This window comes from Mixophyes fleayi, chromosome 4 (assembly GCF_038048845.1).
Source record: "Mixophyes fleayi isolate aMixFle1 chromosome 4, aMixFle1.hap1, whole genome shotgun sequence".
NCBI lineage: Eukaryota > Metazoa > Chordata > Amphibia > Anura > Limnodynastidae > Mixophyes > Mixophyes fleayi.
This window is the reverse complement of record NC_134405.1, coordinates 157,627,043-157,699,131: the sequence shown is the minus strand read 5'-3', so window position 1 is coordinate 157,699,131 and position 72,089 is coordinate 157,627,043. Positions and strand designations below refer to the sequence as shown.

Below are 72,089 nucleotides of genomic sequence, written 5' to 3'. Positions count from 1 at the left end.
AATGACATGTGAGTTGGCAGAGGGAAAATCGATTGATATACATTGGTCTTTAGCATTTTTCTAGTCTAGAGGGCGATGTTGAGGTGACTGAGAAATCGTTTTATAGCAATACCAGCACATGATTAGGACACTACATAGAGGACTTTATACAGTGACACAGTTACCAACTGAAGTAGCTGCTAGTAAGGTCCACACTTACACGCACAACCATACAGGGCTGTCACCAGGGCCGGACTGGCCATCTGGCACTTCTGGCATTTGCCAGAAGGGCCGATGGCTGTATGGGCCGGTCCGGTCCCTGCGCTTCCAGTCCCACAATTTTTTCTTTTCTTTTTTTTTTTAAAACTTCCGCGCGGCCGCGCGATGACGTCACATCGCGCCGACGCAGCCGCCCAGGAGCCTTCGGTAAGTTGGTGCACTGTTTTTCTTTGTATTCCGTCCAGGGGATAGTGACAGGTACTGCGGAGGGGGGCTGGGGTGAGCAATAACTAAAAGTTACTGCACGGGAGAAGTGATGTCTGCAGGGGGAAGGGGGGGCAAGGGGGGGCAGTGAGTGACAATGTATGCATGGGAAGGGGGGGTGAGTGACAATGTATGCATGGGAAGGGGGGGTGAGTGACAATGTATGCAGGGGAAAGGGGGGGTGAGTGACAATGTATGCAGGGGAAAGGGGCAGTGAGTGACAATGTATGCATGGGAAGGGGGGGTGAGTGACAATGTATGCATGGGAAGGGGGGGTGAGTGACAATGTATGCAGGGGAAAGGGGGGGTGAGTGACAATGTATGCAGGGGAAAGGGGTGGTGAGTGACAATGTATGCATGGGAAAGGGGGGGATGAGTGACAATGTATGCATGGGAAGGGGGGGGGTGAGTGACAATGTATGCATGGGAAAGGGGGGGTGAGTGACAATGTATGCATGGGAAAGGGGGGGGTGAGTGACAATGTATGCAGGGGAAAGGGGCGGGTGAGTGACAATGTATGCATGGGAAAGGGGTGGTGAGTGACAATGTATGCATGGGAAAGGGGGTTATGAGTGACAATGTATGCATGGGAAGGGGGGAGGTGAGTGACAATGTATGCATGGGAAAGGGGGGGTGAGTGACAATGTATGCATGGGAAAGGGGGGGGTGAGTGACAATGTATGCATGGGAAAGGGGGGGGTGAGTGACAATGTATGCAGAGGAAAGGGGGGGTGAGTGACAATGTATGCATGGGAAAGGGGGGGGTGAGTGACAATGTATGCAGGGGAGGGGGGGTGAGTGACAATGTATGCAGGGGAAAGGGGGGGGTGAGTGACAATGTATGCAGGGGAAAGGGGGGGTGAGTGACAATGTATGCAGGGGAAAGGGGGGGGGTGAGTGACAATGTCTGCAGGGGGAAGGGGATGAGTGAAAATGTCTGCAGGGGGCAATGACTGTAGGAGGGAAACAGTATACGACTATAATGTGTGTGGGGGGACAGTATATGACTGTAATGTGTGTGGGGGGACAGTATATGACTGTAATGTGTGTGGGGGGACAGTATATAACTGTAATGTGTGTGGGGGGACAGCATATGACTATAATGTGTGTGGGGGACAGTATATGACTATAATGTGTGCTATTAAGTGAATGTGGGGCTGCTTGGGGAAAATGAGGTATATTTATTGAATGTGATTATGAATTATTTAATGCCTGAGATGGTTGTGGGAAATGGTTATTTTTATTAAACATAAATTCTATTTAATTTCTTGCTGGGGTTGTTTGGAGGGAGGGAAATAGGTTAACTTATTAAATGGGAATACTATTTAATGTCAGGGCTAGTTGGAGGGAAATAGATGTATTTATCAAATGTGAATACTATTATTTTAATGTTGGGGCTGGAGTGAGGCCTAAATTTAAAACGTGGGTGCTATATTGATTTAACACCGGTGCTGGTTGGAGTTTTCTAAATTTCATGTACCCATTTTTTTTTTCCTAATAGGGCCTCCAACATTCCAGGATCCAGAAAAGCAGCAACTGATCTAAAGACACCAGCAGCCACAAGTGGTGACAATGACAAGACAGGTAGGAGAGACCAGGACAGTCTGCCAACTGTCCTGAATTTGGTGGGTGACTGTCCCGCTTAGTCAGGATTTGGTCTGACTGCAAGGACAGTTGGGAGGTATGTCCTACTTCACATTGTACTGCTTGTGAAGGCAGAACTGTGTGCACCTAACAGTAGTGTTCACAGTATTGCCTGTGTATTTGTTGAAAATGTGTCTAATAATCATATTACATTATAGGAGTTTCCCTGTCTTAAGTGCCTAGGGCCCCCGAGCATTAATCCAGCTCTGGTTAGCAGGAGGGAGCGGATAGCTGCTCCCAGTCCCTGGACAGGGCACAGCCTGCAGAGCAAGCCGAGGAGCTCTAAGTCTCATGAGATTTATTAATCTTGTGAGACTAAGAGCTTCCCTGCTCACTCTACAGGAAGTTCCCACCCTGATGGATGTCAGCAGCATCAGAAGCATAGTGGGCTGGGGGTGTTGTAATGTGTTTCTGGGGTGGGGGGGTGGTATGATGGGGTGGGCCTGATAAATGTAATGTTTTATTATAATGTATGTATCAATGCCCCATGTTGACCACACCCCCAACATAATGTGGCCACGCCCCTGACGGCGCCGCTGCTGCACAGCGGCACACGGTTTTGTCCTGCTCATCAACAGAGATGGGCCTGTATGCTTGAAATGCCAGGGCTGATTTTTACTCCCAGTCCGGCCCTGGCTGTCACACCAGGGAGAACATAGCTGTCAAATAGACAGCAGGGTTTTATGTGACAGCTAACAAATCTATGTTTTATATTGTTTTTCGTTGTATTGTTTTAGTTTTAAAAAAGGTGAACACACACACACATGCACGCATACACAAATTGGTTAATATAGGAAGATTTGTGTTACCCGAGGGATAAACTGTCTGGAAGGTGAAGAGATGTGGTGAGGAGTCTGGTGGACTCTGGAGAGATGGACAAGGTAGACCAATAGAGCCATCCCATATCCCTCCTGCTGATGGGTTTTCCTCCAGGTAAAACAAATACACGTCATCCAATTACCACCATGCAGGATCCACACAGGTGTATCAATGAAATATGTCTGGGTAGAGGTGTATTGAAATGTGTCTAATGTATTACTGTATCATACTCAAAGCTTTTGTTATTTAATGTGATAGTCCTAGAGTTATAATAGATGATAGGGGTATTCATGTTGTTGATAATAGATGTATAATGTATGAGTAGTGGTAACAAATCACATACTTTCAGTTAGCCATAAACCAGTGTGAACATAAAGTAGTGGTACTCGGTAGAATGAATTGAATAGAATAAGAGTTGGAACTTGATTGAAGTGCCACTAGTCCTTTCCCGCTACCAAAAGATCACCCCTGGGCAGACTCCTAACCTGTCAGTTTTTGAAATGTTCTTGACCCCTCGTGAGATGAGATTGTAACTAGGAGGCTAGGTTAGACCTTGAGAGAAGGTAAATAGTGAGACAGTAACCAAGAACGTCCAAAACACTGTTTCCTGAAAGGTCACACTAACTGTCAGGATGTTGGATCAAGAGAGTAAGTTGTGGAGCAGTAATTTCTTAAGCTTAGGTTATTTGCCAGACAGGTACCAGGTGTAGGCTACCAGCCTCACGGCTTCAAGGGTAGCAGAGACACACTGGTGCCCATTCCACCCACTGCAGAGGGGCCAACACTCAGAGAAGGGTCCAAGGGCACTCATGAGTTTGTACTGGAAGGCCTCGAATGCAGTTAGTAGCACCTGAGCCAAAGGCTAAGACTGTTGTCCAGCATGAAGTTGTAGTTTTTCCTCTTTTGTGTTCTCTCATTTCACTCTCTTCTCAGGACGGTTAATTCTTTTGATTATTAGCAGGTGACAGAGACTGGTTCAGGTAATGATAAGGAGGTATTGGGGAGGAAGAAGTTAGTAGCATAATCAGTCCGGCCAATTACTCTATTCAATTCAGGGGGTAAAGGAAAATTTGGAAACCTTGGAGCTTGGAGAAAGCGAGAGGGGCTATTGTCTGAGTAGCATTACGTCCGTAAGTACGGCGACCCCATAGTTAAAAAAGAGACACACCCAGCGATGCCAGTCCAGTAGTATTCGGACTTGAGCAGGCATCCTTGAGAATGATTATCATTCTTGGGAGGGTAAGGTTTTAGATTAAACAAAGTGCTGGGCGTGCTCACACGTGCCTCAGTGATTATATCAAGTAGGATTAGTTCTCTTTCCACTAAATATTCTTGAGGTACCCGAACTATAGGCGGGAGGTCACTAAGGGAAAAAGTAGGACACCTAGGTCACTTAGTCTGAAGTCTCCCAATGCTTTGCAAGCCGATCACTGTTAAATCTGAGTATTGAGAGACTGGGAAGAACGAACAGACAATAGCCCGCCCACAAGTGTTGATGAAAAGAACTGGTGACATTATTAGATGTGTGTATATTAACGCAAGCTGAAGGAGATTGCATATGACATTATTGATAGACATAGGATGATGCTATTGATGAACATGAAGTGTTTAAATGTATTCTGAGCTTGAAGACATGCGTTGGACAGAAGAACCTGTTAAACTTGAAGAACTGTAGTAGAGAATTCTGTATAGCTGATACACGTTCTACTGTACCGTGTACCTTTCCAAATAATGTATTAAGTGTTTTATTGCACCCTTGAAGGGCATACAAAAGGTTATCTCCAAGCTCCAGAAGTGTACGGTTTATAGTAAAAGAAGAAGTCGTTTAGAGGATTAAGACTCTCTCTTATGATAACTTGTTTAGATCTACAAATAGCGTGGACATACACCAAGGGGGATTTGTATTACATAACAATGAAACGTGGTACCGAGATCCTGCTTATAACATCTTTAAGGTGATAGTTTATTGTACTATCAAAGGGTGGACTGTTGAAGTCGTATAATTGGATGAACGAAAGTATATTGGTTTAATATTGGTTTGCCGTGCGTATTGCGAAGCGTACGCCACGTGTTACGTGATGTGGTGCGTTCGCACGGTAAAATACGCACGCACACACTCGCATTACAACAGTTAGTTATTTATATAATTTCATATTGGTTCTGTTAAACTGTAATTCAGGAGCAGATAGTATTCGGTTTATTATTAGTCTATATATATATATAAATATATATATATATATATAGAGATATATATATATATATGTGTGTATATGTTGATTATATGTACATTGTAGTGTTATTAAAGGTTTAGGTAATAGGAAAGGTGTCATGCCTGATATCATATTGAAGCCCTAATCATCAGCAGCTGTCCGGTGCAGTCGGCGAAGAGATCGCACATTGCATACTTTAGTTATTGATATTAGAGAGTAAACCTTTGTATGATACTGGCTATGAAAAGGAGCAGACCCCCTGGAGAGAAGACCCCCACCTTTGGATTCCTTAGATTGAATCAACCTATTACCTGTCTGGCCTGGACCCACCCAACGTCTGGACCTATAGAAACAATCTACGTCATCTCTATTGTTCACAATGAAACACTGACTGTATATATATATTAGCTGCATCTCACTGGGGCCTCAGTCAACTCTGACACAATATTCTATACAGAATATTGTCCATCGGGTCCGGTGGGTGCGCAGCGTGCGCAAGCGATTGCATTGGTATGTACTTATCTTTTGGTATTGGCTGTGCTGTACTGTACTTTATCATGATATAATAATGTATTGAATTGTTGACTATTTACATCTGTTAAAAATAAATCACTTTGTGCTTTGGACACACATACAATTGATTGGGCAATGCTTATTTTAAAACGATAGAATTACTTTAATAGAGTATATATGACTAATATCCAAACTAAAAAGAATGAATCAATAGGCAGTCACTTGCTAGTCTTAATAGATAAAAAAAAAGCATTTCAGTTTATTATTCTTTGTTAATATCAAATTAAATCAAACAGTGAATTAAGACAACACATCAAGATATATTAATTAGTGGGCTTTGTCCTTCATGAAAAGCTTTCTCCCAAAACAATAATTTCAAGCAGCTTTAAGCAGCTGCGCACATGGATATTAAATCCATAAAGGGATGATTATGCCCAATACTACTGTCTCTCCCTTGATTAGGAACGCTGCCAGTGCTCTCTGGAAAACTCTAAAACAGTTTGCTTAAACAAGCAGTTTCTGAATATAAGATGTCTTATTACTTATTATGCTTCATTACCACTGCTTAGCATTGCTTATTTTCTTGTACAAGATAATTAGCAATGTGAGGTTATATGACACTATTGGCCGTTCTTTGCCTGTAACAGATGTAGCTTTATAGCTTGGTGGTATATTTTTATCCTCATCTGATCTCCTTTGAGCATGTAACAAGAATAAATGTTCATCTTCCTCACCTTAAGAGTGGGTATCACATTGCAGCCCTAGTGTCATCATGCTCATCCGCAAACTGATGTGAATAGTCAATGTCACCTAACTGAAATTTCATATATACTTTATTTCCACTACTGCTAGGACCAGACATGTTATCCAGCATCCTCCTTCATCTGAAACAGTCCATTTGTTCTAGAATGTATACTTCATACATAAAACTGTAGCAATAGATTGTGGCCAACAGTTTAAAAGCAAATTAAAAAAATATTCATAACAAGTTAACCCGTGCATGATACTCATGCATTCTAGTCAGATCAAGATACTTAAGGTCTTAAAAAGGTTCTTGTCATGCATTTGGGCCTAGCCCAGGCCTCCTCAGGGGAAGATTGTTACTTCCCGATGCAAGCGCCCTTTTTAATGTGTGTTCATGAGGTAAAATTACCTCACGAAAATGAGTTTGACCCCTCAACTCGTAAATTTAGCCTTTACTACCCCTCTCACGGGGGGAAGGGGGGATGATGGAAGTTAACTGACTTGACTATTCTAATTTTTTTGTCAAATAATGTCAGTATACCAAATTTCAGGTCAATTGGATGAGCCCTTTCTGAGAAAATAGTTTTTTACACACATACACTAACGCACGCCTCTACACATGTGTGTTCATGAGGTAAAATTACCTTACGAAAATGAGTTTGAGCCCTACCAAATTTCAGCCCTTTTTGAATTTTTTTCCCCACACACACTAAGAATTTAGTAGGTCAGTGTATAACTCTGCCCAGCAGGTGGCGCTGCAACTTGTTTTGATTTTTTTCCCACACACACAGACAGACAGACAGACGCCACTAAGCATTTATATATTAGATTCATAAAAAGCATAAAACTGTAAATGAGAAACTGTAAAGCTATTACTTCTAGTTCTGTGACTTTCTTCACTTAATTTAGCACTTTTATCGGATAAGCAAATTTTTTATCAAGACCATTGGAAGGCCATGGGTGAATTGGAGTATATGAACATGAACTGACTTTTATACCACCTTAACAAATAAGTATAGAATATCATTTCTACAAGCTCATTTTTAGTACAAATAAACCAATGCAATAAAAACTAAAGACAGCTCCTCCATGTCTCATTACTGATATGAGATTAATCATAAGTGAGGAATATACAAACAGTACTTGAGAAAAATGGTCACAATATTTTTAGGTCAGGTTTTTAAGGTGAATTTTACTGGGTTTTGAGCAGAGATGCTCGATTCCCCAAGAACCGAACACACCCGAACTTAGCAGATTCAAGTACCGAGCCAACCCGGCTCGGTACTTTTGCGCGCCTTCGGAATTGAAAACGAGGCAGAACATCATAGTTACGTCATAGGATCTCACAAGTTTTGGATTCTCTAAGTACAGCCCTCCACGGCGATCCAGAGGCATTTCACAGAGGGACACAGTAGGGGTAGCACAGTTCTTGGCAGTCTCTAGAGCAGTTGGGCAGCGTCATAGGTAGAAAAGAAATATAAGGGGTAGCAGTGTTCTTCAAAGTCTCCAGTGACATTCAGGAGAACTCCATTGCTTCATTGCTAATTATCATTGCTGAAATAGAATTAATAGGTCTGGCTTGCTTGGTATTCTAAATCTGCAGTCACATTGTACTGTGTTATATAGGTAACACACAAGGAGGAGGGCTTCACAGCTAATTGTCATTGCTGAAACAGAAATACTAGGGCTGGCAGGCTTGGTCTTCTGAATTTGCAGTCAAATTGTAAGGTGTTATATAGGCTGCACACAAAGAAGAGAGCTCTATTGCTCCATTGCTAATTGTCATATCTGAAATAGAAATACTAGGGCTGGCAGGCTTGGTCCTCTGAATTTGCAGTCAAATTGTACGGTGTTATAAAGGCTACACACAAAGAGGAGAGCTCCATTGCTTCATTGCTAATTCTCATTGCTGAAATTGAAATACTAGGGCAGGCAGGCTTGGTCTTCTGAATTTGCAGTCCAGTTGTATGGTGTTATATAGGTTACACAAAAAGAGGAGAGCTCCATTGCTCAATTGCTAATTGTCATAGCTGTTATAGAAATTCCAGGGCTGACAGGCTTGGTCTTCTGAATTTGCAGTCCAATTGTACGGTGTTATATAGGTTACACACAAAGAGAAGAGCTCCATTGCTGATTGTCATTGCTGAAATTGAAATCTTAGGGCTGGCAGGCTTGGTCTTCTGAGTTTGAAGTCAAATTGTACAGTGTTATCAAAATGGATTCACAGCAGTATACAGAAGAGCAGGAGTACCAAGCAGCTGCTGGCACAAGTCATGATGACAGTAATGCCTCTACGTCATCTGGTAAAGCCTATGTTAAAGTGCATAGTGTTTGTAAGTCAGGGAAACAAAAATTTAAAAAAACACCTTTCACCTTGGTCAAGAAAAAAAGAACTGTAATCCAGGCAAAGTTATCTGCAGAAAACAATAAAATTGCCAACATGCCATTCTACACACGCAGTGGCAAGGAAAGAATGAGGCCATTGCCTTTATTTATGAGTGCTAGTTCTGCAACTGTTACTGAGCCATCTTCTTGTAAGGTCACTTGTGACCAAGCAAGACTCCAAAAGTGGTGTCCAAATACTTTTACGTGTAAAAGCCGAGCTGGAAGAAAACAGTAAGGGGTTAGAGGAAAATGTATGTTCAGATTCAGAAATGACACAAATCCCTGAGGAGTGTCTATCCACGAGTGCTATGTGTAATCCTGACCATTCTGATAGTGTACCCATAAAGAAGGCACCATTCAGCATTTCTGCAGATGTGTGTATGAACAGCACAAGTGTAGCCGGTGATACACAAATTGAGGATGCCACTTTGGAATTGCACAAGGATGAGGGGGATATTTGTGGAGCCAACAAGGGCGCTAAGGAGGATGTTGATGAGGATGATGTTGTTTGTGTAAGTCCAGCACCGGTGGTAGCAGTTTTTGCACGTGATAAGAAGAAGGCCATTGTCATGCCTGGACATAAGACCGAAAAATCCACCTTTTATGTGTGGAATAATTTTTACCCAAATCCTGACAACAGTTGTCTAGCCATTTGCAGTGTATGTAAAGCCACAGTCAGTCGAAGTAGGGACCTTAACCATCTAGGAACCTTATCCATGTTACGCTAAGAAACTTATGCTAAAAAAATAACAACAAGCAGTCCATCATCAGCTAGGTCCCTTCTGTCAGCTAGATCCCGACACCTGCAATCTACACCACAACACCGTCCTCATCAATATCCTCAGTAACGTACTGCATCCAAGTTGCAAAGGCTAGATGACTCCTCCTGCATTCCTTAGAAGAATTCTTGGACATTAGCCCTACTGCTGCTGCTGCTGCTTCTGCTGCTGGGGGTTAATCTTCATCCCAGAAACAGACCAAGAAGAAGACTACTAGTAGTTTACAACAATTGACTGTTAAACAATCCTTTGCAAGAGCAAGCAAGTATGAAAGCTGTCACCCAGTCGCAAAGCGGATCACAGACACCATGGCGACTATGGTAGTATTAGATCTGCATCCAATATGCACTATTAATACAGCTGGTTTTAGACATTTACTTGAGGTCTTGTATCCCCTTTACCAAATTCTATCACAACGCCATTTCAATAGAAAAGCTATTCTTCACCTCTACCAGAAGGTTCGTAAAAATTTAATTATTGGGCTACGAAATGCAATTCTACCCACTGTACACTTAACCACACATATGTGGACAAGCGGAACTGGGCAAACTAAAGATTATTAGACTGTGACAGCCCACTGGGTTGGAGATTCACCTTCACCAGCAGGAACAGCAGCAACATGTACCCAAGTACGTCACATTTGTCAGAGGCAGGCTACTCTCTATATCGCCGGCTTCACTAAGAGGCATACGGCTGACAATCTGTTACAAAAACTAAGGGATGTCATTGCAACATGGCTTATCCTGCTTGGACTCACTTCAGGATATGTCATTTCTGATAATGCCTCCAATATTGTGAGAGCATTACAGTTGGGTGAATTCCATCATATTCACTGTTTTGCTTATATAATAAACTTGGTGGTGCAGAGCTTTTTAAAAATGACAGGGACATGCAGGAGATGCTGTCTGTGGCCCGTAAAATATCTGGGCATTTCTGGAATTCGGCAACAGCATGTAGGAGATTGCAGTAGCTACAAGAGCAATTTAATTTGCCCTGCCACCAACTGAAGCAAGAGGTGGTGACAAGGTGGAATTCCACCCTGTATTTGCTTCTGCAGATGGAGGAACAGTGAAAAGCCATCCACGCTTACTCCACAAGCCATTACATTGGGAAAGGAAGGGGGATGTATTTTACTCAAGCGCAGTGGAGAATACTTTCCGTGTTGTGCAAGGCACTGAAGCCATCAAAGTAGTCACCTGTGAAGTAAGTTCAGACACTGCTAGCTTGAGTCAAGGGATTCTCTTAATTAGGCATTTGGAAAAGCAGCTTGAGAAACTGAAGGAGGAGATTAAACAAAGCAAGTACGCTAAGTATGTCGTATTTGTAGATCAAGTACTTTATTCGTTTCGCCAGGATCCAAGAGTTATCAAAATCTTGAAATCGGATCCCTACATTTTGGCGACTGTGCTTGATCCTCGTTTTAAGAGCTAAGTCTTCTCTTTGTTTCCAACTGACCCAGATCTGAAGAGATGCAAGGAACTCCTGGTGAGCAAGATGACAGCTCAAGTGTTACGTGACAGGACAGCGTCTCCTCTATCAGTTTCTCAGTCAACTGCTGCTAGGAAAAAACTTAGCTTTTCCAAGAGACCCAGGGATGATGCATATGACTCAGCACAAAATTTTGACATCTGGTCTGGTCTAAAAGAATTGACCAAAAAACGTGACACCTCTGCCATAACGCTACATGATCTCACTATCAACATCCAAAGGATGGTGGTGGATTATTTTCACGACAGCATAGAAATAGACACATCAGACAGTCCCTTTACATACTATGAGGAAAAAAAGGGAATTTGAAGACCCATGTACCAACTCGCTTTGCACTGCCTAAGCTGCCCACCATCCAATGTGTACTCGGAAAAAGTTTTCAGCACAACCGGGAACCTTGTCAGCGATCGGCGTAGGAGGCTACTTCCTCAAAATGTGGAAAAGATGATGTTTATAAAAATGAACTACAATTTCTACGAGGAAGGCCTTTCCCGCCAATTACATCAAAATACTGAGACTTCTGTAATGGTGGATTTAAGTGGTAATGAATTAATAATGTGTGAGGATGATGTACACACTGATGAAGGTGAGGATGAGGCTGAGGATGATGTCAACAACATCTTGTCACAGTAGAGTTCATTAACAGCACTGTTACCTTAGGTGCCTTAAGCCAATTGTTACCTTGTTTTGTGGGGGCCCAAACAAACCAAGCACTTCAGCCACAAGCAGTGGCACTTTTGTGGCTGAAGTGCTTGGTTTGTTAACGTGTACATGCCTTTTTTTAGTTCCAACATAAGGGTGGGTGGGACGGCCCAAGGGCAATTCCATCTTGCACCACTTTTCCTTTCAGCTACCGCTGTGTGCCATTGTTAACTATGTGTGCTATATACTGTTATGTGCTTTTCAAAAATCTTAGACACCCATTGATGATGCAGATGACTCAGCACATCATTTTGTCATCTGGTCTTGTCTACTGTAAATGAATTGACCAGAATTAGTGACACCTCTGCTGTAACTCCACCTGATCCTAATATCAACTGTCAACAGCCAAAGAATGGTGGAGGATTATTTTTAATTTTTTGAACAATATAAAGATAACAGTTTTATTAACAAAGAACAACATTGCTTACAGAAGTAATGTAAGCATGGATGTCTAAATAGATGTGTATATGTATTACCTTCCGCTTTGCTGCTGTTTCATCAAGTGTTTGTAATCTGCACTTTATGTCAAAGGTACCTGTGACAGGATGGACCGCCTATGCCACCCTGTCTGTTGTTGCTGGGAACCGGCTGGACTTACTTTGCCACTGTTCCCTTTTGTTATCCAAAAAGCGCCCTCTTGCCGCAGTAGGAGGGGCTTACATGAGCTGCCACCACTGGGCTCCTATACCGGCACCCAGAACCGGGTTTCTTCTGCATAACAAAGGCCAAACAGTAACGACCCCCTGATGAGGTCATTGGCCAGAGCAGGCATGACACTTCATCACAAAACTTCGTTAGCACTTTCTGCTATCAAACTTCCTTGCACATGTCCTAATTGCAGGTTTCCACAAGCAACCTTACAAATCCTAAACAATGACACTTCCATACTAAATACATCCCAATACACACAAGACCTCCGTCCACAAAGGACTATTGTATCAGTTATATGTATCATAAATAGGCATATCCTATAGCCGTGATGGCGAACCTGTGACACGCTTGTCACTCGTGACACGCGGAGGCAGTTTGACTGACACACCAGGTCAAACTGCCTGTTTTAAACATGCCCAACATTTTTTTCTATACAGCAGCCGCGGACACTTCTTTCACAGCGCCGCGACTGCTGCACATCTCCCCGTCGGCGAAATGGAGCTGCTGCGCATGCGCGGTCGCAGCAGCTCCTCCCTTGCATACCTCCCGGCGTTAGTTCAATGGCGCGCATCCCTGGAGCACGGTAGGGCTTGTAAAGCCTATTTACAATATTAAATTGTAAAAGTGGCTCAGATACTGGCCACCAGTAATGTTATGTATTAATAGACAAAAGCCTCCATTTCTGGTGAGCCCTGCAGGGTATGCAGAGCTGTCTGATTATATATAAATATTGTATTAAAGGATTAAAAAAGTAGAGGAATCCTCTACTTTTTTTTATCCTATAATACAATATTTATATATAATCAGACAGCTCTGCATACCCTGCAGGGCTCACCAGAAATGGAGGCTTTTGTCTATTAATAAAAACAATACATAACATTGCTGGTGGCCAGTATCTGGTTTCACCCTGTAACCCACTAACAAATATATATATATATATATTAAGCCAGTATTTTGTAGTGCTACTCTTTGCTGCCATGACACCGGCATGGAATTAAAGCAGGCATGGAACTGTTAAAGCAAAAAAATTAAATCAAAACTTTGTATAAAACAAATAATATAATGTGTAAATATATATATATATATATATATATATATATATATATATATAAATGATGATGATGAGATATATATATATATATATATATATATATATATATATATATATGTCCACACTTGTGTCATGTTATCAATGTTTTTTTAATGTACACATTAGCAATGTGCGATATCATTGTCAGTTTTAATATGGAGTGTCAATACTCATTTTAATGAAGGGTTTAGTTTGATTTAATGTACAGTATCTTAGTGTGTGGTAGGAATGATTTTTTTATGCTTTATTTTGCTTTCTTCAGAATTCAACTATTTGTAAACACCCCATTAAATATTTGCCAATGGGTGGTGCGGTAAAACCTCCAGTTTCAGAGGATGCCCTTTGATTAGCTGCGCTCTGCTCCAATCCCTGGTTGTTGCATGGAGGCGTGGTGTCACCGCTAGCACAAGAGTTCTGCAGAGAACCAGTTTAAACTGGCATAAACAGCGGTTTTGTTGTTTGTCATTGCCTTAGGAAGGACCCTACAGGAGCAAAGGAGCCACAGCCCTGAAACGTGAGTCATACAGCAGTGCATCAAGACCGAACCAGGGAGACCAGCGAGGTTCACAGCCCAGCACAATCACCCCAGTTAGTCATAAACAGCGCACAAGGAGAGCACCGCAAACAACCAGACACTGTACTCGCGATACGCAGCATTGCAAGTGGCTCTCCTGTAAGTGCAATTGTCTTACATAAAAATAAGATCTGTATTAACGTACTCCACTATTGTTGCCTCTTTCTGTCTTCATCATCTGCTCATAAGTTCCAACCTGAAACACTCTTTCTCACTCGTTCATTTTGGCATATGTATCCTGTATAGATACATACATACCAAAATAAAGTGTACTACCATTGTATAAGACTGTTACTATACAACACCACCTGATACTTCCTGATTCCCACCCGTGTCTCACATCACAATACCAAAAATTACTCAAGACCCATATAACTTGCCTCCAGAGCACCTCTTGCAGTTCCTGCTTCGAGAGAGTGTTCTCACTATCCTCAAAGAGCACCATACAACCCCCCTAATTTCTAAAACACCACTCAAAAAAACAACCCTTATTTTGCCCTTCATCTTGACTTTTATCTTTATCCTGGCAGGGTTCTTCTTCTTTGGAGGCTGTGTTTCCCTGTCCTGCCATCTGGAGCCTCTTCTACTGTTCCAAGCCCTGCCTAGTTCCTGCTCCACAGACTTGCTGAGTTCTGCCAAAAGTGCTGCAGGTACGTGCCTGCCTACTGCTAGTTACAGAAGGGAGTACGTAGTGTAGTGCTTTCAATTATTTTGTACAGGAGTCTGTCCAACAACACCGTTACAGAGGTAATAAAGCGGTCAATAGGTTTTTAATTACCTCTGTAACAGTGTTGTTGGACTGACTCCTGGTACAAAATAATGCAAGTTAATTTATGAATTAACTTTTTATAGAAAATGCCCTGATTTTTATTTATGTATTGTTGCAGCCCTGAGATGGAGAAACCAAAACATAAAAAAGCAAGATTGAATGATAAAGAGAGTGGTAGTAGCAGTAGCAGTAGCAGACCCTTTCAAGACATATGGACAGAGATGTATGGCATTATAGACAGAAAAAACAGATCATTGTGCATACTATGTAATGAGACAGTAGTAAGCAGAACGTGGAACATAAATAGACATTTTGAAACTAATCATCGCCAGCTCTTGGAAAAAAGTCTGGATGAAAGGAAGGAATACATTTCTAGGCAGTTACACCTCTATAAGAGCCAATCAAATTCCCTCCTTAAATTTGTAAGAGGCTCTACAAATTTAACATCAGCAAGTTTATGCGTTGCTCACTCCATAGCTCAGCATGGAAAAGCCCTCAGTGAAGGAGAATTTATTAAAGAAACTCTTCTAAGGTGTGCACCAATTTTATTTCACGATATGCCAAATAAAAATGCTATTATAAAGCGAATTTCTGACTTACCAATCAGTAGATATGTCATCAAAGACAGAATAATGAGATTGAACACAAACATACAGCATCAATTAAAAGGAGACTTAGATAATTGTAAATATTTTTCAATTTCTCTTGATGAAACTACTGATGTCACATCAAATGCACGGTTGGCCATTATTGCTAGATATTCAGATGGTCTCACAATGAGAGAAGAGTTGATAAAGTTAGAATCAGTGCCAAGAGTACATCAGGGAAGGAAATATGTAAGGTCGTTATACAAACATTCCGTGACCTAAGCATTGATATGTGTAAAGTTGTCTCAGTGACGACAGATGGGGCACCCAATATGGTGGGAAAAAGTGTAGGATTTGTGAAGTTGTTTATGGAAGCTATTGGACGTCCACTTGTGCCTTTTCATTGTATTATCCATCAGGAGGTGTTGTGTGCCAAGGCAGGATTCACAGAATTAAATGATTTAATGTCAGTTGTAACAAAAATAGTAAATTTCATAGCTGCTCGACCACTTCACAAGTGAGAATTTACTGCACTTTTACAGGAAGTTGATTCAACCTACAGTGGACTGCTGATGTTCAATAATGTGAGGTGGCTAAGCCGAGGAAAAGTACTTGAGCGATTTGTGGAGTGCTTTTCAGAAATTAAGGTTTTTCTGGAGAATAAGGATCTTGCAAACTTTCCTCAGCTCAATGATCATAAGTGGGTCAACTCATTGATGTTTTTCACAGATATCTCTGTTCATATGAATGAGCTAAACTTACAATTACAAGGTTTTGGCAAAAGTATTGATGTTATGTTTGGATACATCAAAGCCTTTCAAAGTAAACTTCAAATCTTTAAGCGAGATATAGAAAGTAAAACTTATAAGTATTTTCCTCGAGTAAAAAAGTATTTTGAGAACAACAGTACAACTGTACAAAATGAAATAGAGCTCGTGCACATGAAGTACCACCATATTGTGAACTCGTTACTTGACCAGTTTCGTGAAAGATTTAATCAATTTCGAAACCTGGAACAGACCATTAAAATAATTAAGTATCCGGATTTAGTAGTCTACAGTACTTTAGAATTAAATAGTTTTGAATGGATGCAAATTGATGATTTGGAGATGCAACTTGCTGAATTTCAAGCCAGCATCTGGATTCAAGTGTTTGTCGATTTGAGGTCCATACTTGAGAATCTGGAATGAAATCGTTTGGAGAATGAAGAAGACTGCCACTACGAACAGGAAATTTGGAGTGCTTGGAACAGATTACCAGACACTTTTAGCACCCTGAAAAATCTAGGAATGGCTTTGCTCACAATTTTTCCCTCAACATACTTTTGTGAGACTTTATTCTCAGCATATTAAATATTAAAACAAATAAAAGAAACAGACTGACAGATGAAGTTAGCAGCGCTTGCTTGGCCCTGAAGTGCACAAAATACAAACCTGCAATTGAAGATCTATCAAATGCAACTCAGCAACAGAAAAGTCACTAAGGTAAATCATTATTTGTTTTTGCTTTTACAACTAATAAATAGTACAAATATATTAAAAATTTAACTCTCTCTTTATTAGGGCTGTAAATATCACCAAATTATGAAAATTTCTTGAAGTGACACACGACCCAAGGACGGCAACACTTTTTTCCGATTTTCGACACACCAAGCTGAAAAGGTTAGCCATCACTGTCCTATAGCAAGGTTAAACAGAGACAAATTTGTCCCCTGGTCTCAGAAATAACCACTTCCTATCTTACACTAAACAAGAATAAGTGCAAATGCAATTACATAAATAAGTGCCCTGCGCTATTCGCTTTAAATACATTTTTACCAAAAGTTATTTAATAGTGATCCAGTCACAGTACCTAACTATATTATAATTTTGTGGGAATTGGGGCTGATTCGAAGCTCAGTGATGAACTTGCTTTTTGCTGTGAATTACAATGGCATTTTTTGGTGCATTGTCTGGCACCCTGGATTGGTCTGGGTCTGATAAAAGCACGCATCCCTGGGAGGGTCAGCTCTCGTCGCCATGTAGTAGTGGAGCGATCAAATGAACCATAACTGGTTTCATAATCCAAGGACAATTCCATCTTGCACCACTTTTCGTTTTCTGCCCCTGCTGTGTGCCAATGTTTCCTAGATGTGCTAGGAACTGCCATGTGTTTCAGTCATTGCTCTGTCGCTTAGCATCCAGCCAGGTCGCTGCTGTCTTTGTTTGAAGGTGTATGAAAATAATATTGTGACCTGTGAGATGGTCAAAATTGACTGCAAATGACTTGAAATTAGTGTTATTGAGGTTAATAATAATGTAGGGCAAAAAAAAACAAAATTATGTGATTGTAGAAAAAAAATATAGTGATTTTAGAAAAAATAGGAATCCAAAACCAAAACCAAAGCACGCAAGGGCAGTTTTGCCAAAACCTAAACCAAAACACGAGTTATATGCATCATAAATAGGCATATCCTATAGCAAGCTTAAACAGAGACAAATTTGTCCCCTGGTCTCAGAAATAACCACTTCCTATCTTACACTAAACAAGAATAAGTGCAAATGCAATTACATAAATAAGTGCCCTGTGCTATTCGCTTTAAATACATTTTTACCAAAAGTTATTTAATAGGGATCCAGTCACAGTACCTAACTATATTATAATTTTGTGGGAATTGGGGCTGATTCGAAGCTCAGTGATGAACTTGCTTTTTGCTGTGAATTACAATGGCATTTTTTGGTGCATTGTCTGGCACCCTGGATTGGTCTGGGTCTGATAAAAGCACGCATCCCTGGGAGGGTCAGCTCTCGTCGCCATGTAGTAGTGGAGCGATCAAATGAACCATAACTGGTTTCATAATCCAAGGACAATTCCATCTTGCACCACTTTTCGTTTTCTGCCACTGCTGTGTGCCAATGTTTCCTAGATGTGCTAGGAACTGCCATGTGTTTCAGTCATTGCTCTGTCGCTTAGCATCCAGCCAGGTCGCTGCTGTCTTTGTTTGAAGGTGTATGAAAATAATATTGTGACCTGTGAGATGGTCAAAATTGACTGCAAATGACTTGAAATTAGTGTTATTGAGGTTAATAATAATGTAGGGCAAAAAAAAACAAAATTATGTGATTGTAGAAAAAAAATATAGGGATTTTAGAAAAAATAGGAATCCAAAACCAAAACCAAAGCACGCAAGGGCAGTTTTGCCAAAACCTAAACCAAAACACAAGTTCAATCCAGATCCAAAACCAAAACCAGATCACGGGGTCAGTGAACATTTCTAGTTTTGAGCAACTTTTTGCTGCCACGGTTCATCTCTTCTTCTTCTATATCTACCCTGTTTTTGATAGGAGATGGCAGGAATAGATCAACCAGGAACCAATCAAAAAATGATAATGCTCACAGCAGCCGTATTGTTTCTTGGGGGTCAATGTGCTGATTTTCTGTCCATACTTGTAATTATTTTCCAGAGGGCAGGGCAATATTATGGAGTGAAGAGGGTAACAGAGTCAAGCAGAAAGACACAGACTGAGAGATGAGTGTAAGGAGTATGGTGCTTGTCGTGAAAGGAAGTTCATATGTCCAACTTGATACTTTTGCTGACTTCGCATATACAGTAATTCACAGAACAAATTTCACTAAGTATTGCAAACAGCCATTTGTTTGGATGGACCATGAAGTTGTGCGTTGTAGCAATGTACCTTTTTATTTGATGCAAAAAATATGCTCATTTTATTGCTACAGTCAAAATAGTTTTCAGTTTTATGTGTTAATTAAAATTTAAACAGTTTTAAGTTTTGTATAAAGGGGTTCTGAACTGTTGTGCAACCCCACTTAATATAAACTGGCACCCCCATGTAGCAAGTAGGAAAGACCCTCTGTGGCCCCAGTTACTTGAAGTCAGGAGCTGGAATGCACCATGAGCTTATACAATTGAAAAGCTCAGTCAATCCAGTTTCTTTAATAGAGCTATGGAGGTTGACTGAAGGCTATGAATAAACTGCAATACATGTTGTGAGCTTTAGCAGGATTGGCATGATCCAGCCCTGGCTTCTGATAAGGAAGATTCCTGCGGTACTCCCCTCTTTGCTGCACAGGTGCATAGGTTATATTAAGGGGAATTGTCCAAATGTTAAATGCTTTAAAGCTGAACTTTATCATGGCCCATGTCAACTTGAAATATGTGCTTTAGTTTCTTTAATATTGTTTTCCTCCTAATAGTATATAGGATACTGGGGAATTGCTTGACACTCTGGCCAACCTTAAGCAAACGTAAAATAGGACTAGCTGGTCTGGAGTTATTTAATCTTACTTTCCAAAATATTCCTTTGCATTGAATAGTCTGATATTACATGTACGTTACAAATTGGCTACTTCAAAGAACATACCTCAGCATTAATGCCATGTCTCCTGCCAAACTATTTCAAAAGAAAGAATTATAATTGCTGCTTTAACTGTTTTTCTTTGGTATGATCACATTTTTACCACACAGAACACTTGGAAAGAATGCATTTAAAATATGATTTGCTTTATGTCAAAATACAGGTTAGATGATTCATAAAGCCAAATTTAACAGTGTGATATCAGTTTACATGTGTGACAACTATTTAAAATGTAGCTCACTGAAATCCTTACAAAAGGTTTCTTATTATTGCAAGTATCTCAAAATGTAGTCTTTATTTTTGCAGCTCAATCAATGCAAGCCAGACTTTCTTCCAAATTTTTTTTTTAAAAAAGTACCTTTAGCTTACAAAAATTAGAGGATCAGCCTATTATTGTGTAGTTTTTTTGAACTACTTGCAAAGGAACCAGGAAAGTAGGGTTTCTCCAGTCCAGTCCTCAAGTAACCTCAACAAACCATGTTTTGAGAATCTATTTATCATAATACTACTACTGCTGTTACTACAAATGTTTAGCAATTCATAGCAAATACTGCATATTCGGTATTGACTCCCCTTTAAAAAGTTAGATGGCCCAGATGCAGCAGTCTAAGACATGCTCTGTACAGAAAGCAAAAATATCTCAGCCCTCTTGGTAAGTAGCTGTTCTATAATTTCTGAAAGCTCCATCGGTAAGACAGATAATATAAACTGCCATGCCATATTTGAGTGCGTCACATTGAACGCAAATAAGTAGTTTGTCCCATATCAATCTTAAAAGTTTGTGTGCCACATAAAAATTATTTTCAAATCTCACATGGTACTTATTCAGGTCAACAGGGAGTTTAAAATAGTTGACCATGGAAAAGGCTTCCACCAGGGTTGATTATGGCAGAGAGGTGCACACAAGGAAGGATTAACTAAGACAGACATACATTCACTGAATCAGTTGTGGCAAAGAGGCATCGCCCTTTAACAACTGAATTTATAGAGTTTATAATAGGCCATTGATTGATGCACACTGAAGCCCACTGGATTTTACTGAGATATCCAGTAATACACTGGTATCTACAAAGGTACACAAAACCATTTGGGTTAAGACCATAATGGGGACTTCAGGCTTTCTTGACATTGAATTCAATTCTATCTTAGTAGCCACAAGAATCAGGGGCAAGTTGGATCCACCAGGATAAGGGCTAACTCCAACACCAGCACTAGGGTTATCTTAGTGCCTAGTAGAGGATATTTTAGTTAGACACCCACTATACTTGTCCTGCTAAGCCACTTACTGTTTTGTAATGTATAGTTTCCATGGTTACAAGCTTTGTATTATATACATTTCATCTGCTTGTATTACTGTAATAAATTTATACATATAATACTTACTGAATATTTTAGAAACCAGATCATCTCAGGTTATGGTTTTGTGTTATCAAGGGGCAATATTAACTTTTTGCCCTTCTTTTATTGAATTAAACATACTATTGGTGCCTTAAGTTTGGGGCCCCCGAGAAGCACACAGTCAGAATCTCCTAAAACTTTGAACTCATTTGATAAAAGATAAAGAATTTCTTCCCATAAAAAGGCTATCTCTCTTCCTCTCCTACATGACCTTTATTCCTACACCAATTCCTACATTCTCATGCAGCAAATACCTTTGTCACAGCCACCTTATGTGTCAGTGTTTTTTGTGTTCTTTGGTTCTAAACGATAATAATAATAATAATAATAATAATAATAATAATAATAATAATAATAATAATAAATGTTAACATTACTCATTGCAAAAACTCCCTCTTGTTTTGGGAAGCCCAACCACTAAGAATTACTATACCATGAGTTGTACTAAATCACATTTTTGTGAGATTACAATGTATAGAATAAATACTAGAATAGAACTAACATAGAATACTGTGTTAGTGTTTCTTAATCTTTTCCACATAAAACACAAACAGGACATTTTTTTTAGATTTCCTCTCAAGATCACAACTTTATTGATCACAAACTCAATCAATTTGATACTCTTAACCTCTAATGTTGCAAAATGGCTTTGACAAATATAAACAGGACTGCCTGGAGGTAAATGCAAAGCACTTTTCACTTTGCATTGTGCACACAGGGTTCAGTATTGACACTGTGATTATAGGGCTAGGAACCTCTCTGCAAGATTTCCTACTCTAAGGATGGGTATACGCTATAGTGTTTTCAGCCGATTATTGGGCCAATCTGATGATAAATGACTGATGTCACAGTAGTGTGTACCCTGCAATGATGAATGATTACTGTTCCAAAGCACATTGTATCGTTGGACAAGATTTTTAAACTAGACTAAAAATCTCGTTCAATGATGAAACGATGTCATTCCAATTGGAATGACAATTTAGCTGTAAGTATGAAGCAGTAGCACTCTCCTTCCTCTCTGTCATTCTCCATCCTCACAGTGCCGCTCCCCAGTCCCACAGTGCCTATCGCAGAGAAGATCCCCTATCACACAGTCTCCAGCTCACCAGCACCGCTCCCCGGTTCCACCTTTGTCTCTCTCATATAGATCTCCTGTACCCTCACCATGCCCACCCCCATCGGGCACTGAGATTGCATATTCTAAGCCTCTAGCTCACCGGGCAAAATCATCTTTTGCAGTAGCTATTCTGAAATCAGTGAGCCGTCTCTGTATCCACGGACACCCCGCTCCCTATTAATACAAGCAAGAACAGCAATCTTGCCTAATCAGCAGTCCCACAAAGAGGAGTACGCAGGCAGTCCACCATCTGTATCTTATGGTGCTTGCGGTACAGAGCCTCCACCTGCTGTGATAGAGGACAGTGTATTATTTCACCTCCAATGGTTCAAGTGGTCATACTGTGCTTGTCAGAGCCACATCCATCCTTTGTCAATAATGAGTATTGATGATGTGGCTTATTAGTTTATTCTTTTTTTGGCCACAATGATTACTATGTCATTTCTCCAGGGAGCAATTGGATGCATGCACTGGATCCATAAACCTATTTATCTCTCCTTCTGTCCTCTGATGTTTTAGCTATTTTCTACATCTATATGTAGACATAAGCATATTATTTAGCCATATCTGTTCTCCATATAGTTAGTGCAAACACTTATATGCACTATTTGCAAAGCTGTGGTGCTGAGTGACAGTATTTATTCTGCACAACTGGATATGGAGAAGATGCTGCATTGAAGAATCATTGCTGCACAGGGGACCTGGCATGTCTGATCCCTAGAGCCGGACTTTAGAAAGTCATCCCTCAACCATCAATTATCAAGAAGCATTTTCCTAAATCCCACCTGTTTGTGATCATAGCTGCAAGTGGAATAAACTTGGAGACCCTCTTTGAAAGCACAGGGCACCCCCTCCAAGTACAGTGCAGGTATTGGGAAAGTAGATACATTTGGCAGCATGGTTTTGCAATGAAGGAATTGATGGATGCTCTCTCATCTCTTCTCTCCTTGCTAGGCATATTTTACAGCTGCCTTGACAGGGGGTTATGGTGGCACTAGATAGCTGCTTTGCTGTCATTAGCTTTTCTTTGTATACGGAAATCAGGTCCTGAGAGCAGAGGCTTCCCTTGTGGAGGAGGATCTGCCCTCAGCACCTAGAAGATAACACCCTGCCCTCCTTATACCCCTACATATAGTGTCCTTATTATACCATTGTGGACAGGGCAGCTCCTGGATGCCAGCTTTGCCTGGAGTGGGTATATGGGTACAAGGGGCATCAGTGCCGTAACAACCTATATTACACAACTGGCAAGGAGGTGGTGTACTTTGTAGCCGGAGTAGGGGTGGTCCACAACACCCGGGAGCACAGCCAGAAATTATTCTTAGGCCACAATGATGATATTATCAGGTAAGCAACAGCATGCAAGGACCCCAGGAATGTGACACCCCCATAGAGAATTTACTGTGGCACACATGCCTGCATACATTGCTTAATGGGTATCGGCTTGCCTCCACAATTGGATTTGTGTGTCGGTTGTCTTCACCCAACTTTCCACATTTATGCATGCGCAGTTACTTTCAATTGGCAAGGATGCTGAGCATGTTTTAGCTGGGTAACAGGAGAGGACACTATGCTGCTATTTTTCAGCTGATGGTTATGACAGATGAACAGCACAGATCTGAAGGTAAACAGTGAACAAGGTGTATATTGTGTACACATGAACTGACATGCTGATCAGGACTTTTTCCTCCTGTCATTGGTAAAATCGTGAAAACTTTTGCATTATTAGAATTGTCATGTAGTGTGTAGTCAGCCTAACAGGGATCTGCACCTTTCACTAAGAGGTGGGTCTATCTGTAGTTATGCCACTATAATAAAGTATTAACATAAATAAAATAAATATTTTATATATCAGTTTAATGCAGTGGATCCCAAACTTTTTCAGGTCAAGGGTATCCATATTTTTTTCAAGGCACCCCTAAGCCAAAATAATTACCAAGTTGTACAACTGGCCCAGGCTGAGGCACCCCTGTGAGATCGCCGAGGCACCCCAGGGAGCCTAGGCACACAGTTTGGGAACCACTGGTTTAATGCATTCTTGAAAACAAACATGGAATTTATGGTGTGTGCAAAAATCTGTTAAACATCTTCATTTACTCATTGCATTTTTTACATATTGCCTGAGGTGTTAACTTCCATTCACTGAAGTATGTGTATGCGCTATTCCTTAGAAGTAACATTTAGAGTGCCACATGCCAGTGAAATTCATGACAATTTATATGCATCCTTACTGATATCAGCAGTGTTTTTAGTACTGTAGGTCTTGGCATTCACATGCTCTTTGTCTGGACTTTGGGTATTCTTTGTATGAAGTAAACCTTGACTTGTTAGTAACTGATCTATTCCTATGGACCTGACTATCCTTGACTATTTCAGTTCCTGTAATTTCTGCTAGTTTTCTAATGAACAACTTTTTGCCAGTTGCTGATTCAATCTCTGTACTTTATCATCATCAGCTACCTAGTGTGGGCATGCCTAGAGTCAGTGATTTTTGAGCCCATCTCTGAAATCCAAGTACCCTGGAAAAGTCCCCTGGTGAATACTGTGGTACCATTATTGCCGGCACTCAATGTTAACCAGCACAGCCATTAGAGTTGCAGTAAATTCTACCACCTGCCTCAGTTGTTGTACAGTTATTCTTATAGTGCTATGCTTTTTTATATTTATCAGACTTTTATTTCCTCTTCAGAAGAGGATGTTATGAAAACCACATGTATTGTTTTCAGCTTTGCTATAATTTTAACTTACTTTGTTTTTGTCTTCCTCGATTAATTGAAAGCCAAGTTGGCAATGATCACATTTGGTGACATGCCATTGTATGATTACAGCCATGGTTTACATGTGATTGACACTGCAGAGTAAAACACATATAATTATGTCCTTGTGGAGTTATTTTGTTGAGAAAGCCCAGATTCATTGATGACAACTTACTTCTGTGCTGTGATAGAATGCAACACAGAATCAACAAACATATATTCTAAACCATGGCATGTGCATTGAGCTTAAGAGAATTATTGAAAACTTCCATTCACAAAAGAACTCTGATAATGCAAATATAATTGTGTATGATTTAAAGAGGTCAGGGGTTAAGTAGTTAGAGTGGTTCATTCAAGTATAGTGTTACATTCACTTGCATGAGCACTGATCTTCTTGAAAAAAAAATGTCAGGTTAATTTTAAATTATTGATAAATAGTTTAGATAGGGGTCATTATGACTAAAGTCACTGTTGATGTTAAAATTCTATTTTTAGCTATGCAAACAATAAAATGTGGCAACAGCTGAGCATGTATAAAATGTAGAAAAATTATAACTTTCACACACACATGCACACGTATACAGTCAGGTCCATAAATATTGGGGCATCGACACAATTCTCATATTTTGGGCTCTATACACCACCACAATGGATTTGAAATTAAACTAACAAGATGTGCTTTAACTGCAGACTTTCAGCTTTAATTTGAAGGAATTTACATACAAATCAGGTGAACGGTGTAGGAATTGCAACGGTTTCTATATGTGCCTCCCACTTTTTAAGGGACCAAAAGTAATGGGACAATCGACTCAAAAGCTATTTTATGGACATGTGTGGACTATTCCTTTGTTATTTCATCATCATTTAAGCAGGTAAAAGGTCTGGAGCTGATTCCAGGTGTGACATTTGCATTTGGAATCTGTTGCTGTCGACTCTCAATATGAGATCCAAAGAGCTATCACTATCAGTGAAGCAAGCCATCATTAGGCTGAAATATCAAAACAAACCTATCAGAGAGATAGCAAAAACATTAGGTGTGGCCAAATCAACTGTTTGGAACATTCTTAAAAATAAAGAACGAACCGGAGAGCTCAGTAACACCAAAAGACCCGGAAGACCACGGAAAACAACAGTGGTGGATGACAGAAGAATTTATTCCCTGGTGATGAAAAACCCCTTCACAACAGTTGGCCAAATCAAGAACGCTCTCCAGGAGGTAGGTGTATATGTGTCAAAGTCAACAATCAAGAGAAGACTTCACAAGAGTGAATATAGAGGGTTCACAACAAGATGTAAACCATTGGTGAGCCACAAAAACAGGAAGACCAGGTTAGAGTTTAGCAAACAACATCTAAAAAAGCCATTACAGTTCTGGAGCAACATCTATGGACAGATGAGACAAAAATCAACTTGTACCAGAGTGATGGGAAGAGAAGAGTATGGAGAAAGAAAGGAACTGCTCATGATCCAAAACATACCACCTCATCAGTGAAGCATGGTGGTGGTAGTGTCATGGCGTGGGCATGTATGGCTGCCAATGGAACTGGTTCCCTTGTATTTATTGATGATGTGACTGTTGACAAAAGTAGCAGGATGAATTCTGAAGTGTTTTGGGCAATAATATCTGCTCATATTCAGTCAAATGCTTCAGAACTAATTGGACAGCGTTTCACAGTGCAGAGGGACCATGACCCGAAGCATACTGCAAAAGCAACCAAAGAGTTTTTTAAGGCTAAAAAGTGGAATGTTATGCAATGGCCAAGTCAATCACCTGACCTGAATCCGATTGAGCATGCATTTCACTTGATGAAGACAAAACTGAAGGGAAAATGCCCCAAGAACAAGCAGGAACTGAAGACATTTGCAGTAGAGACCTGGCAGAGCATCACCAGGGATGAAACCCAGCATCTGGTGATGTCTATGCATTCCAGACTTCAGGCTGTAATTGACTGCAAAGGATTTGTCACAAAGTATTAAAAAGTGAAAGTTTGATGTAGGATTGTTTAGTTTGTCCCATTACTTTTGGTCCCTTAAAAAGTGGGAGGCACATATAGAAACTGTTGTAATTCCTACACCGTTCACCTGATTTGTATGTAAATTCCTTCAAATTAAAGCTGAAAGTCTACAGATAAAGTACATCTTGCTAGTTTTGTTTCAAATCCATTGTGGTGGTGTATAGAGCCCAAAATATGAGAATTGTGTCGATGTCCCAATATTTATGGACCTGACTGTATATATCATACATACTGTGATAGCAAAGAGCAAGTTAAAGGATTAAAGCATTCATTTTATTATTTTGTTGTACATAAGCCACTACTCTAACAACCAGTATTCTGAGAATGAATGCCAAATTGTTGCCAGGGCCAGCAAGAATAAATAATAAATAAATAGTAAGGAATCACAAAATTATATATTTTATTACATAGTGAAAATAATTCAGTTTAATCTGCAATGAGAACATATAAATATATATATACATATATATATATATAGAATAGGAACAGGAGGTCAAGGTGCACAACAGTGTAGTATTTTAGCAGTATAGTTGTTCATCACTATTGAAATATGGGCATACCAGATTGTTAAGGTATACAGGCACATCCAGAGAAAACTTATCACCAGAAAGGTTGGATATATTTAGCCAGAGAAAATATATACCAGAGGGAGTGTGTCTCAAATATGATAAGCACTGCACACCATCCCCACTCATGTTTACCTGTGTACCAGATATAAAAACTTTAAGGCTTATCTGTATAGATTCCAGTAATCTGTATCAGGACAGGTTTCCTCCAAATCCAAGTAGTAACTTTATACATTCAAGTGAGATAAAAGGAGCTTATCTGTAAATTCAATCAGGTGGTGAACCAAGTCCTGATAGAGGTGGATTTCTGGCGGTATCACGTCCAAGGTAGTAAAAATATCTCACCGCATTTCATCTGTCAGTAATGCAGACTTCATCAGGAGAAAAGAGGTAATATATATATTTTGTATATATATATTTATATATATATATATATATATATATATATATACATATATATATATATATATATATATACATATATATACAAGTTAACCCGTGCATGATACTCATGCATTCTTGTCAAATCAAGCTACTTAAGGTGTTAAAAAGGTTGTTGTCATGCATTTGGGCCTAGCCCAGGCCTCCTCAGTGGAAGAGCGTTACTTCCCGACGCAAGCGCCCTTTTTTAACGTGGTTTTGTCCACATGTCACCACCTCATCATTTTTCTCCATCACCTCATCCTTCATTTTCATTGCCACATCCTTCATCAAGCTACTTAAGGTGTTAAAAACTCCCCACTGTCACCCCCGGCAATCACCAACCACTCCCAACTGTCACTTCTCCTTCAAGAAATCATCGGAGTTACCAGAATATTTTCATGATGGGAGCTTGAGATCCACAGATGAGCATAGCAAAGCTAAGTATCCATTTTTCAGTTCTACAGTGCTTACCGCATTTGTGTTTGAACCTTGGACTTTGCCTAAGTCAGCGAATATTGCCATTGCCGACTAAATATCTGATCAACTAAATATCGGCAGTAGAAGATATAAGCAATTATTCCTGCTTTTTGGGGCGCATAACATTTTTAGTGGATTCTCCTATAATCATGATGCAACTAACAGCCTTGTCTGTTAGCGTAAACTGATACACTATCCTTCTATCATCTGGACTGATATCGGGGTCCATTGTACCTCATTGGTGGAATTGATTCAGAATTACTATTTGTTGTGCACCATTCCATTCCCGGATTCAGCTCATTAAGATTATAATCTCAATATTCACTATCAAACTGAGATTGGATATCCAACGGCTATAAGTTAATTTAGCGTCATATGGTACCATATGCTAATCAATTTGGCCACATCTTGTTATAACCATTGGTCAGTTTTACTATATATTTAGCTTTTTGTCCAATGTGTCAATAGCTTATTTAGCTAATTGCTTATCTCATATTTTATTTGTACATGCTAATAAAAATTGTAATTTTATGTACTTGGTGCTTTGCGCTCCTCTCTTTGTTGGCAAGTTTTATTTGAATATTTGACAGATCCAGATTCTGTCTCTGAAGAGCAGCAGCCCAAGTTGTTGGAAGGGTGTTTGCAGCGCCTTACAGTTTTTTGTATCCTTCAAGAAATATATAGATCAGTGTATAACTCTGCCCAGCAGGTGGCGCTGCAGCTTGGTTTTTTTTTTCCCACACACGCCACTAGGCATTTATATAGTAGATATATTTCCAAAAAGTAGAACATAGAAAAAAAATTCAGACTAAGAGAGTAGATTGTGGGCATTTATACCACTTGTTTTAAAAGGACAGGTAAGCAATACAGTTGCATAGTTGATTTTTTTTCTTGTTAGTTTGTTGAATTTGGTTTGTTGAGATGATAGTTGAAAAAATAAAATGGAAAGAAGAAGAGTACAAAACTGCATTAGATAAATATTTTTTGCTAGATTGAAATAAATAATATCAGAATTTCTGACATTTTTCCTAAACATACAGTTGAAGCAGTATACTACACTGGCCTTAAAAGTACAGAAAATACGTTACAAATGCAGAATAAATAATTTTGAAACATGATATGTGTTCATTAACTTTAATTGGGATAGCAGTCAAATTTAGTAACATTGTATGTATATTTTGCAGTGGAATATTGAAATAAATAAATTCAAGTTCAGCTTAATTGCCATTGCAAGTTCTCATACCACAATATATTTTAATGTGCAACTTAGAGATAGATAGATAGATAATGTCACAGCACAGTCGGGTTTCTGGGATCCGTCTACGGACCCTTGGGACTAGTTGTGACAGGGATGAAGTAGAAATTAGAAGGTCTTGGTCATATAGGGAAGATGTGCTCTATTCGTGTATACCAGATGACAGGAGGAGGAATGCTGGACTGGACTCTGTATTGGAATAAGTGGCTGAAATCTGGACCTGTGGACTGGAACCTGGATGCAGGAACAGAGGGACTGAACCCACGGCCAGAGACTCAGTACCCCCAAGAATCCAGAAACTCAGAAGATTATTGTATCAAAATTGGGACTGGGAAGGCTCAGAACTCAGGCAGCAGATTATCAAGGATGACTAGCTTCTGCACTGGATAAGCCTGGAACTAGCTCGAGGCAACTCAGAACCTGCATCAAGCCTGGAACTGGAAACCGGTAGTCACAGACATAGATGGCTACAGAAGCTAGAAGACTCAGAGCAGTAACCTACTACCCCAAATAGCCAGTAGATGAGTCAGAGGAATAGGCTGAAGAGAGCTGGATCCACACGACGGGTGAAAACTGGAATCTCTACAGCAGCCGATAAAATGAAGCTGAATCCACATGAAGAGGGTTAATGGCTGAAGTCTGTAGAGCAGCAGGCAGAATGAAGCAGCAACCTAACAGCAACAGTGGTAAGCTGGAACCTGGAACTAGAAACGTGTTGCACTGGCAATGAGCTGAGTGTAGGAGGTGACTTTTACAGTCTGCAGAGGGAGAACATTTTTGAGTGAAGTCAGCTCAGAATAGATATGATGTAGCAAAATGTCTCACTAAAGATGGCAGCCTTCAGTGTAGCAGACATAAGTCATGCTTTGTCCCTGAATTTAGAATGCAGCATTCTGACAGAAGGGAGATGCACGGTGATATTATACCGCCAAGTGGTGTAAAGAGGACTGAGACCCTGATTCATGACAGATAGATAGATATATAGTATCTGTAAGAAATGTAGGAGGACTTCACTGGACTCTCTGGTCTTGTTGAAGTTGGTGCTGTCTGGTGAGCCACAGAAGCAGCTGTTATCTCTGCTCTTATCTTTAGAAAACTTAGTTTGATCATGTTCAGATAGGCTCACTGTCCCGCTGCCTGTCTTAAATCCATCCATTGCAGTCTTATTGCTTAAATTGCCAGATCATTGATTCCCAGCATTGATCCAACATTTCTCAGATTGTAGATTTAGCTCCATGTGTATGGCTTTGGCTATACCTGATGACCACTCTCACTCTCTGACCCTTGTTTTTGCTATGGATATTACATGTTCTCTGACGCTAGTATCTACTATGGATCCTACTAGAACTATATTTTGACCATTATTGTGATACTACCCTGTACGCGGATCCTTACACTGCTCTTTGACACAGCAATTCTTTTATCTCTGTTGAACTCAGGAGGACTAAAGAGTTCTTCATCTCCATATCACACCAGACTAGATAGATAGATTCTGGTTCATCCTCCGGCACTGGATATCCACACAAAGGAGCAAAGAAAAACATTTGGGTTAATGTACTAAGGCAATTATGGAGGAAAGATAAAAATGCTGGACTACACTGGTTGCTCATAATTATGACTTGCATGGGTGCAAGAGGAAATCTCAGTGGCTTTGAAAGAGTGGTGACTATTGGGATGCATTTGGCAGTAGTTTTAGTGACCAAGTGCCTGATTCATTAGCGATCTGATATGCCGTTCTCTGCGGATAATACAAAAATCTTTTATGCGCATGCTCAGAAAAGTGAGATAAAAAGGACAATCGATTGCGTAAGCTAAGATTTGCTCAAGTTAAGATGAAAATCCTTCTTAACTGCAGATTAAGAAGTTTTCTGACCACGTAAGAAAAATGGTTGGGAATGGGAAGAGAATGGGCGGAGAATGGGAGATCTGAAATTAGTTAAGAAGAGTAGGCCTTATTTGTACTGACTTAAGAAGAGTAGGCGTTCCCTGCGTATCCGTCGGATAGTTAAGAAAAAAAGCTGTAAGTTTTATCTTAACTCCTCGCTGAAACTTCAGGAAGCTCAGGGTCATGTTTAAATGCAAAGCAGCTACAGCAGCAGCATTGAGTAACAACAAAAAACTGTTCTAACGGCATTGTTCGTTTAAAACATTCACAACTAAATATGCACAACATACATCTTAATACACTTCACCTAAGAATTTTTTTTTTGGGGGGGGGGGGGTGGAATTTATTTTATGTTTATATCACACATTAAATGTTGTGTACATTTTGGTAAAAGCAACCTCTTTTTAATTACAACCACCATTGTAATAAATCACACTGTGCCAAAGTGGCTGATGTGTCAACAGTTAGTTGCTGATATTTGTTAAAACAGCTAACAATACGCTAGTGATAATATAAAAGCATAACAGCTTAATTTATTACATACTTTGCTTAACTCTTAGAAAAGATTTAAAAGTTTTACAAATACATGGAAAACCCCGATAAATCTGCCTCCGGATTATACATGTAACTCCATCTCCAATGCCACATACTTAGGGCCCTGTATCCTCAGTTAATGTTGGAACATTTACTTTCCTTAATGATTGAGGACCAACTGCACAGCAATAAGGCCAGTTTTGGATTCAAACTCCTGGCCCCAGTTCTTGGAGACTGAATTGCTAACCATTAAGGCAACGTGCTGACATGAAGTACCAGACACTTACAATATAACAGTGGCAGATGCGGTATATTGCAAATATAGTTGGACAACAGTTTTGGGGGCAATGCTGACAGTTTGCCTAAGCTGTTTTTCACATGTTACAAGGCCTTACCCACATATCTCCTATAATATGTCTCACTAATCTGTCACTATTTACAGTAGATATTTATTAATCCTGAAAAATACAATAATAATGTTTATCTTAGATTTATTTAGGACAATGTCAGCTCAACATCCTTATGTAACCTAAGGGAAAGGCACATTTTTGTACAGGCCATCTAAAAGTGTTGTGTATTTAGCTTTTGTAAGGTTTGTGGTTTAAAACACTCCCTTATTTCTATGGCTAAATGCATGTTTCTCAATCTCTCTTACATTATTAGCTGAATACATGTATGTAACTGTGAAACAGGGAGAACATTTTTCCACAAAACAATTATATGTTATGAAACATAAATAATAGATATTATTATCCAAAAGTCCATCAGAGGCATGAGGAGGAGGCCCACCAGCCTGTGGAGGAGGATCAGGCGTGGGCCCAGCATCCAGAGGAGGAGATGGTGGACAAGGAGGATGAAGTGGCCCCCCAGCCAGAGAAGGAGGAAGCAGCTCCCCAACCGGAGGAGGATCAGGAACCTGCCCAGTAGGCTGACAAGGAGGAGGAGTAGGTAGTGGGGAGAACACTAACTCCACACAGCAGGAGATGAAGAAAACAAGGTAAGGCTGGGAGATGCTAATTGCATTTCACCACAACCCCTCCAAAAGATAGGCAATTTGTGGTAATATCAGACACATAAGGTGCCCTGGGGGCCTGAATCATTAAGGAAGGTATATGGCAAATGTCAAACCAAATTAACACTATATCAAAAACATCTTGCATTTGAGGGTAAATAAAATGTTATATATGAGGCCCAATTAACAATAGAAAAAGAGCATTGCGTACATCAACTTAGAATTTCAGAGTAAACACACACAAACATGGAAGCTAGCATATAGAAAGTACAGAGATATAAAGGAATTATTTGGAATGGAACTCATGACCACAGTACTGTAATGCAGGAGTGTTAGCGATTACACCACTTTGCTGCTCCACTGTGGTTTGCATAGATTCTTGATAAAGCTGAGCACATGACATAGACATACAAGCCGTAAATTGAGAAAAAACAAGGTTGCAAGACTAAGGGCTAGATTTACTATCAGGCGTGATGCAAGGCGGCTTCAAACCGCCATGCATCGCGGCGGTTTTCCGGTGTGTTTGCATTGCAAACAGCCGGATTTACTAATGGGCGCATTTCAGCTTCAATTTGAAGCCGCCGGCGATGTAACGGCGGGATGTAATGCTCAAAGCCGCCGGCGGCTTTGAATAGAACATGGCGCTTTTGCTTTAAATGACGGCGCTTTTGTGTAAAGGCGTTTTTTTTGAAAATTACACCTGTCTCCTGGCCTGTTACTATTGGCTATTTTCAAACTCAGGAGATTTGACATCACAAGCCCTATATAAACCACTGGCCTGACACTTTTTTCTCTGATAGGGTTTAGAGGAGTTTTGTGAGAGGAGTTTGGAGGATAGTGGTTTGCTGAGAGTTGGTGAGAGTTGGAGTTTGGTGGATTGGTGGAGCGATATCTGATTGAAGTGTGAGTAGTCCTGTGGTTTTTTCCTGTTTTGTACATTTATTTTCTCATTTATTTTCTGTCTTGTATTTTTTGTATTTGACTTGTCCTTTGTCTGTGTTACTTGTGTGTGACTGTGTGGAGAGTGTGTCTGTAGGTAGTGTAGTTTGTTCTTTGTGTTTGTAAGTCCTTCAGTGTTTTGTGTTTTTCTGTCTTCTGGGTAAAAATGTCCAGAGATAGGAGGGGAGAACAGGCTGAGGAGAGGGAGATGGAGGTTGAGGGGTCAGAGGAGGGAGAGGGAGAGGTTGAGGAGACAGGACAGGGCAGGAAGACCAAGACAGGGAGGAATGTGCGCTTCTCACATGATGAGAATTGTGTGTTGGTGCACAACATCATTCCCTGCTACGAGGTCATCCTAGGGAACCTGGCAGCCCGGACTCCTCTAAGGCGGCGTCACCAACTGTGGGGGAGAGTCTGTGAGGCCGTGAACGCGGTGGGCCCACTGAAGCGGACAGTGGCACACTGCCGCAAGCGCTTCTCTGATATTAAGAGGAGGCTTAAAGAGAAGATGGCCCAGGAAAGGAGGTCGACAAGGCGCACGGGTGGTGGCCCCCCACTTCGTATGGAGTACACCACGTACGAGGAGGAGCTGCGCCAGATAATGCCGGCTGAAATTGTAGAGGGCATAAATGTGCAGGACACCGATTCGCCCTCTTTTGGCCAAGTAGTTGGTGAGTTATTTGTTTTTTTTACCCTAACAGTATTTTAAATGTTTTTTTCTTCTTAAAACTGCTTTTTTCTTTTTAAAACTGCTTTTCTCTTTTTAAAACTGCTTTTCTCTTTTTAAAACTGCTTTTTTCTTTTTAAAACTGCTTTTCTCTTTTTAAAACTGCTTTTTTCTTTTTAAAACTGCTTTTCTCTTTTTAAAACCTCTTATCTCTGTGCAAAAGTTTTTTCTTATTTGTTATTTTTTTTTGGTTGTTTTTCAAAGTGTATTTTTGACTCTAATAGTTTGTAAAGGTTTTTTTTTTCTCATAGCAAAAAAAAAAAAAAAAAATTGCAAACACATTTGTGCAATAAACAGTATATTTGGAAATTGTTTTTTATGGAAATACATTGTATGCTTTTTCTAATACATCCAGATTCGCCAGGACCGCAGTTCAGTCCCAGTGCCAGACCTACACCTCCACCTTCAGCGAGAGATTCGGGCACAGACGAGCAAGCAGGTGCGTGATTTCTGTTTAGGAGAGAAATAATGGAGTTAATTGATTTTCTGTGCAAATGTTGCTGTCAATTTTTTTTTATTTTTTTTTTAATTGTTTGCAATGAGAAGTTTGGTCTACATTTTACTAAACTGATATGTTGCCTATAGTAACCCATCAGAATATACCTTTACTTTATTTATTGCATTCAACAAAATGACAGCTAAAATCTGATTGGTTGCTATAGGCAACATCTCCACTTTTTATAGCATGTAGTTTAGTCAAAATAACCCAGCATGTACTACACAGTCCAAATGATAATGGGTATTAAAAGGATAATAAGTGCATCCGTAAGCAGGTAGCATAGGACTAGAAATCAGGAATGCAAACATTGTGAAAGAATCTGTAGTTGCTAAAGAATATTCTTTCCTATCCAGTGTTCAGAATGCAATATACAAACTTATTATATACTATATACTTACCGTCATTTTTCATACACAGGGCCCTCTTCATACCAGCCACCTCAGGCGGAGTCCCTGGAAATGTCCCCTGAGCCAGAGGATCAAACGACCATCACCCTGGTAACAGTGGATGCCCCTGTGTCTGGCCTCCAGGAAGTTTCACCTGGCCCTGCTGAACCATCACACCACCAACCTGCACCTGAAAGTATGGACCCAGCCAGAGAAATGGCGCTGTCTATTGGCGCATTCCAGCAGCAACAGACATTGTTCATGGACAGGCAAACTCGCCACATGTCGCAAATTGCGGCCCAGTTGAGGCGGATACACCGATCCAATAGTCAACTCCCTGCTGGAATCAACCGTCTGGCAACAGCTTTAGAACAGACCAATGTGCAGCTGGCCCAAATGACTGGGGCTGTGGAGGCCTTACATTCCACAGTACGTGAGGGGAATGCCAATGTGACCCGGCTGGCAGGGCAACTACATTCAGAAATTGTAGCCCGTTTACTGGCACCTATGTCTTCAGCCACCACCAGTGCCGCTAGTACGCCTACCACATCTCTACAGAGTACTCCTCCAAGGAGAGGTGCTCGCACCAGGGGTGGGCGAGGGAGGGGAGAGAGTGGCACCAAGCATAGTGATATGCCTGCAAAAAGGCAACGCTAGCACAATGTTTCTTATTGATTAATGTTTTGTCAAGTTTCTATAACCATTATACGTTATTATTTATTGTGTTGTGCAATAAATGCAGTTAAATTTCTATTGTGTCAGTCTTTCTTTTCTGCACATTAAACAAGAGTATACTGATTTTTTAACAACTATGCACTAATTTCACTTAAACATTGACCTCTGACTGTCACATTCCAGGGATGTTCATATTTATCACATGAGGAGTACACACTATCCTGTTTTTAAAGGTTCCAAGTTACAAAACATTTAAAATAAAATACTAAAATTGCACTCACATAAAACACATTTTGTAGCAAAAAATGTTTTTCATACTATGTACTTACACGTAAAGTAGTTTGCAATTAGACGGTCTCTAATCTCCCTTCCGCCCTCTGTGCTCTGCACATCACCAGATGTGACACGTACCCCTTCTTCTTCACTGTCTACTGCAATAATCGGTGGGGTAAGTTGATGTAAAGCCAGGTTATGCAGCAGACAGCAAGCCAGGACAATCTCAGATACCTTTTCAGGTGCATACATAAGCACCCCACCAGATTTATCAAGGCACCTGAACCTGGTTTTCAAGAGTCCAAACGTACGTTCTATGACACCTCTAGTGGTTATGTGTGCCTCATTGTATTGGTGCTGTGCAGGAGTCTGAGGATGCAGCAGAGGAGTCATGAGCCAGGAGCGACACCCATATCCTGAATCTCCTGCAATAAAAGTAAAATGTTAGCTACCATTTACTTTGAGCATGTTGTACAGCAGTTAGCATATGTGAGTCCATTTGAGCAAGGATAAGGGATATGTAAAACATGCAAAGTACATACCCAAAAGCCATCCCTCCGGCATTTCACCACTTTCAAATTTGGCATAAAGGGTAGACTGTCTCAGGATAAAGGCATCATGACATGACCCAGGATAGCCTGCAACAACACTCAATATACGCTGGTTAGCATCGCAGACAACCTGCACATTCAGGGAGTGGTAATGATGGCGATTAACAAAAACCTCTGCCCTGTGGTGAGGTGGTCTCAGGGCAATATGAGTGCAATCTATTGCACCCATTACATTAGGGATACCTGCGACCCTATAGAAAGCTCCCTTGAGCTCATGCCACTGTGACTCCTGGCTGGGGAAGCTGATATAGCTAGGGCACACTCTTTTAAGGGCACCTAAAACCTGTCCAAAATGCCTTGAAAATGTCGGCTGCGTTATGCCAATCACTCTGGAGGACACAGATTGAAAGGAACCTGTTGCCAAAAAGTGAACTGCACACAGTAGTTTGTGTAGTCCTGACACTGCATTAGAGCGGCTGGTTGTAGGCTCCAAATCATCCTTCACTTGCTCATACAGTGCCATGAGGTTAGTACGATTGAGGCGAAACATTTGTACTACCTCCACATCAGCCAAAGACTCCAGATTCAAACGCACTGGAAATGCACGTGGAGTGCGGGGTCTTTGCAGGCTCCGCGGAACAGATGCCAACTGCTGTTCATCCTCCTCCTCCTGGCGCCTTTCTGCCTCCATCAGGTAAAAAGCTGCAAACATACACTGGCAAGAATGCACCACATTACCTGCAAAAGCCATTCTCCAACAACCCCACACCTGCCAAATAATGAGGGGCCCTTTTTGTAAGCATCATGATTAACTGCTGGGCAATAGACGGTGATTGTCTGTGATTGCTTCAGGCAGAAAAACCATTTTTCACATGTGGATTGCATTAGCATTAAAATAAGGGTTAACTATGTAATGCAACAATTCCCATCCTAGTTTCTTTGAGGCAACAGTATTCTAGTGGTTTTTTGGAAAGTACAAAACAACTAGAAAAGGAAAGGTGAAATGAGATTTTACTATGCAATCATACTGGGTGAAAAAATAATGGAAAAAAAAAAAAACAGTAGCCTGAAATTTCATGACACTTTGCCCATTTTCTATACACAGTCCTAATGGGTCATTGGACATGAAATAGGCCTTTCTCTTATGGTCTGATTGGCAAAATACCTGAAACAGCACACTGTTTGAACCATCACGCCGCTCACAAGCAGCGCTTTCATTTTGGTCTTTTGAATGGCGGTTTTCCGGCGGCTTTATAAACCCCCTAATAGTAAATCCGGCTGTTTGTATGTTGAACATTGTTGAAACCGTCATGGCGATGTATACAGAGGCGGGTTTGGAAACATAATTTTTGGCCGTTTGGACGGCGGGTTTAGCCTTAGTAAATCCGGCGATGGCTAAACCGCCGCCAAATCCGCCGAAAGTCGGCGGGTTTACAAACACGCCTGATAGTAAATCTAGCCCTAAATGTAACATTTTAGTCCAAGGAAGTCAATTCAAAATGAAGCCAACCCTCTCTGAGTCTTAGGCCATTCATAGTCATAGATGTCACTATGCACACAATAATGTGAATGTGACCTGTGGGGCATCATCCTTTTTAAAAGTCAAACATTATCATAAATAAAGAATGCACCTCACCCTAAGAAAGTGGAATTTGAGGGGGAGATACATGTAAAATATGAGGACATATTTATCATTGTGGTTGAGCTTGTAGCAGATCATGTCTAAATGGCAGAGTAAAAATCAAGCTAGCAAGTGTGTGTGTGTTTTACATGAAAACAAAGCATTGCTTTCCTTATTAGCTAAATACTATGCTAATACTAGCCCTTGCCATAGCAAAACATAGGCTGGTTTGGACAAAGTTCCTTGCGTTCCTTTCATTAATGAAGAAGGGCCACAAGCTGCACACAGATGCTACGGCCATGCTTGGTATTTGAACTCCTCATGCCAGTGTTGTGATCCACAAGTGCTGACCACTAAGGTACCTGTGCAGATCTTAACTGCCATATATTTTTGGGTAAAAAAGAAAAGTGGCTGTGTTGTTTTTTTCTTCTCTTGAAGTACTATTAAGTAGCTCATACGTCTGTAGCACACATGCTGTATTGTTGAGCTTCTTGCTCTAGTCTCTAGCACGTATTTTTCTAATTGAATGTTACCTTAGTGGTTAGCCAATCCACCTTCCAACAACGAAATCTTAAGTTCGACTCCTGACTCTCACCCTTTCTCTGTGTGGAGTTTGTATTTTTAGATTATGGAAGAGTACGCTACATTTTGTAATGGTCAGGATACCAATTTGTATCAAATATTATTGTAAAATATTATATGCATGTTTATTTATGGTAGCAATTTATATACATTTGCATCCACATGCGATCAGTTCAACTCAAACACAAACAAAACACATTGCGACGTGCAAGCCGTAGTAATTAGAGATGCTCGGTCTCGGTTTTCTGAAAACTGAGCCCACCTGAACTTAGGGGATCCGAGTAGGCTTGCAAGCCAGCTCGGTACTTTTGCCCATTCTTGGATCTGAATCAAGGCAAAACGTTATTGTTGCGTTGTCGGATCTCGTGGGATTTGGATTCCATAAGTACCTCCCTCCCCAAGAGATCCAGTGCCATTGTTCACACAGAAACTTGGGCAGCAAGTCTGATAATCTGCTAAAGAAAGTTTTTGCAGGGAACTCCTAAAACATTAGTCACTGGCTCTAAAGAGCGGAGCTTCAACCAATCACAAGTGTAAGGCACATATAGAAACTGTTGTAATTCCTACACCGTTCACCTGATTTGGATGTAAATTCCCTCAAATTAAAGCTGAAAGTCTGCAGTTAAAGCAATCTTGTTTGTTTCATTTCAAATCCATTGGGGTGGTGTATAGAGCCCAAAATATGAGAATTGTGTCGATGTCCCAATATTTATGGACCTGACTGTATGTATATATATATACATATATATATATATATATATATATATATATATATATATATATATATATATATATGCCAGTCTGATAATCTGCTAAAGAAAATTTTTGCAGGGAACTTCTAAAACATTAGTCACTGGCTCTAAAGAGCGGAGCTTCAACCAATCACAATGATACAAAGTATCAGCAATCACAGTAGCGAAGCCAGGGTCATGTCTTGCTTTAAGAATAATTTTGGCGCAAGGAGCCAAGGAGTGGTGCATGACTCAACATCCAGGTAAATCCAGAAACTAGCGGACCCAGCAGCATCGGGAAACAACTGAATGTCCCCATTAAAGGCAGGAGGAGGAGCCCATAAGTGAACCCCATTGAATTGCTTAAAGAAAAGACACCACATAGCCACATAGCCAAATCTTTCCTAATCTCAAAAGCCTAGCAAAATGGTGACCCCCCTAACCACACCAGCAGTAGATCTCTCAAGATTTCACAACAAACCCTACCCATTGGAATAACCTGACATGCAAAATTTCAAAGGCAGAGAAGTGACTGGACCTGCTTCAACTTGACCCTGCGAACCCCTACAAACAAATCCAGCATGCCCCTCAACTTGGCCACCTTGACCTCCAGCAGCCTACAACACCCAGCTACACTATTGATTTCAATTCCCAAGTATAACAGTTTAACAGTCATACCCTCCGTCTTACCCAGAGCAATCGGTACTCTAAGAAAAGCAAATAAAGACTGAGCAAAAAGCAAACCCTCCTGGCAAATATTAGACCCACTTAGACCAATAAAGAGAAAGTAATCTATATTATGAGCCAACCCCCAATGTTCTATACCAGCAACTATACACCAATAGAGAAAAGAGCTAAGACACTCAAAAATGCACACAACACTGCACACCCCATGGGCAAGCATTTGTCCACAGAGTACTCACCTTGCAACCATAAAGTCTAAAATGCAAATGTAACATCAAACTTTGCCAGCAACACATCAGATCCACAATCTTGTCCAAGCACCAAAGCCTCCTCAAAGGACTGATACACCACTCTGCACTCATCATCTGCAATCGTATCATACACAGACATACCTGGGAGATGGGAAAGGTGTTGAATAAGCCAGAACTTACCCGGTTCCTTCTCGGGCACTACCCCAACCAGGGCTAAAACCAATCCAGGCAATGGGGGAAGGGACATCCATCCTCCCAAAGCTCACATCCCTGGAAACTTTTTCCTGATCCACGATTGTTATCTCCTGGGCCGATTTTAAATTCTGTTGAAAACCAACCTGCATATTCCCACTAACAGTCAGCCAAAAACCATTAAAAAAAACATCCCATAAAAATTGTGCAGCCTAAACATTGGGATACTACCCCAACCATTTGTGCAGCTTTGACAGCACCACAGGGGAAAAAGCTTTAATGAGCAGGAGCCCCTGTAATGGGATGATTGCTGGACGTAGGGCCTGGTCACAGAGAGCAGTTTCTCATGGCATGTTCCCCACCACACGTGGAACAAGCCTGCCTGAACCTAAAGGAAGATCCCCTGTTACAATGCCCTTAATTAAAGGCAAAGCACTGCGCTCAGAACTGAGAGAAAAAACCCAGCCTTCCGGAACCTTGTGTCTGCTTGGCAGCTTCCTATTCATCAAACCAGCCAGAAGCTGCGTAATATCCAACCACACTTCCACTTCCCTGCAGTCTATCACTTGCAAACTGTCTTGATTTTTGCGAAAGGCCTCATCATATCGCCTCCACATAGCCCTCTTAGAGCGCATGTACAACCCATGAACGAATTAGATATATTTCACAACATTCATATACTCTTCAGGCCTTATCTCTAGATAGCAAGCAGTAAAAATCAGCATGCCCTCCAACCAATTAGCAAAACTTCTATACAAATCTTTACCAATTTCTGAATGCACTTTAGGAGCTACTCTAAAGTGGCTTTAGCCTTGCCAGTAATTGCAAACATATCCACATAATGGCCAGCACAAAATATATCATGGACCTTGCTTCTAATGTCCCTAAGAACCTCTGTATTCGCACTGCGCACCATTTCATCACCCGCACTTCCCTGCATGTCTACCTCCAAATCCCTGGCACTATGGGGGGGACCACCAAGTTTCCGCTTAAGGAGATGTGTCAGCCTCTCATTACTGCTCCTTGACCTAGTAGAACTGTCCCTTTCTGAAGAAGAGTCAAAACCCGGGCTATCTTCAAAACCCGCATAAACAACAGGTTCACCAGATGCAACAAGCTTCCTCCTCTCCCCGGTTGAGATGACATCTCATGTCTAGATTATTATTATTATTATTATCGTTTATTTGTTAGGCGCCACAAGGTATCCGCAGCGCCGTACATGGTACAAACAGTAGACTATACAGGGTAAAACAATACAGAACAATAAACACAAAGTACCAGAACTTCAGAAACTCAAGGCAGGCAAATACTGTAAAGACGGAGCGGAAGAACAGGTGTGGAGACAGGAGGGGAGAGGGGCCCTGCTCATACGAGCTTACATCCTAAGGGAGGGTAGACAAAATCAGGCACAAGAGGGAGCCAGTGAAGCAAAGGGGAGAGTAAAAAGGAGCCAGGGAGAAACAGAAGAGGTGAGAGGTTAAGTGGATGAGACAGTTACTTCCGTTCAACCAGAAAGATGATGATTCGCATCCTAGAGAGCCTGTGACTCCGCAAGATGTCTTGGCTGAAAGCCATCAATAGCATTATGGAACCAACCACACCGAATGAACCTGGTAGAACTGATCCCTAAATCCATCCCTAAATCCCCTCACCAGGAAACAATGGTGCATTGCAAGTGGCCAGGGAACCAGGCGGAGCAAAACCAGATGCCTGTAATGGGGCTAGTCTCATTGAAAAAATAGGGGCCATGAAGAAGGATCTGGTTAGTGAAGATGGATAAACCAAATGGATTGAAAGGAGAAAAGGAGCAGTACCTGGGCTATATGAAAACCATATAGATTAATAAATTCAGCAATTGTAAAGTGGGTTGGAAAATTCAGAAAAATGGGGTTCTACTGAGGTGGAACCAGTAAACCAGGGTAATCCTGAGGGTGAGGGAAGGGACACATTCACAGGGGAGGGGCTGGGAACAGGCACTGAGGAAGCCTCGGCTACTGATCTACCCCAGAAGCATTAGGGTCAGGGCGGGTACCCTGCATAATGGACTGCGCATAGAGATTCCCACAGACAGGGGGTTCAAAGTCTGGGGAATGTGGGGCTAAGGGGGGGGGCAGAACTTCTGAACTGCTCTGCAACTGAGTGAAAAGTCTTGGCAGTAGCTACTGACTGTCTGACAGGAGAGGGAAAAATGCCTTCATTCACAGCAATAAAAAATTCAGGGTGTTGCATTAAGGGAGAAGGGGCTCCTACCTCTACCAATTTTGTAAAGTGACCCATATTGTGGAGGCACTTCAGAAAGGCAACAGGGAGTTTTTGCATCCCTGTTGCAAATACCAATGACCGACCCCCCCTCCCTCTTGCAGCTGGGGTCTTATTGGCAGCCCGGGGGGGGTCGGAGGTGATGGGGATGACATTGGTGACAGTGGAAGCAGCGCCTCGAGCGAGGGTGCGGGAGGCAACACCTTGCTGATCGTCTATTTGGACACAGCCTTTTAGTCAATAAGTCAATTAACGTGGGGGGGTTAACACTATCTGCAACGTAAATATTAAAAAAAAGAAGGGAAGCTAAAAGGAAAATGAAGTGAAGCAAAATGACAGGAAATGGGAAGGATATAAGAAGGGATGGAAATGGAAAATAAAAATGAATACAAAATACACAGGAGGAAAAATGAATACACAATGCAGAGGGTAAAAAAAAAGGAAAAGGACTGGTAGAGAAAATTAAAAAAGTATATAAATAAAGACAGAGGGAGAAAATAATGTGAGAAATAAATGTAATTTGCAATCAAATATACTCACCAACAGATCCATCCTCACCAGAACTTTCCAGAAGGCAAAAGGAAGAAAATTAACACCTTCTGCCCTCATAATCCTTCGCTAGTTTAGCCCCTCCCTAAAACCCTATAACCATTGGCTAATAATTCATAATCCTTTCATGCTCAGTTAACACTTCATAAGCTCAAAACTTTTTCTACAATATTTAAACATCCTTGGGGTTTATGTTACCTCGGGCCAATTCCTGCCCTCTGTCACCATCTGGGGTACTAATAGTCACAGTGAGTATCCACAGATGTTACCCTGTACAACCCAGGAAGAATGAGTATCTGAGGTGCTTTTAGTTTATTTTATAAAGCTGCACGCATGTGACGTATGATATTGCTTGCTGTTTGATGTTTTACATTCCAAGTGTTGCAATTGGCCTGCATTGGACTACAATAGATAAAAACAGAAGAAAATATTTTATTTCCTATTGTACTACCACAGATCAAGACAGAAATAACTAGATTTTATTTGATATTTAATAAAGTATGAAGTGTTTTATTGAAATAAAATGTGTTTGTGTTTTTTGTTTTGTTTTACTATTTTTGTATGATGGACCACTGATGTGGCAAGGGGCTATATGAAGTTATATATGTAAAGAATTGTTTTAAATGTCTGAATTTATGAACATAGCATGGAAATGGCTTAAAAAAACTATTTATTAAAAAACAATTTGTTAATATAATTTCAAGTGCAATATAAACGACCCTCATGTGCATACAATTCAAAATTTTTCTAATATATAGCTTGGATATATTAATCAGCAAGTAACATTGAATCCCTAATTAGGAACTACCAGTGTCCAAAAATAAATAAGGAGTTCTTCGTCAAATATAAATAAAAGATTTAGTTTCCCATAAAAAAATTTGTTCAAAACTTTCCATCCAATACACCTCTAGTATTTCACCTACTAACAGTCGCAGTCACATGGATCTTACACGGACATTTTTTCCTAGTATAATCCTCAAAGAATTAGTGTCTGGTGTGCTGTAAATTTCTTTTATAAAGCTATAGACATGTGACATTAATAACATTGTATTTGCAAATATGTATGTTTTGCCCTTACATATTTAATGGAAACTCACTGTGCAATTATCATTTAAAATAAATTTAAACTGATAGTCTTGTATTCCTCTAGTCTACCTTGATCATCGATCATTTGTTTTATCCCTCCTGGTGTGTCTACCCTGTTGAATATCTTTGTGTCATCTGCAAAAAGGCATACTTTCCCATCAACACCATTTGCAATGTACCAATAAAGTACAGATCCTTGGGTTACTCCACTGGTATCCTTTCCCTCCTGTGAATGCACTCCATTTACTATAACTCTCTGGTTTATATCCTGCAACCCATATCTTATTCATTCAACCATCTTAAAATCCATTTACAACCTTTCAAGGTTATTTAATAGTCTGCAATGTGGGACAGTGTAAAAAGCCTTAGTAAAATCTAGATAAGATACATCTACAACCTTTACTTATTAATTTAGTCACCCAGTCAAAAAAGTATTTTTAGACATGATCTCCCCCAAATAAATCCATGCTGTTTGGGATCCTGTAAGTTACTGGATTTGAGATAGTCTACAACTCTTTCTTGTAAGAGTGTTTCCATCAATTTTTCTACTACTGATGTAAAGCTCACTGGTCAGTAGTTACTTGCCCACGTCTTTGCTCCACTTTTGTGCAGTTGGACTACTTTCTGTCTTTTTGAGTCCTCTGGAATTTCTCCCGTAGCTAGTGACTGGTTGAATAATTTTGTTACTGGTGTTGCCAGCACCACTTTAAGCTCTTTTAGTATTCTTGGATATATCCCATCTAGTCCCATTGATTGTCCATAGGGTGGCAGTCTCATGACTGCCCTTTGTATTGTGTGTCTGGCCCCATTGATTTATCCACTTTCAGTTTTGAGAGTACTGTTAGGACCTTCTCTTTTGTAAATGTACTTGTATCTACCTCAGTACCTTCTGTATTTTTCCACTATGTATTTATATTTTCATGTAGATATATACAACTATGTATTTAGTAAAACTTCCAGGGGGTAAATGTATCAAGCTGAGAGTTTTCCGGTGGGTTTGAAAAGTGGAGATGTTGCCTGTAGCAACCAATCAGATTCTAGTTATCATTTTGTAGAATGTACTAAATAAATGATAGTTAGAATCTGACTGGTTTTTTAAACCCGCCGGAAAACTCTCAGCTTGATACATTTACCCACAGGAATACATGTATAGGCCAATCATTGAAAATTTTCTGAAAATGACAATCTCTGTAAAAAGCACTAAAATTATACAAATGTTTGACTACGCGAGAAACAAGTAAATCTTCATCTTACAAATATAATATACACATCATTTAAAATATCTGTTTATTTCAGTCATAGAAGGATTCCACCTTTGTTTTCTAAACCGCAGCTTCTCACAAAATAATACTTTTGAGAGTCTTTCCTACAGTATCCTTGCTGTTGGCTCATTACTACATTTTCAAATTGCTTACTAATAGTGCAGACCTCAGCTTCTGCAATGAGCTATCCAGAGCAGGGGTGGATGTGAAGAGCTACTTGGCGGGGGACTCACCTGATCATTTAAGGTCAGGTAAGTCCCCTTGACGTGTCTCTGGTTCAGCGGCAGCAGAGAATTGGGCGAGATCATTTCTAGCCATGCATTGGACTAAATGGAAGGGATGCTCTTTAAAGTGATAATTTGGGGGAAGGAAGAATCCTACTTCAATTTGTCACACTCCATCATTCTGAGAACTAGATTAACACTGGTAAACAATACACCTTTGTAATAATGGTGATTGCCTACATTGGAGAGCTTGGAGGTATTGGGCCTTACTGGAACAACGTTTTTAAAGCTTTGAAAATCAGATTGCTTTGATATTAATATATTCTGGCACAGATTTGATGGGAAGGAAGCCGGAAAAAGGATGTGACACTGCCCTTGCTGCTTCTTTCTACTATATATTTTTTTCTTTTTTTAAAAAAACTGGTTAAATGTTAAATGTTTAAGTTGCTCCTTTTTTCTAGCAATGGTTTACCCCCACACTCTGTTGCAGAGCGCATTATTGGGATATTAAGCTGTACTTTATAAATGCTTATTACACTTGGCATGTGTTTAATTAAAAAGATTGATAATAATTGGATAGTTGTATAACAAATACAGTTGAACGCAAGCTTTAAAATACAATCTGCAATACCTTGTGCTTTCTCTTTCTTCAGACAGCTTAAAAGCCAGGCCAGAACCTATGACATAGAGAGGATGATGTTTTTAATTGATAGACATATAATGTAATTAATACATTTCAATGTACTTTGGTGTAGATAATACATTTGTTTTTAAGGGTGGCTTTATAAAGGTGGTGTTATAAAGAGGGAGTAGCAATAAAAGTACAGAATTATATAATCATACACATGATTGTAATAAACTGTAAATATATAAAACAAATAAATTAAAATTAAAGCCATTTTATAATAGAAGCAAATATATACTGTACTTAAGAACTGCACCAATTCACACTATTTTTCTGCTAGGGTTTTCATGTGTTTAGGGAACAATCTACTAGCTGTGACATTTGTGTGGAATCCTGTCATCCTCTTTGATAATTGATTAATAAGAGTCCACAGATGTGTCAGAAAGATAGGAAGGAAAACCAAAAATCTGTCAGCACAACATGCGCATTACTTGTTTCCCTTAGGCACAAGGGATGTTATCAGCTGGCCAGCCTGCCAAGTCCTGTCAGTTTTATCTTTGCTAAAACTATGGCTGCAAAATTGCTGGAATATCTTCACATGTAGAGTTTCTACAATATTGAATTAATAATATATAAATATATTTTTTTAATGATTCAGAGAGGTCTTTTTTCTTTTATAGCAAGTACACGAAGAATACCATACACAATATGTGGTAGTGCATAACTCTTGGAGGTAAAAAGATAAATATAAAAAGTGGTACATGGAATTCAAAAGAAAACTTATTGCTCTACAGGTCCCTGGTACAGGAGGTTGCAATAACATGGTCTCATGGTCAGGAAATTCCTGAACAAGGTAGTGTCCATGATAGGGGCCAAAGAGACGCAAGAGGTAAGTAGATGGATCTTTAAGGTGTAATAAACATGTTTTGATATTTCAGAAAGAACAACAGTGCCGTAAACAAGATTTTGCCCCCTTTCTTATTTTTTATATTACTGCATATATGTCACACATTGGGTGTTTTCAGATCTTTAGCAAAATCTAATGTTAGAAAAAGGGAAACTGAGTGAAAAAATAACTCTTTTTTAAAATTATTTTATTTATTTAATGAACAAATTTCATATTGTGTTTTTACTGTGTAAAAATGCAATTTTGCCCTAGTTACATCAACCAAATGGATGCTGTGGCAGGATCTGAGATGAGCAGTTCTTGCTCATAAACCAGAGGTGGAGAAGCTTTTTGCTGCCAAGGGCCATTTGGATAATTTTATCTTAATTCGGGGGCCCTACAAAATTATCAACTTAAAAATAATCAACTTTATCCTGCTTTTTCTTCCCTTTATCTGTCTCCCCTCTATCATACTGTACCCTTGATCCTGCTTTTTAGCCCATTCACTTACCTTTCTATTGCCATCTTTCTTCTCTTCTGTCTTCTGTTCTGTCTTGTTCTCGTCTTCTTGTGGCTGCTCCCTGGGCGATCCGAACTGCATGATGATGTCACCCCCGACATTCTGTGCGTGGGGAGGAGTGTGCACTCCACAGGTGCAGGTGCCTGTCTGGGCTGTCACATAAGTTTTTTATTTATTTAGTTTAAAAAATGGACGTTTCCCACCCCTGTCATAAACCTACAAATGTTTCTGAATTAAAGCAGTTCTGTATGGAAGAGTGGGCTGAAATGCATTCACAGCAATGTAAAAAGACTGATATTGAATTATAAGAAGTGTTTGATTGCAGCCATTGCAAGGTGGCACATCCACTTAGTAAGTGTAAAGGGGCAAATACTTTTTCACATATCTCCATTACTTTTCACAAATATGCAATATTAGAGGCAATCAAGGGGTCAAATAATTTTTCACAGCACAAACATTATTTACAGAAATGTATATAACCAATCTTCATTGGAAAGTCTATCTTTATAATCTTTATATTGTAAATTTTGAACTCTAGGGATTATTTAGAACTGTGGCATAATTTTGTGCTTCATACAAAATTTGTTGCACTCGTCATGTGCATAATGTACTGGTATTTTGAGCTGCAAATATCTACACTTAGAGAGGTGTATGAGGGACACTCATGTCCACGTGCAGAGCAGTAAGGAGATGCACATGCGAGTTAAGCATGCCACTTTGAGATGTTTCTTTTTTTGGTTACATGTGTCTTTCTTATACATTGCTTGCCAAGCAAACATTCTGCACCTACCTAAGATGGGTGCAGTTTTGGGTTGATGATGGTGATTGCTGTATAATTGCTTTGGACACATCTACAGCATGCTAAATTTAAGCTCATATCTTTCGATGCATGTAACATAAAACAGATGAGGAAATGTGAGTGTGAAGACATATTTTTGCATATGCAAATGAGCATCTTTTACATTCAACTCTAAATCACCCCATCTGTGTTTTAGTGTATATGTATTCTCTTAAATTAATAACTATTTAAAAGGGATATTGTATTTATTTAGTCATCAATTGCAATTAAATGGGTGGAATGGCATACCTCTAAAAATTTTACATTTGACAAAGTCCATTATTTGTTCACCCTAATCCCCTCAAACCATACCTCCAGAATGCAAATCAAATGCAAAACCCCTTTCTGCTCAGGATAGTCTGAGGGGTGTAGTTTGGACTAGTACCACATGATGACAATTAAAATGTGTGTTATTTATCTATGTAGTGCGAATATGGACATTTGGTCATTCTTATGAGAGAGGCCATTAGCCGAAGGAGTTTAAAATCATGTGATGTGAAGCTGATAATGTTACTCACCACTGGGGGGTTTAAGGCTGTAGTGTATTCAGCCAATAGGAAGGAAGTGGGAGTGTCGTGGAAAGAATATATCAAGCAGTGGGAGAAGGAGAGAGCTTCCTGTTTCCTGGATCCGGAGAAGCTGCAGCATCAGGCGTAGTATCTGGCTCCCCTTTTGTTTGTTCTCTGTGTATCTCCCTGTGGTTTGTTCTTGCTTCTCTCTTTACTCCTTTCTCTCTTCTCTTGTCTTCCCCGTTGCTGTCATTTCCCTCCTCACTTTTTCTTTCCCCTAACTTGATTTTTTCCCCCTTTTCACTATGTCTTTATCCCGCCCTAGGAGATCCAGGTCCATTCCTGCCAGGTTCGCGGGGTCCCCTCCCCCCCCTCCTCCCTGTCAGCGTTGTCTTCCCCTGTATCCCTGTCCGCCCCCACCGATATCCCCCCCCTCGTTCTGCCCAGGGACAAGCAGAGGCTCTAGGTCCCTCCGGTGGGGACATTATCACGGGAAGCAGCGCTTCCGTCCGCAGGCCACGTGACTCGGCCGCCGCGAGAAGTTCTCGCGGGGCCGAGTCGGTCACGCAGAGCCAGGGCTCCGGAGCGGGCAGCTGGGCCACTTGCGTCCGGAGCTGTGCAGCGCATCAGGCGTTATGCCAGTGCCCGGGGCAGGGGATCTCCTTCCCCTGCTCCCGGGGCGTTTCCCAGCTCCCGTCAGCCATCTTTAATCCCCCCCTCTGCCGCCATTGTTGAACAGGTTTCATCTGGGGCACAAGTAGGAGGTGTCTCCCCCTTTGGGGATAGGGGTCAGGCCGGTGGGCAGTTGCAGGGGTCCCCTTATAGAGGCCTGGGACCAGTTATTTTGAACCCTCTACTTCCCTCGGGGTCTCTTGGTCGGGGAGCTGTTGTCAGCTGGGGTATCTTCCAATAGGGCCCCTGGTTTGCTGGGCCCAGCCCCGGTTGTTTTTCCTCCTGGGGGTGGTGGTCCGTCACCTCAGCCGTCCCTTGCTCTTGGTTTGGCTGCTAACAGATCTCTGGTTTCTGACTCTGCCGTGGGAGGGCCGTCTCAAAACTATTTCAGCAATTTACCCAGGACGGAGGGACCTTCCCCCTCTTGGTCATTGCCATACCCCCCTAGGGGTTATGGGTCTGTAATTGAAGCGGGTAATCTGTGGTCGGCCCCTTATTCAGCCTTAGCTGGTCAGTATTTACATTCTTACCCTCAACCCTCCTTGGTTAACAGGTCTTCCGTTTCTGGTACGGATTCGTTTTCTCTGGTTAGTCAGCTGGGAGATAGGGATCAAGGGGTTCCTCCTCAAGCGGGTTTCCTCAGTCATCTCATGGTCAACCCCCCAGAGTCTACCCCGGATGGGGTTCCTTCTCAGCAGTTGCGCAACTTGTCTTCTCCATGTGCTAACATCTCTTCTTATCCAGTTTCACTGATGCAGCCACTTTCAGTGGCAGGGCGGACGGGCATGGACGGAGCAGGGGCGCAGGTGCACCAGGAGGTGGCGGCAGGGAGTTCGACAGGGCAGCAGGGGTTGCAGCCAGTCGTTTCGGATGGCAAAGGTGGATCGAGATTGGATCTGCAGGAGGCGCAGGGAGTGGTCGGTGAGTATGACGGTTCTACTATAAGCAACACATACATGACCAGTTCAAGCATAGCTACCACCAGTGATGAGTCAGCCCCTATTTTCCCCTAGGCAGGGTCAGCGCAAGCTTATTAAAATCCTTAACACCCATTTCGGATGAACTAAAAGGAAGAGCGTAGATTGGGCAGCGTCTTCCACTCCGGCTGGAGGTCCCCTGGTTAGATGTGAAAACACGGCATTGTTGATAGGAGTTAGGCGCAGCATGAGGCACAAGATTAAGAAAGGTCATTATGTGGATATATTCGAGCTGACGAAGGTCGCACAAAAAGAGTTGGCAGCTGCGTGCACCCGAGGGGGAGTAGGGGAGGATACCTACAGGAACTTTTCAAACTGGCTGACAGGGTATTGCGTTTTCTCAGCTTGCTATTTGGAAACCAGACCTGATGCAATCATAGACGTATGGAAATATCTTCACCTTATTAATGAGATGCATAGTTGTGAACGCCCAGGTACCTGGAGGTTGTACGATAAGCTGTTTCGCGAGAAGGTGCACGGTCAGCTTTATATGCCCCTGGCTTTTAAGGATGTGGAGATCTGGTTAAGATTAAATAGAGCCCAGTTATGGGAGGTGAGCATAGGGTACGGTCCCCCTCAGGTAGCCAGGTTTCCGTCTGGGGGGAGACGAGGTGCTCCCCAGTCTTCCAAGAATCGCTGCTTTGCCTTTAACAATGCCTCATGCGGAAGGGGAGATTCGTGCCGGTATAGGCACGTCTGCACCAATTGTCGAGGAAGTCATCCCCTCAAAGAATGCCCCAGGGGCGCCGGTGGAGTCGGTAGGGGACGGGGAGGGGCGGGGGGTAATGTCTAAAGCGGACTCCCCCATTATTTTCCCAATCCTCTGTAAATGGCTGGCCCTTTACCCAGATGCGGTTTTCGACTTGGTTTTCGTCTCCCCATAAATAGTGGGGTGGCAGGTACTGCCGCTAGAAACCTTCTCTCCGCATTCGTGCACACTGACATCCTGGCGGAAAAAGTAGGAAAAGAGATAGGCCTTGGGCGCATAGTGGGTCCTTTTTCATCCCCTCCCATTCGGGATTTAGTCATTTCTCCGGTGGGAATAGTACCTAAAAAGACCCCAGGAAAATTTAGACTAATCCAGCATTTATCTCACCCGGCGGGTAAGTCAGTTAATAATGCAATTGACCCACAAATCAGCTCAGTGGTGTACCAGTCCTTTGATGATGCGTTAGCACTAGTGAGAGAATTTGGCAATGGAGCGCTGATGGCTAAATTGGACATAGAATCGGCTTTTCGCCTCCTCCCGTTGCATCCCGAGTCCTTTAAATTTATGGGTTTTAGAATTCGGAACGATTACTATGTGGATCGGTGCCTGCCAATGGGCTGTTCAGTGTCATGCGCATATTTTGAGGCGTTTAGTTCCTTCTTCCATTGGTGTATCGTGGCAGGGACGGGACATCGCGGCATTGCGCATTATCTGGATGACTTCCTGTTTATAGGTCCGGCTAATTCCCCTTTTTGTAAGGAAACATTGTATGCTGCGCAAGCGCTATTTCGTGTGATGGGGTGCCAGTAGCTGTAGACAAAACAGAGGGCCCGGCCACATGCCTGAGGTTTTTAGGTATCGAAATTGACACAATGGAAGGTTGTTGTCGTTTACCATCTGATAAAGTGGCTAAGTTACAATCCCTGATAGGAGAGGTCTTGGCTGTCCCATCTTGCACGTTGCGTAAAGTTCAATCGTTGCTAGGCTCTTTCAATTTTGCTTGCCGAGTAATACCCATGGGCCGAGTATTTTGTAGAAAGCTTCAGCTAGCAACGTCAGGCTTGCGTAGTCCCCATTCCCAGGTGCGGTTGTCGGCAGAGATTAGGGAGGATCTAGGTATATGGAGTCGTTTTCTAGCGGTTTTTAACGGTGTAAGAGTATGGCCAGCACCCGCTGTAGCTAGTACATCTTTGGATTTGTATACAGACGCATCAGGTTCGAAAGGTTTTGGTGCCTTTTTCCAAGGGGAATAGTGCGCGGCACCCTGGCCGCAGTCATGGCGATCCGAAGGCTTGGTGCGAAATCTGTTAACGTTGGAGTTGTTTCACATTGTTGTGGCTTTGGATCTGTGGGCTGTCCGGTTGCGCGGCAGGAGCGTGTTTTTTTTGTGTGACAACTTAGGTGTGGTGCAGGCTATTAACAAGCAAAGCGCTTCCTCACGCACGGCAATTAATTTGCTCCGTGTCCTGGTGTTGAGGTGTTTAGAGTCTGACATTACCTTTCGGGCACGCCATGTTCCTGGTGTGGATAACCAAATAGCCGATGCTCTTTCTCATTTTGAATGGCAGCGTTTCAGATCTCTGGCTCCACAGGCAAGTTTAACCGGCTTACAGTGTCCTCTTTATGTTTGGCAGATGGTCCTTTAGGGATAAGGTGGCTAGCAGAAGCGTCCTTGGCTCCGGCAACTAGAAAATGTTATCAAGGGGCATGGGAACGTTGGTTGAATTACTGCACATCTTGCAACAGCGACGCTTCAGGTCAGATTCCCTCTATTACGGGTTTTATGTGGAAGTGTTACAACGAAGGGGTTTCTAGAGCAAAGCTGGGGTTCCTTTTGGCTGGTATTTCATTCATGGCTAAGTTGAACAGCGCGCAGGATCCCACAAAGTCATTTATCATAACTAAAGCACTGAAGGGTTGGTCCAGGATTCAGCCTATAACTAATGACACTCGCCGGCCGATTGACGGGCAAATTTTAGCCAGATTGATTGCGGTTTTGCATAATTTAGCTACAGATGATTACGAGGCTTTGCTATTTGGGCTGGCTTTTTCAATGGCGTATCACGGAGCCTTTAGGGTTAGTGAGTTGGTAGCCAGATCTAAGAACTACATAGGGGGAGCTTTGTTGTTTAGAAATGTTATTTTACAAACTAATGTGATACGTTGTAAGATAGTCAAGTCCAAAACGGATCAGTTAGGCAGAGGTCATTGGTTAGCGATTACGGAGCAGCAGGAAACATCCATATGCCCGGTCAAGCTGGCCAATCAATTCGCTAAAATTCGGCCCCCAGGGGAAGGTTTGTGGTTAAGTCATTCGGACAATACACCAGTAACTAAATTTCAGTGTAGCGCTTTGTTAAAACGGGCCCTTGGGGAGGTTGGCCTTAACCCTGTTGAATATGGCACGCATTCTTTCAGAATAGGGGCGGCTACCGCCGCTGCAGCCAGAGGGGCATCTGTCAATGAGATACAAGCGTTAGGGAGATGGAAGTCGCAGGCCTATAAGAAATATATCCGGCTGGATAAATGAGCCTTGTAAGGGCTCTTATATATATGGTCATGTTCTCTCCTTATGTCTCTCATGGTTCTTTATCGCTTTCATCTCTTCTTTTCTCATCTATCACTTGGTGACTCAGAGTTATGCTGCTCGCTGTGTTAAACGGGGGCATGGAGGGATTTTTCCTCTTGTTTTCCTTGGCAAGGCCTGATTAGTGTGTGTGCCTCCCGAGGTTAATAAGGGGTTTTTACCTTCATATGGGTTACCAATTTTCCATTTCATTTTGTTAAGAATTAAAGAATAAAGATAATTTCAGTTTAAGAAAAATAAATAAATAAATCAGTCAATAAACGAGACAAAATAGATAAAATGAATTGCTTTTAGAGCTAAAGATAGGATCTTTTCCCCTTTCCAATATTCGAATTAAGTTGGGGTGGCCCCTCTGGTAGGGAGGGGATACCTCAGCATGTTGTTAAAATTGAAATAAAAATAAAATAAAAATATAGTTCTGTTTTTTAACACGGTTGATGGTGGCGCACGTTTCTCAGATACGGTTATGATTGATGAGACTATTCATTTTGTTTTAGGTTTTTCGGTGAAGAAGACAAGGATATGGGTCGTGGGTCATTCGTTTATCTTTTGGGCGGCGAAACACAGAATAGCGGAGAGGTGGTCCGGTTTCACACACCCAGTTGACATCCGCTGGTTGGGTAAAAGGGGCATGGTATGGGCGGCTTTGATTCCCACGTTAGGGGAAGAAATAGAAGATCACGGTACCCCGGATATAGTGGTGATTCATTTGGTAGGTAATGATGTAGGAAAGGGCAAACCCCTTGATTTAATCATTAACATTCATGAAGATCTCGCACAAATACATGCCCGATGGCCTTCAATGAAGGTTTGTTGGTCCAACATAATACCTCGGTTGTCCTGGAGGTCATCTATTCCCCCGGCCACATTGATAAAGGTGGTTAAAAAAATAAATGGATACGCGAGGCAGAACATTAGGGGCATTCAGGGGGTTGTCATTAGTCATCCTGGTTTAACAGTAGACAAGAGGCATCTTTTTAGAGCGGATGGGGTTCATTTGTCGCCAGTAGGAACGGTTTTGTTTATAGAGAGGATTTTTTCAGAGCTCAAGGGTTTAGTTCTTTCTTTAGGTGGCGGCCCGCGTGGTCCGTAGGGCACTAGGCTGTGGCAGGAGAGCATGGCAGTCATAAGGTTGTTAAACATACGGTACTTAATGTGTTGGCAATATAGCCTTGGTTCCCTCAATGTTATTAGACTCGTTGATACTCTTGTAAGGAGTATCAGGTTTTTGCCTAGAAAGGGCTTGACCAGTTTGAGTTCAGAGGGTATTGAGTTAATTTATAGTGTATAGTACCGGCCAATAGTTAAGGTGTTAACCTGGGTTGGTGGAAAGGAGGCGATCTTCCACCGTATTGGTTTATGTTGGTTTTAGCTGGCTGCCCTTGCTGTTCGCCACCTCTATGAAGAAAAAGGTCCAAAATGTTTATAGCATTTTGATAGTATTGATAAATAAAATAAAATAAAGATAAATAAAATAAAATAAAAATAAACAAATAATTTAAAAACAATAATGTAATAAAAGGACCTTTTTTATTCCAAACTTAAGTCGGTGTCCGTGTCTTTATTTTATGGTTGTATATGTGGGGATTTTTAAACGAAGAGGGGAATGCATTTGAAGGGTAATCAACACTATGCATTTTAATGTCATCCAGACTGATCACATATGCTAAGCAATACCACAATAAAATCATTTATATGCTTATTTGCATTTTAATCTAAACTACTTTATTACTCTTATGTACTTGCTTTTTTTCCTATCATTAGATTTTGCTCATGATGTTAGTTTAACAGTAAACCTAAGAATTCATTTCAACTTTGTCTCTATCTACAGTAGGTAATATAACAATGAAATAGTTCATGAAAATATTTTTAGTTACTATGCTTTTGCTTGCTTTGCAGAAATATTTACTTTGCTAGATATCGTGTGACTAAAAGTAAAAGATTTTTTTAGGACACCTGCTTCAACCAGAAAAGCAACATTAGGTCAGAGGAACATCCTTTCCTAGTTGAAAAAGGAAAATAAATCATGGAAATCTTTCCTAATATTTCATAGCTTAGCTTTACACACATGTTTACATGCGTATAATAGAAGAATAAGGTAATACAATAATAAAGTATAATATGTAAAGTAGTCCATTGGAGCATAGTGTGCATACTGTTGTGTTTTATGTAGTTAAATTCCAATCTATATGGATTAGTAAGGATGAGTGCAATCACAGTAATATTTTGTTTAAGTCAAGTTTTGTGGCAGAACAGGCCATGTTAAAGCTATACAATATTTGAGTTATGCTTTTGCAATACTAGCGAATGCCATTTCCAAACTGTAGTTTTAAATTTTAATTTCTCTGAATTAAATGAGTTCTCTAGCTCTATCCCTTGAGAATGCAAGAATGTGAAACGTACGTAAGGCAATATGACGCTTTGATGTGTCATGTGAGGGAACCTGGGAAACCCGTTATACATAGGGCTGCGTTTTTAGAGCATCCAGAGGATCCATTTAATGACTGGTGATTAATAAATGCTAATATAAAGAAATATTTTAAATATGAAATCAGCTGAAAAGCCATAATCATTATACGCTTAATAAGCTCAAGTGATAGAATGGAAGACATGAAAACAAATGTGAAATAAATACTTACTATGCAAGTGCAGTGAAAATGTAGAAAGTGCTACAAACATAGGATGGATACTGTGCAAAGAGAAACATGAGACAGATTAGGCTCAACTATAATAGATCAAAGACCTTAGCAGTTTAGCAATTGTTATGTAAGAATTTGAAAAGACTGCAATGGTTTTAAACAACAAGTGATACACACATAGGAAATTAGTGGTGCTTAACTAGTTCAGGGTAAAGTGAATTAATATTGCAGTGTAAATGAATCAGCGGCTAAACAGAAAATAATATTCACATTGGGAAATAATGATGTACAATTTATTTAATGTGACATACATTCATAGTCAGATACAAAAATCAGGATACATTGTAATAAATATAGGTTGTTAGCAACTCAACCAGTTATTAAAGGATCTGTTGAACATGAAATAATTGGAGGGATTATGTTTATGAAAGAACCAGAAATTCAATGGAGTTTTGCTAGCCACTAAATTCTTAGTCATTGAAACTTACTACAAAGCCTGTTATCAGATAAACAAAATAATATAATAAATTGAAATGGGTAAGGGAAAGCAATATATTTATACTGTATTTATTAAATATTCATCATTATATGATGAGCTCATATGAGATTTGAGAATAAGAATAACCAACACATTGTAAAAATAGAATTGAATTACCTACTTGGATTGGAGTGTCAATAAATCAATAGTTTTATGTCCAAAAATAATTTAAAATAAGGCATTTGACAAAAATCACTTACCTGAACTGGAACATTGTGTAAACAATACAAAGAGAACCCTCAATTTTTCTTTATCATTACTATGCACACAATATTCAGGAAAGCATCCCTCACATCATGAATACTAGAAATTTGTAATATACCGTAATAACTAATGGTGACGTATGATTCAATTATCTGTCTTTATAAATCTTTACATCACATTTTATTCATAAATATCTATTGACAAATTTATTTTGTTTTCTTTAATCATTTTATTGTATCTTATTTCACTTCATTTTAGTTTTTTTACACCATATATTTTTCCACCTAGGGCCCCTACCAAAAATTAAACAGATTACAATGCTTTCCAGAATTAAGGGTATCCAAACCTTCAGCAAAAGTGAATACAATTGAAGCAGTGGCAGTAGTAGCAGAACCTTAAATCCAGCTGATCCATACAAATCGAAACAAGATTTAAAACCACATGGTTGAATATTTTGTGGTATCAAAAGGGAGGGTTAGTTGCTAAGAGAAAATATCAAAGAAAGACACAATAGATAAAATGTAAATAGGTTTTAGATTTATAAAAATCTATGGCATATTCATTTAAATGTTGATAATTCAGGCACATTTTGGGCACTTTGGCAACCCCCTTGCTGCTTTAGGTAACTTATCTCCCTGTCCTGGATGCAGAATAAAGTGTTTTGCAGCTATAGAGCACTATGGGGCAAATGGTAACCATGAACCGTGTTGAAAATGGGTGGCCTGTATCTAGATCTGTGCCCTGTCTTTCCTCCTTTTTGATACTTAAATAGCAATCAACAGAAATAATACATGAAAGATATCCTGGAAGGGCTGATGCACAGGAAGGGAACTGGTACTGTGAAGACTCAGCTCTGTTTCACTTATAAGGTGAAAAGGCAAAGCTGAGTCTCTCCAGTGCCAGCCATATGCTGTACATCCTGTACCCCCCTCCCCCCAGCGTTTTTTACTGGTCATAAGAGGAAGGGGTGGCAGAAAGGAGAGAGAGCTTATGCTGCTGTTTAGCATATGGAGTATACTACATAGTGGTCCTCTCCTTGATGAAAAGGTAAGTGTCTGTGTGGCTCTGCAGACTAATAAGAAACTGCAATCACAGGGATCCCAGTTTTTTATTATCACTGGCTGATAGAATGGTAATTTTAGAAAAGAAAATATTCCAGGCAGAGCCGGATTTACACCTCATGGGCCCTAGGCAAGATATCGGTTTGCCTTCCCCCCACTTCACACACACAGTGGCCCCTCACACACACCAGTGGTGCACACAGGGGGGGGTTTCTGAGTCTCTAGAACCCCCCCTGCGCTAACTAAGTGGCCACTGTCCTATACAGCAGCTGCGGCGCTGTCAAAGGAGCGTCCGCGGTGGTGCTGTATTGTATACAGCACCGCCGCAGACGCTTCTTAGACAGCGCTGCGGCTGCTGTATAGGACAGCGCTGGCGAAACGGAGCTGCTGCGCATGCGCAGCAACTCTCTCTCTGGATTTTTTTTTTGGGTCGGCGGGGAGAAACCCCCCCCCCCCCGACAATCCTCCGTGAGCCCCTGCACACAGTGGCCCCTCACACACACATAATACACAAAGACAGTGGCCCCTCACACACACATAATACACACAGACAGTGGCCCCTCACACACACATAATACACACGGACAGTGGCCCCTCACACACACATAATACACACAGACAGTGGCCCCTCACACACACATAATACACACAGACAGTGGCCCCTCACACACACATAATACACACAGACAGTGGCCCCTCACACACACATAATACACACACACAGTGGCCCCTCACACACACATAATATACACAGACAGTGGCCCCTCACACATACATAATACACGTGCGCATTGGCCCCTCACACACACACACACACATAATACACGCGCGCAATTTTTTTTTGGGTCGGCGGGGAGAAACCCCCCCCCCCCCCGACAATCCTCCGTGAGCCCCTGCACACAGTGGCCCCTCACACACACATAATACACAAAGACAGTGGCCCCTCACACACACATAATACACACAGACAGTGGCCCCTCACACACACATAATACACACGGACAGTGGCCCCTCACACACACATAATACACACAGACAGTGGCCCCTCACACACACATAATACACACAGACAGTGGCCCCTCACACACACATAATACACACAGACAGTGGCCCCTCACACACACATAATACACACACACAGTGGCCCCTCACACACACATAATATACACAGACAGTGGCCCCTCACACATACATAATACACGTGCGCATTGGCCCCTCACACACACACACACACATAATACACGCGCGCAATGGCCCCTCATACACACATAATAAACGCACACAGTGGCCCCTCACACACACACACACACACATAATACACTCATGCAGTGGCCCCTCACACACACATAATACACGCACGCAATGGCCCCTCACACACACATAATACACGCACGCAGTGGCCCCTCACACACACACATAATATACACAGACAGTGGGCCCTCACACATACATAATACACGTGCGCATTGGCCCCTCACACACACACACATAATACACGCACGCAATGGCCCCTCACACACACACATAATACACGCACACAGTGGCCCCTCACACACACACACACACATAATACACGCATGCAGTGGCCCCTCACACACACACACATAATACACGCACGCAATGGCCCCTCACACACACATAATACACGCACGCAGTGGCCCCTCACACACACACACACACATAATACACGCATGCAGTGGCCCCTCGCACACACATAATACACACAGACAGTGGCCCCTCACATACACATAATACACACAGACAGTGGTCCCTCACACACACACACATAATACACGCACGCAATGGCCCCTCACACACACATAATATACGCACGCAGTGGCCCCTCACACACACATAATACACACACACAGTGGCCCCTCACACACACACATAATACACGCACGCAGTGGCCCCTCGCACACACATAATACACACAGACAGTGGCCCCTCACATACACATAATACACACAGACAGTGGTCCCTCACACACACATAATACACACACACACACACACACACAATTAATATACTACCCTACTCCTCCCCCAACTTACCTTTTTCCATCTAGGAGCTGTGGAGTCTTCATCCCCTTCACACATGGGACGGCACCTGTCATGTGGTGCACGTCCCATGTGACACTGAGGGAGGAGACCAGCCACCACACTTGCCCTGTGTGCCCCTCCCCCAACTCGCGGCTCCTGTCCCCCCCCAGCTGGGCCCCCCGAGTGCCGCTAGGCCCTAGGCAGGTGCCTAGGTTGCCTAGCGGTAAATCCGGCCCTGATTCCAGGGTAGGCCCACCCCCCAACTGAAATGGTTTGAGAAAATCAGTGAAGCATATAAAGTGTAAAATTCCACCTTGTTACTACCTTTTGCATCAGTTGGTTGCATGGCAGATCATATTGTTTTAAGCTGCTGCAATGATCTACATGCAGTCACTGAATGTTGAAAATGGGCAGATATTTTAATGCATTTCCTGCACAGACCTCTAATTTTTTAAGAAATTTCGAACAACCAAGGTTTGCGAGCAACTCATTCTACAATCCTTATGAAACATAGTGGAGCTTATTGATAGGATGGTCATTTTAGAAGAGAAAATAAACAAAGGTGTGCCTGAACCGGAAGTGAAATTGTGGGAGAAAGACTATAAACACAATATTTTTAACATTAGACAACATGCATCATGGAAACGAAAGAGGTAGTAATCAAAGCTCATTAGAGGGACTGTAGAATCAATAGACATTTAGACACATTGGGCCTGAGTCACTAAGGAGAGCAAAGCAAAAAAAGCAGTAAGTTTAATCCCGGACAAACCATGTTACAATGCAAGGGATGCAAATTAGTTAGTTAATATTTTGCACATAAGTTAAATACTGGCAGCTTTTTCAAGTAGCACACAAATACTTGATAGCTTTATTTTTACACTGAAATTTAAAGTTGATCTAGGAAATGCCTAATCTCAAATATAAATCTAAACTATATAAACGCTGTAAATTTACCTCCCCCTCCAATGCCACATGGTTTTGCCAAGTTGCAAAGTTACTCCTTTTTTATGCTTTGCTCTCCTTAATGACTCAGGCCCATAGATACAAGAAGGTGGGCTAATCCTAGAAGAAAAATTTTGGGGATAAAAAGACCACAGACACAATATTTATAATGTTAGACAGCATGCATCATGGAAAGTAAAGAGGCAGTAATCAGTGCTCATTGGAAGAACAGCAGCATCAATATACATTTAGACAGATAGATAAAGGTGGGCTGCAACCACAAGAAAAAATGGAAGAAAGACCATGGACTCAATATATTTAATATCAGAAAGTTTATGTCACGGAAAGCAAAGGGGCAGTAATCTGAGCTCATTAGACGGACATCGGCATCGGTTGACATTTAGACATGTAGACAGATGAAGGTGGGCTGCATCTAGATTAAAAAAATAGTAGAAAGACCAAGGACACAATATTTTTAATGTTAGACAGCATGTGTCACAGTAAGTAAAGAGGCAGTAATCAGAGGTTATTAGAAGACAGTAGCATCAATAGACATTTTACACAAGTAAATAGACAAAGGTGGGCTGTGCCCCCCAAAAAAAAGGTGGAAGACAGATGCATTAAACAGTATGCATCATGGAATGTAATGAAGCAGTAATCAGAGCTCTTTAGACGGATAGCGGCATCTGTAGACATTTAGACAAGTAGATAGACAAAGGTAGGCTGCAACCAGAAGAAAAACTGTGGTAAAAAGACAACGGACACAATATTTTTAATGTTAGACAGCATGTGTCATGAAAAAATAAAGAGACTAATCAGATCTCATTAGAAGGATAGCAGCATCAATAGACATTTTACACAAGTAGATAGATGTAGGTGGGCTGCACCCAGATGAAACATGGTGGAAGAAAGACCATGGGCACAACATTTTCAATGTTAGACAGTATGTGTCATGGAAGGTAAAGAGGCAGTAATCAGAGCTCATGCGATGGACTGCAATGGCATTAGTTATTCAAGATAATAGACTAAGGCCATAATGTAAAATAGTGCAAGATAGAATTATCCTTGGGCCCTCCCACCCATAAATAGGAGGAAATATGGACAGCTTGAAATTTGATTGTACTCTCAAAAGACTGAAAAGGTCAGTCTTTTGGGAGTTCAATCAAATTGCAAGCTGTCCATCTTTCCTCCCAGACCCAGGTGCTGGATATAAAACTTGAGGACCTCTTTGATTGGCCCATGGGAGGAGACTCGTTACAACCTAAAGCAGAGGTGGCGGTGATCTTCACGGGAAAGCCAGTTCATGATCAAGTTGGAGTACGGGGATAACAGTGAAAGTGATTTCAGCAGTAGCGAGAGAGGTGGACGTCCATGGATTAGCGGTGTCCCTATATTTTGGCGACTGATTGATTACACTCTAGTAAGTGAACTATATGAGGCCAGAACTGGAAGAGTCCTGAAGTCGTTAAGAACTTTGTGATACACTAATGAACTTTTATATTGTTCCTATAGTGTTCTTTTAGGCGCTTGTCAGTTCCTCTTTTTTTTATGTTTTATGCCTCTTTTACCCTTTCCAACCATCCACAAGCAACTTTCGGAGCACAGAATTGCAGTAAATATCCTACCCACATGCTATCACTTCTAAAATGGCAGTTGAGAACAGGATGGATGCTTATATATATAAAAGATATCGTCATTTTACATGAAATAACGTTTTGCCACGTCTCGGTACACAAAAATTCAGATTTGTTGGATGATTCTGAATCCGAGCCGCTCATCTCTATAATAATTTATGGACAATGGAGTCTATGGTCGATAACCTGCTTTGTTGCAGCCTCTACTAATGTTAAATATAAAAATAATGTTCTCTTGTGCATATGAACTTATATGCTCATTTGTATTGTAGAACATTTACACATATCATAAAGTGAAAATAAACCCTACTGATAAATACATTCTCTTTCTGTCTTCCAATATGGCAATGCCCAATTTGCAAATTAAAATTAGAATGAATACTTTGTAATTGAATTGAATGGAAAAGATCCTTTACATTGTATACTATTGAAATGATACCACTTCAAAGTCACTACTGAAAACTTAGTAATAGATCATCTAAATTTAAGATATCGAGGTTTACCACCAAGCTATTTATTTTCCTGCATTTACCTCTCAGAAGGAATGTGCGTGTTATATCTTGCCATACAAAAATAAAATGCTTTTTTAAGGAAATTGAGAAAGGTCATTTAAGCATGTGATACATTGGCTGATGTATAAAGCGGTAAAATATGGCATTTTATTGTATTATTATTTGACATGATCTGCAGATGGGGCAGAGTATATTGCAGTGAATATTGCACCATGGTAGCCAAGTTATTTTGCAATTAACTTTAATATCCCAAGCTAAACACAGCTAAGCAAATAACAAATCTGTCACTGAGATTTAATTATACAGCATGTGGATATTTCCTATACAACTGAGGTGGCAATAAGTGTCAAATGGATAAAAAAAAACATGTCATTATATGAACAGTTAAAGATAAAGGGACATTATGAATTGATTTATTTTCTTGATACCTAAAAGTAAAATTCATTCCTGTGCAAACAACAAAAATAGGAACACATAATCCCCTCTAGATGGCGATGAGTAACAACAGGTTGACTATAGCAGCTGTATCAAGAGACAAACAGCTTTTGCATACTAATTGCAACAAAAGAAAAACACAGCACTTAAAAATTAAAAATAATATAAAAATTATATTGAGGTGATTATTCTGCTCTGTAGTTTTTTTTCTTTTTTTTTCTTTAGAAATGTTCAATTATTTTGAGTATTCATCCAGTTCTAGGTCGCACCTTTCTGGGTTGGCGTCTCTCAAGATGTAGTGAAGAGTTTGTTGCCCTAAAACTCTACTCGACAAGGGCACCAGAGAAATATAGGTAGGATGTTGCGAAATCAGAATAATAACCTATATTAGGAATGATCTATACAAATGTGGAAAAAATACTATATGTTATATTATAGATGATATTGTTATTTAATATATACTTTTCATCCAAAATAATGAGAAAAAAAATCTGATAAAATAATGTTGAGCTATTATTTGTTTCTACATTAGTATTTACAATAATAAGCATTGTCTAACTCATATTTATCAATATTTTGACTATGAGCAGCATTGGCCAAAGGCTGCCTAGCTAGTTGGACAATATTATCTACATCCAATAAGTAGCTGTAGTTGAGTTGTCCTTGGGCTTTACCACCCACCAGACATACATAGTATAACTTCAGTCACATAAATGTTACTTTTGTGGCTGAAGTGCTTGGTTTATTTGTGCCCCACAAAATTAAAGATTATGGATTTAGGACTAAAGATTAGGGTTCCGAATCAACATTATAAGGCCATATTTTACAAAAGGTACATTGACAATCTATTTTTACCATGAAGAGGCAAGAATTTAGCTTTTATATCATCCATTTTCATAATTTTTTTGACAGTACGTGTTAAAGGGAACACATTCAAGCAGTATGGTAGAGTAACTTGATGCGCCAGTGCAAATCATTTCAGGTGACTCCACCAAAGGTATTTTGCATGGTGCATGGCAGTTTTGTGCATTGTACATGATTTTCTAAGTGTGTAAGTCAACATATCTCAAGATGGTTCTGCTCAAGAATTAAGCAGTTACAATTCCACATTTCTTTTGTGGGAGTTGAATAACTACTGGAATTTGGTTTCTAACTGTTGCAGAATATTTCTTTGTTCCAAATCAATGTAATGTTACACCTATAATGGTGCAGTACACTTTTAACATGCAGAGTTGACATATGACAGTTTGCTTAGCATATCCTGTGTTCATCTATTTCATCATCATCTATTTATATAGCGCCACTAATTCCGCAGCGCTGTACAGTGAACTCCTTCACATCAGTCCTTACCCCATTGGAGCTTACAATCTAAATCCTCTAACTTACACACACACAGACTGAGAGAGTCTAAGGGCAATTTAATAGCAGCCAATTAACTTACCAGTATGTTTTTGGAGTGTGGGAGGAAACAGGAGCACCCGGAGGTGCAAACACGGGGAGAACATACAAACTCTACATGGATAAGACCATGGTCTGTGTTAAATCATTGTACACATGCCCAAAGAGTGGGTTTATGCATATTCTCCTATGCATGCTTACGAGATTCTGACACCTACGCCTGCCTGGAGAGGTGGGACAGGGGAGGGAGGGAAAAAACCTGCAAACATAGGGCAGTACACTAAATGCAGTTCTTCAGAAACACACATATATGCCTGTTAAGAAGTGTATGTTTACCACTTGCTATAAGGCAGGTGCAAGTACGCAATGATGATGACTTTTTGTAAACCAGGCTTTCCATAGGAAGACGTTTTGGTGACAATGTGCTGAATTGCATTATTATGTTCCTAGTAGGGTTGTTGTGAAGACACTGATGCATATTAACTTTTCTTGCTATGTGAATAAAGAAATGTATTGGCCAGATGGTGCTGTCACTATACATGCTTAAACAAATGTTGGAAGTGCTAGAATAGGGAGTTAACCAGGTGCCTTGGTTAAAGTCTGGATATGGGAGTTTATTCTGCACTCAAGTATCCACGTTACATGCTTAGCGTGCATATGGAGAATAGGAACATAAAAAATGTATGTTATGGAGATAGTTGATATGTATTAGTTTGTAGGTCTTGGTAGACTTGTTGAGTTGGTAATCAGTAGGTGGGTGGTGAATAGTTAAATAATGGACCCAGTGTTTACAGGAGGTGTTTGACAAATAATCAGGATAGGTTAACTGCAAAGTTCTAGCAAATAATTAGGCTAAGTTACATTTAACTTAACCTATATCTAGACCCATGAACTCAGTTAAATACCATTGCATTGTAAGAAACTCAGCTATAAACTGAGCAGAACTGTTGGAGTGTTACAACTATATTTTTGTACTCCTGAATTCACTGATTATCTTCTACACTTCATATACTTTTTTTACTTTCTCATTGTTCCCATTTTGGTTTTTAGCTGTTTGAATCTTTTATAGCTTCTATACTTTGAACACACATTTTGTTGATGTAGTAGGTGAACTGCATATGTGTTGCTTTCACTATTTTACACACTTTAACACATGGTCTGTACACTCACTTTTCTACGGGTGAAGAGTCTGGTTTCAGATCTGAAACTTGTGTCACTATAATGAAGCAGCATTCTCACGTTTTTTTTGTGTTTATCAAACACAGGTAAGGGAGCTGTCAGGCTATACTTTTAAATGGCTAGTCATCTGGTTGAAACATTCTGAAATAAAGGAGAGGATTGCTGACTACGAATTCCTTCCAAGAGTCTCTTCACTGATTATCCTCATTACACTTTTTGGAAACGGTACATGAGTATATTCACAAAAATATAAATGATTGCAAAGTATATCACAGTGATTGTTTAATACAGAGGGTAATATGAAAATGACTTACATAGATGTAGCAGACTTTCATAATTTCCTTAAAATAAAATATACATTAAATAATCTAATTTTTTCTTTTCAAAACTGAATAGACTCATGTCATGGAGATTCTAAATCAGCTGTGCTTCTTTTGTGTTTCTTATTCTCAATAAATTAAGATGCCTATCCTTAAGCTCTTTTTAATGCTATGTAAAGGTCACATCTGGAATATCCCCTAAGTTTCAATTGATCATAGAGCTGTTTAGTGTAAACTTCAAACAATGTGCAGAGATTGCATTCTTGTTCAAATGAATGATTTAAACAAATAGTGTAAGACACCTCCCAGGACCTGTGCTCGCTTAAAATTTTAATTTCTGTCTATTTAGGTAAATTTGTTTCCATAGCCTTTCTGCATATAGAAGCAATCAGTTTGTTACTGATGGAGAGCATTTATTTTAGGCTAATGGAATGATGTCACACTTATGGTAATGAGATCGCTGTACTAAGCTTGCCCGTTCCATAGTGTTTCTATGGCAAAAAGGCATTTTTAATAGTACCTAGTAGAAGAACCTAGTAAAATAATTAAAAGTTATTATACCAAACTTCAGGATCTCGGGCCTGATTCAGTAAGGATCTTAACTTGAGAAACTTCCTATTTCAGTCTCCTGGACAAAACCATGTTACAATGCAAGGGGTGCAAATTAGAATTCTGTTTTGCACATAAGTTAAATACTGACTGTTTTTTCATGTAGCACACAAATATCAACTTTAAATTTCAGTGTATAAATAAGCTATCAAGTATTTGTGTGCTACATGAAAAAAACAGCCAGTATTTAACTTATGTGCAAAACAGAATTTTAATTTGCACCCCTTGCATTGTAACATGGTTTTGTCCAGGATACTGAAATAAGAAGTTTCTCAAGTTAAGATCCTTAATGAATCAGGCCCCTCTTTTTTAAATACATCCAGGGACCATATTCCATTCATATTTGTATAGTACATTGTGCCATCTGTTCATCAGGGAGTTTGAAACTAGGAGAGAAAAAAACCACAATTTTTAGGAGCAAAATGCTAAGAATCTGTAAAATGCTACTTTGGGGGATTTTAAATGTCATTACAGATTTCCCTACATAGAAAGAAATATATTGTAAAAAATATTTATGAGAGTGGTCAATGATATCATCAGAAAGGCAAGATGTAAAACATATGGAATCTCTCTTTAAGTATAATCAATTGCAAATCAAAAGATGTCATACTGAAACATGTCCAATATATAAATATTAACAGATCCAAGGGCAAAAAGAGCTTATAATACATTTGAGGAAATGCTGATATACTATTACATACTATAGTTGTTCAATTTAACAGAGAATTATTATTGTTATACCACTTATAAACATTAATAAAATTATATTAAGATAAAATGCTATATAGGCAAGGTGTATAAAAAGAATGTTATGCATTTTGACAAACAGTTTATATGTTTCAGCCATTAACTTTGCATTTTAAAAGCAAGATCATAAAAAAAAACATTTATTCATATAGCTATTACTCAAAACATGTGGGACTAAAGTTTGACACACCCTACATAATACAAAGTCTTGTTATCTACCTAATATGAACTCTTGAGTAAAATGTTGAGGTGAACTAGGCTTTAAATTACATTAAAAACTAACTTTTTCCTACATTTACAGTACATCAAAAGTTTAATATACACCATAACAGGGAAACATTATAAGTTATCATGGAAATCCTGAACCGAAGTGGACTAATCCTGCAATTTCTACTTGCAGTTGGCTTTTCATTCAAACAATTTTATCTCACCATCCATAGCTAACCAATATCTGCTACTTTTTCAACTTGTCTAATAACAATAATAATAAAAATTATTGTTATTTATTATTATTATTACTAATATGATATATTCTGCATATGTGCAATATAAGAAATCTCCCATTTGTGTGGTGTATGTAATAATTATGATTATTTTTTATTTATTTATAAGACGCCACAGATTCCGTAGCATAGGATGCAGAAAAAAGTAACAAATAGATGAAGTACTACCTATAAGTAGCACAGATGAGTGTGAGTAATGCTATGGGGACTCCCACAGAGTGCAGCAAAAGACGTGACAGGACGTAGGAGGGAGTCAGACAATAGAAAGATCTGGGACAATAGGTAGAGAGGACCCTGCCCGTGAAAGATTACATTCTAGAGGGAGGGGTGGCGGGGGCTGGCTTGCAGTTTTAGCCTGGGGGCAAGCAGAGAGCACTGGCCCATAAATAGCGGCCCATCCTTAAATGGTGGTTTTTGGTACAATATATATTTATCAATAGAAAAAGAGGCTATTTTAGTGTTGCTTAAACCATCAATACTTTATTATAAATAATAAATCTTAAATAATGAAAACAAATAATGCAACAAAATACAAACCTTACTTTATATTGCATTTTATTTTATATGTTCCTTCTTCCAACAGCACTTTATTTATTTATTTTTACACATACCTGGCTGATTATAATGGGTATAAATCATATAGCAATAGGTTATATAATAATGTTCTATTACAGTACTGAACTAGGGGCTTATTTATCAAAATGCATAAAGTCCTTTTGCTTTAAAAACCTGGGGGTATATTTACTAAACTGCAGATTTGGATATGTTGCCTTTAGCAACCAATCAGATTCTAGTTGTCATTTTGTAGAATGTACTAAATAAATGATAACTAGATTCTGATTGGTTGCTATAGGCAACATCTCCACTTTTTCAAACCCACAGTTTAGCAAATATACCCACTGATGTTTTTGCCAGCAAAATGGCTTGTTTTTTGCTTTACATTATATACTAATAAGGTTATTATTTGTTTTAGGGTTAACATAAAACAAATATGAGGGGTGCTACTGGGAGAAGTAGCAGAGCACTAGGTGTCAATCTGACACTTTGGCCCAGAGCTGGATTAAGGCTCTGGGGGGGCCTGGGGTACTTTAGACAGGGAGGCCCCTATGATGTAACAGTTATCATTTTAGACAAATACACAGGCAATACTGTGTGCACTACTGTTAGGTGCATGCAGCTCTGCCTTCACAGGTAAGTGTGAAGCAAGACATATCTCCCAACCGTCCTTCCAGGCAGACCAAATACTGACTATGTGAGAGTCACCCAAATTCCAGACTGCTCCACCAGATTCAGGACAGTTGGTAGACTGTCTTACTGTCAAATGCAGCCAAGATACATTTAAATCAGAGCTTCTTCCCTTGATGGGCCCTTACCTTGTTACAACATATCCCATTTAGGGGCGCACGGAGGATTGTCGTGGGGGTGGTTGTCCCCCCCCCCCCCCGACCCAAAAAAAACCAAAAAAAAAACCAACCCGAGAGAGAGCCCGCGCATGCGCAGCAGCTCCGTTTCATCAGCTCTGTCCTATACAGCAGCCGCGGCGCTGTCTAAGAAGCATCCGCGGACGCTTCTTTGACAGCGCCGCGGCTGCTGTATAGGACAGTGGCCACTTAGTTAGCGCAGGGGGGGGGTTTCTAGAGACTCAGAAACCCCCCCTGTGGGCGCCACTGCCTTTCTCTTCTTGTAATATAAGATATCCTCTGGCAATATCAAATACTTAGGTATTAACCTTAATTACTAATGGGCAACCATTTTCAATTGAACTATACCCTTATTGTTACAGGTAATGGCTGAAAGTTATGGCTAACGGCTGATTAACATAAACTTGCAGAACAGGGTGTTGAGATCTTCACCTATAGCAGCCGCCTCTCCCGTAGCACTCATGGCTCCCACATGTACTCAGATGCCCCTAAGTCTTAAACTTAGCGTAGTGCAAGCTTATGAATATAACTGCAGCGTGGTATAGGAGGACAGGAGATAACCGTGGTCAGGAACAAGCCGGTGTCCGAGGACAGAAGCATGCAGCGAGGTAAGGTTTAGGCAAATGTCAGGGCGGAGTCACAAGCAAAAGGTCGAGGACCAGCAATAAAACACAGTCAGGAAGCGAGCCAAAGGTCAAACACAGAAAATCAATCCAGGAATCATCACAATACACAGGAACAAGTTTAGCAACCAGGAACTGAACGCTATAACCGGCAAAGGTTCAGTGAAGCTAACAGGTATTTAAAGAAGGAATAGCCAATCAGGGCAGGTGTCAGATTGAGTTGCAGGTGAGAGGAGTTTAAGTAATCACACCCAGGCT

At 40.5% G+C, this 72,089-nt stretch overlaps 1 protein-coding gene across 1 annotated transcript; it reads left to right on the top strand.

Moving 5' to 3' along the window:
- Nucleotides 1-34,357: 34,357 nt before the first annotated feature.
- Nucleotides 34,358-51,764, top strand: LOC142150767 (uncharacterized). Its single transcript, XM_075205960.1, has 4 exons — nt 34,358-34,820; nt 35,232-35,315; nt 35,793-36,063; nt 51,305-51,764. Exons 1-4 carry the CDS (start codon nt 34,358-34,360, stop codon nt 51,762-51,764), a joined length of 1,278 nt encoding a protein of 425 aa, XP_075062061.1.
- The last annotated feature ends 20,325 nt before the right edge of the window (nt 51,765-72,089 follow it).

What these genes read in the sequence shown, in the direction of transcription:
- LOC142150767 (XM_075205960.1), top strand. Translation starts at nt 34,358, where the DNA reads ATGGAGGTTGAGGGGTCAGAGGAGGGAGAGGGAGAGGTTGAGGAGACA. An exon ending in GGGCACAGACGAGCAAGCAG is followed by an intron (nt 35,316 to 35,792) that starts GTGCGTGATTTC and finishes TTTCATACACAG; the next exon opens with GGCCCTCTTCATACCAGCCA. An exon ending in ATGTCGCAAATTGCGGCCCA is followed by an intron (nt 36,064 to 51,304) that starts GTTGAGGCGGAT and finishes CTTGGTTAACAG; the next exon opens with GTCTTCCGTTTCTGGTACGG.